The 55,986-nt window shown below is 42.2% G+C and overlaps 4 protein-coding genes across 5 annotated transcripts; 1 reads left to right on the forward strand and 3 right to left on the reverse strand.

Moving 5' to 3' along the window:
• Nucleotides 1-760: 760 nt before the first annotated feature.
• On the forward strand, nucleotides 761-3,245 carry LOC100834419 (cyanate hydratase). Its single transcript, XM_003573993.4, has 4 exons — nucleotides 761-1,224; nucleotides 1,917-1,988; nucleotides 2,565-2,673; nucleotides 2,913-3,245. The coding sequence occupies exons 1-4, from the start codon at nucleotides 947-949 to the stop codon at nucleotides 2,955-2,957; spliced, it is 504 nt and encodes a 167-aa protein (XP_003574041.1). The 5' UTR covers nucleotides 761-946; the 3' UTR covers nucleotides 2,958-3,245.
• Nucleotides 3,246-7,046: 3,801 nt separating this feature from the next.
• Nucleotides 7,047-12,676, reverse strand: LOC100834725 (DExH-box ATP-dependent RNA helicase DExH1). Its single transcript, XM_024461409.1, has 9 exons — nucleotides 12,602-12,676; nucleotides 11,629-11,904; nucleotides 10,950-11,096; nucleotides 10,246-10,449; nucleotides 9,990-10,142; nucleotides 9,338-9,430; nucleotides 8,508-8,722; nucleotides 7,438-7,597; nucleotides 7,047-7,337 (listed from the first exon to the last, which is right to left on the reverse strand). The coding sequence occupies exons 1-9, from the start codon at nucleotides 12,674-12,676 to the stop codon at nucleotides 7,047-7,049; spliced, it is 1,614 nt and encodes a 537-aa protein (XP_024317177.1).
• Nucleotides 12,677-18,390: 5,714 nt separating this feature from the next.
• On the reverse strand, nucleotides 18,391-23,451 carry LOC112268588 (protein NPGR2-like). Of its 2 annotated transcripts, none has more exons than XM_024460385.1 (6): nucleotides 23,118-23,451; nucleotides 22,210-22,499; nucleotides 21,374-21,623; nucleotides 19,989-21,202; nucleotides 19,339-19,489; nucleotides 18,391-19,085 (listed from the first exon to the last, which is right to left on the reverse strand). In XM_024460385.1, the coding sequence occupies exons 2-6, from the start codon at nucleotides 22,456-22,458 to the stop codon at nucleotides 18,769-18,771; spliced, it is 2,181 nt and encodes a 726-aa protein (XP_024316153.1). In that variant the 5' UTR covers nucleotides 22,459-22,499; nucleotides 23,118-23,451; the 3' UTR covers nucleotides 18,391-18,768. The 2 variants fall into 2 exon arrangements, with proteins under 2 accessions (XP_024316153.1, XP_024316154.1); XM_024460386.1 differs by lacking the exon at nucleotides 23,118-23,451 and adding an exon at nucleotides 22,726-22,957.
• Nucleotides 23,452-41,155: 17,704 nt separating this feature from the next.
• LOC106866397 lies at nucleotides 41,156-42,021 on the reverse strand. The gene is made up of 3 exons (XM_024461410.1): nucleotides 41,950-42,021; nucleotides 41,595-41,855; nucleotides 41,156-41,531 (listed from the first exon to the last, which is right to left on the reverse strand). The coding sequence occupies exons 1-3, from the start codon at nucleotides 42,019-42,021 to the stop codon at nucleotides 41,304-41,306; spliced, it is 561 nt and encodes a 186-aa protein (XP_024317178.1). The 3' UTR covers nucleotides 41,156-41,303.
• Between the last annotated feature and the right edge of the window lie 13,965 nt (nucleotides 42,022-55,986).

Raw genomic sequence — 55,986 nt, forward strand, 5'->3', positions numbered from 1 at the left:
GCTATGTGGTGTCATGTTTCATGTCTTACTGTAGTATTGTTCTTCCGCATTTTGTCTCACAAATAGTTGTATGTTGTGTTTACCGTGTCATGTAGTTGTCCTAACTTGGGCATGATAATTATGAGTAGCAAGGCACAACTATTGTAGCAATTAAGGCAAGAAAAATAGTGTGAAAAAAAAATCCTCTTTGTCTAAACATATCAAGATGGAATCTAGATTTAAAGCATTGAGAGAAATCCGACAATGAAATCACTCTCAATTTAAATGCGTGATTAAAAAATATTATTTGTAAATTTAGACCTTAGATCTGCAGAAAATCTAAATTAACAAAGCAAAAGAAAACACACCAACCGGAGTGGCGGAGTCCCATGCGCACGCAGGAAGCTCACGTGTGGGCTTGGAGAGCGGTGGCAACTTGTAGCTTTTTAGAACAATGGTCTGCATTTATTAATTAATGAAACAAAATATAATAGATCGATATAATGGGAACTAACACAAACAACGTAGATATTCAACAAAACTAAAACTTTATACTCCGTATTCTAAATCATCTTTTTTTAGCGAATTCTTAATCATCTTTTGAGAACCATATCTCACAAGCAGGGTCCAGCCCAACCTCAAACGGCCCAGACCACTCGCCCAGACCAAACTCTTCTGGCACTCCGGCCTGCACCAAACCCGGGAAAACTGGCCGAATGACACAAAATAGCCCAAGAGCTCCGTGCCAAAACTTGTCCGGTTGTCTTGTCCCTCCGCTCGTTTAGCCGGCGCTCAGGTCCGCAGCGGCAGGCCGCAGCCACCCGCCCACCCACCACGCGTTAGATTCCAAACCAGGAGACCCGTGCCGTACTTCACCTTCCCACCCCCACCAGGCCAGGCCACCACTGTTCGTCGAGCACCTCGCGAGCAAAGGCAGGCGGCGGCTGCAGCGGGCGGGCGGGCTGTCATGGAGGAGAGCAGCGCGAGCTCTGCAGCGGTGGTGCCGCGGCTGTTGGCGGCGAAGGCGGAGTGCGGGAAGAGCTTCTCGGACATCGCGGCCGAGACGGGGCTCACCAACGTCTACGTCGCGCAGCTGCTACGCCGCCAGGCGCAGCTTAAGCCCGAGACGGCGCCCAAGTTGCGGGCGGCCGTCCCGGCGCTCACCGACGAGCTCGTCGAGCTCATGATGCGGCCGCCCTTCCGGTCCTACCACCCGGAAATCGTCCACGAGCCCGCCATATACAGGTGTGCCTTGGGCCCACCACCACCAAGTCTTGTCCTGATGCCTTCGTAGTTTATCTCTGATTTCATTTCCAACTAGGTATGACCGTATGAGTGCTTTGCAATTACTATGATGTGATTGTGGTGAAACAAAATGATAAATTTTGTTGTTGGTGAAAATAGAGGAATGTGTCCTGGATAAGACACGAGGGATGGGTTGTTGCTAAAATGCCACAAGTTTTATCAAACTTCAACTAAATTAACTTTTCCTCACAATCTTTTTTATAGTTTCTGTACGTGAACTCTAATCTTCCATTGTTTGGTACGGCATTCCAATGGGATATTCTGCAGGTAAGTTGGCAATCAGAGTAGAAGACTAAATTATACTAAAGGTAGTTGTGGGTCTTGAAACTGATGCCAACAACTTTATTTTGGAATCTTTAACTTCTCCAGTTTGATAATCCTTATTTTCCTCAGCCTTCCATAGAGAAAGGACAATTGATAATCCTTGTCTCATGTCTTGCTAACTGCATGGACTTTGCTTCTTTTCTCAATTTATTTATCACACGATTCTAAGTTTGCACATGTTCCATTGGCTACTTTTCTGCAAAGATTTTTCATTTAAGTTTTGCAGCAAAGTTATGTTCACTGAAATTGATACGACAATATGCTAGAACAGCATTGTTACTAACTGTGTCGTATTATACTGAATACAGACTGAATGAAGCTGTTATGCATTTTGGAGAGAGCATCAAGGAAATCATCAATGAAGACTTTGGTGATGGGATGTAAGATACCCACATATATTAAATTTATACATTAGTTTCTAATTATTGGACATGAGCAAACTTTATTGATAAAGTTTATAATTTCGTTTTACTGATTTTGTGTAGTTCTTATTAGACCCATGCAAACTTTTGTTATGCTTGCTGTTATTTTGTGTATTTATTAATTAATAGTGTTCTCCTGTAACTAAGGACTTCTGTTGGAAAAAACTATTCCCTCCGATCCATAGTAAGTGACACTTATTATGGATCGGAGGGAGTAAGATTTCAAGCCTGTCTCTGAAAACAAACTACAAGAAACTACCCTATGCTGCTACTCACGAGATATCTACTACCACAAAACAACTTGTCTTTTTAATTTCAAATTTTGTGCCATGGAAGATGCAACCTATGTTAACGTTGTCAAGTTATTTCAAATCTTGTGTTACTTCCTTTACACCTTTTGACAGTTGATTGCAATCTATGAATGTAATCCCCCGATTTCACTGCAGTTGCTTTGGAACAATCCATATGCTCGATACAGTATTATGAAGATCACAAAAGTTGACCTGCCATTTTTTTGAACTCTTTCAATTGCAGCATGTCAGCTATAGACTTCTATTGTTCAGTTGACAAGGTTCGAGGAGCTGATGGAAAAGATCGTGTGGTGGTCACATTTGATGGGAAGTATCTGCCTTACACCGAGCAGGTTTGTTATTTCTTCAGATGGTCTCATCTTCTTCTCATAAGCTCATGATGCTAGTTTGCGTTCATTGGTATATCGAAGCAAGTGTCTTCTGTATGGTAAATTTTGGAACAATGCGATGTGTTGACCTGCTCAAAGTGATGCATCTTCCTACCAGAAGTGTTCCATTGGTACCACGGTATTTTACTGCCAATGAATCTTAGTGGCTAATTATTCAACGAGTTGTTTTTTCACACGTGCAGAGATCTGAACATATGATGTCAAGATTGACCCGTGACGCATCTTGAGATGGCTGCTGCTGGGGAAAGAGGATGTATGTTATTGTGCAGTGTCTCCATGGAATAATGTTGTACTCAGAAAAGAATGGATCACCCTTCTTAGACTCTACGGGATGGATAATAAACTCATGAACTGTTAGACTGTGGTGTCACGTTCTTCTTTTGCGTTCCTATAACTGAAGGACAAACATGCTATACGAAATGTTAGCTGTGCTTATATCACACCTTGACATGCCAAGAGTAAGAATTTGCCAGGTAGTGTGCCCCTTGGCATTTGCAATCTCGAAAGTGAGGCCATTACCGTTATTACCTCCCATCTAGTCTAGTTTGAAGTAGAGACTCCTCGAGGTTGTGTACTCATCTACCATCTCTTTTCTTATTGAGCTTACCATCTTGTTCTTGTTGTGAACCAACAATGCTGTCTTGCAGAATTCCTGCAGCTCAACAATAGGAGTAGTAGAGTCAGATGGTAAAAAACACTTGCAAAGCTTTGTGTTTTTATACTAAGTGACTCAAATTTGTTTAAATTCGTATGTATATAGATATCTAGAGAATGAGTCACTTATTTCCAAACGGAGGAAGTACATAGTTTGTCATCATTAAATGCCATGTGTACAATAGTAAAAAACTTGACTCTTAATCAACTCTCGACGAAGAGTTGGTTCTTCTCTCATATTTCTCGACTAAGAGTTTTTACGTGAGCGGATTGCTAACATTACTATTTACCTCTGGGAAGGTAAGAGCAGTTGAACAATCTTGTATGATTAGTTTGGTATTTGCCCTTCGCAGAAATGGGGAAGTTCATAACGTTGGTTCCATTAATTTTATGATCTTCCGGCTCCCCAAAAGAAAAGATCTTGTTTTTTGTGGGATTCTTTTTCTTTTGGGCACCTCAAGCTGGATCAGAAGTAGCATTAGTTCATTCCTGCTTTGTGCGTTGTGGCCGAAGCAAAAGAGCATCTGGCCCTCTCCGCTACAGGAAACTGCAATTTTAACTTCACTTTAACACAACCGAATTGCAGAAAATTTTGCTCAAGTAAACACGTGCTGCACGTCTGAACGGTTGGTTATCACAACGCCTTGCTGTATAGAAAGCTCCTTCAAAGCACATGATACGTATCAGATCATAAAAGCCAGGCGTGGGTAAATTAGAATAGGCAAAAAGCACGGACCTAAAAGAATAAAATTACTACAGATATTACAAGGAAAAAACTTGGCAATGATTTCATTTAGTTGGGAAATTGCCTTCCGCATCTTGTCCTAAGTTAAACTTCTTAAACTTTGGCCAAATTCATAAAAAAGTTTATAAACATCTAAAATATCAAATAAGCATACTATGAAGATATATATCACGAGGGATTCAATAAAACTAATTTGGAGTCGTAGATGTTGGTAGATTTATCTAACCTTGGTCAAAGTTTAATTTTTTTGACTTAGGACAAAAGCCAGTACTCCCTCCGTTCCATAAAGATAATGGCTTTGAACTAGCTCTGGTTCAAATCAGTGCCAATCTTTACGGAACGGAGGGAGTACTTACATTTAGGAATGGAGAATGGAGGAAGTAGAATCTAGTGGTACACATTTTGACTGTGCAACAGTTCTATGGCCGCCGCCACAACACCTTTGCCTTCTGAAAAGATGTCAAGTGCAGGTTCCTCGATCTTTCTCTGGAGGAGTTTGTCTAATTCACCTCTTAATCTCTGTCAAATGAAAAACATCCCTCATTAAAAAATGGATCTAATGCCATGACCCTAAGCAAACCAGTACGTGTTGATTTGAAAGTTTAAGCTAAAAATTAACCTATTTACTCACTGAAATGGATTTACCAGCAGTACAGCACTAAAACCAGATAACTTGATTCGATCCTAGAACAGCTAAGCTTATTGATGCTGGAGCTCCGCTCATATTAAAAAAAGGGAATATAAATCAAGCTATTGTACACCTTAAATCTCCAGTCACCTTTTTGTTGCTGAAGGAAATTTAAAATTCAATTCATGGGGCTAATGGTGTATTTCACTCAGCAACAGAGATAAAGAAAAGTTCAACTAAGCTATTGTGGTGAAGTTGGCCATACCTGAATCAACTCTATGATACGCTTTGGTGCAGAGAAATGAAGATACCCTCCAAGCATCTCGATGTCTTCTCCAGTTTTACTTGGACTCAGGGAACCACCAAATAGTAGAAGAGCATAATCTGATATGTTTGTGGAGTCACGGACATAAATGCTAGCAGTTTTCACCTTCTCGCTGTACACCAAATAAGGCAATGGGAATTGCTGCACACCAGCATTGACTGACGATGGATGAATATCAACCTTCCCAACATCTTTGGTATAGAATGCTGTCCTCTTGCCACGTTTTTTGCATTGTATGACATTTGGGTAAAGGCCAGCACATAAAACAGCAGAAACCATCTCCAGATCCTTGCCATAATGGTTGTATGCCTGAAATTACAGTATGGAAGTAAGTAGTTGTACTAAAAACTGAAGCTCTTCAATACAAAAGTAGATAAGATGGTGTATCGAAATGAAAAAACATAGACAACTGTATAGGTCCGAGAATTCACATTATAGTTTGTTTTCACAGTTCAGTTAAGCGCCAACCAATACACATGTTCAAACTGATGCAAATGAAAATGACATTTATTTATATTGATATTTTCTGTGTTCAAGTTATCAGAACATAAAACCCTCAGTTATCGCATGTGGGTGCGCTATGTATTACTCCCTCCATTCCTAAATACTTGTCGCTGTTTTAGTGCAAGTTGATGTAATTACTCCCCCGTACATTTCACACAAATTGGGGAGTATAAAGCACAACGGGGAGTATGTAGTATATAGATAATATGTACACAATCCGTCCCATAATTCTTGTCGTTGTTTTAGTACAAAATTGAACTAAAACAGCGACAAGAATTATGGAAAGGAGGTAGTATGTAGAACTTAGCATATATTTACTATTTTTTGAGTTAGTATATGCAGTATTTTTAACATACTCCACTATATCAACAAATATGAAGGTATTTCTAAAGTATATTAAAATCATGTACCAAGTTGCAATTTCTTTCATGTAGTTCGCTTTTAAGTATCTTAGAAATAGTATATGAATGTATGAAAAAATAATAAAGTAGAATATATACTACCACGTGGTAGTATATGAGACATGGGAGTAACTACACCTTGTAGTATGGTGTGTTTTCCCACATATTCAATTATATTACAATAATTGTTTTTTAAATGCAAGAAAGAGCAAGAGCTCAAACCTTCACTCCCCTTGTCTTGCTAACAAAACCGATATCAGATAGTAGATCGAAAAATTGATTTCGCATGTCATCCATCATCTTCAGGGTCATGGGGGACAGAAAGTTTTCCCAACAGAAAGAACGTTCCCTTCCACTGTGTTTTGCATCCTTCCATGCTTCAAACGCCTTAAGAAGGGCAATGTGATCACTGGTAAAAAGAGGTCATAAGAAATTACCAGTATGCCTTAAATAACTTCAGCATGGATTTCTGTTTGCAGGTGGATTCTATCATTGGCAAGTGATGCTATGTACTCCATATCTAATATATCACATATAAACTAGTACAGGTTTTAGCTTTCCACATTCTGCTGCTCCACTGGGCTCAAATGAAGGAGAACTAAAACGTACACAGGTACTATAAATGAAGGAGCACTTAATGATATCAAAGACATTGCTTCATTTTACAGGCAAGAGACCATCAGACCAAAAACATAATTCTGTAATATTGGTTTGTCAAAAAAGCATTTCTACAACCTTCCTCACTAAATCTTAATGTGTTTGTAGGGAGAAAAGAGAGTAAAATAATTACCTGCAGGAGTCACCAGCAAATGATCTTTTGACAGCATCAGCTTCTTCTTTTCTATCAATTGGGAGCACAAATGGGTTACGATATGCAAGAGCAGCAGCAATGGTTAATGCAGGATCAAGGCACTGGAAGACAGATCCAATGAGCAGCATCTTCCCGATGTTTGGATCCAGTGGAAGTGTACAGAGATGCTGTCCTGTATAAATCAAGGAGGACAGGCAAAAGTAAATAAAAACAGCTGGAACAAAATAAAGCAAGTGAGACGCAGGGTATCAGCAAAACTTCAAACCTAAATAAGTGAGCTCCTCCAAATCATCCAGTGCTCCAATGGTTTTCAGAAGCTCAATTGCATTCTTAACAGAAAGTGGATCTGGAGGTTGAAGTGACTTGGCTAAGAAAGAGGCCACTGCTCCTAGTTGTAAGCTTTTGATAGTGAGACACAGTTCTTGCAAAGGAGTCCTAAGAATCTCAGGCAACTGAAACTGTGGCATGGCATCATGAATGACTTTCGGGTACAGCCTATAGCAAACACCTGGCTGAACACGGCCTGCACGACCGCGCCTCTGTGTAACATCATTAAAATCATAAACTACACCAATTATTATTGGATTTTCAGTTTTGGCACAATTATTATTATTGTGGCATTAGTGTGCAGTGACGTACCTGATGAGCAGAGGCTTTTGATATCCATGACGGCATAAGGCATGCTAGCTTATTCAAGGCATCATAACTTGTCTCCTTTGCCTTACCACAATCAATTACATATACAACATCATCTATTGTAATACTGCTTTCTGCAATATTTGTCGCCAGAACAATTTTTCTGCAATACATATATAATAGAGATAAGCAATGAAGGTAGTTCTGATTGTTCAAATAAAATTGCAAAAGCCATTAGAATCTAGGACAAGTAGCTCAAATGAAATTAGAGCTGTTGCACAAGTAGATAACAAGACTTTTTTTTTCATAAATTGGTAATAAGTTGACAACTATTAGCAGAACAATTAGCAGAATGCAGTAATAGTGAATGTAAGAGATCATAGTTCAGGTGGCACAATAGTTCAAAATGAAACTGAGAGGAACAATGTATAAGTTAACTCTATGGTTAACTACAACAGTTTATCCAAAATCATTGTCACAAATTTGTACTTCCAGTAGTTCACTTCCGAGCGATAACTTTACCTAGGTGCTACATATTATGCCAAAACTTAACTTTACCATTAAAGACGCTGCTACTGGTGTCATGGCCTAGGCTCTGGAGAGCATAATCGTGGGGATTCCTGTGCATCGTGGGCATGGGAGAAGTTAGGGTTTGGGATAACCTGAGGCGAGCCTCCTCTTATCTTCTTTATTGATTTTCTGATATCCCAACTGTAGGCCTGGGTCTCTTTATATCTAGGGTTGGCTCTTTACAGATCCATTTTAAACTTCCCAACTAACACAATCTTAATTAACTAACTTAATATGCAAGTAAATTGAAGATAAAGCTTATCTCTAAGCTGACTTGGGCTCCTTGCCCCTGCCCCTTTAGTGGTGAGAAGTGCAAGAGACCCAACATGTTTATATTCCTATAACTCATAATGGTGGAGGCATTATCCCGAGAGAGTGAGAAGGTACGCAAGTAGAAAGAAAAAAGTATGACACATCATCGATGAAAAAGCAGACTCATATCCATAAAAGCATAAATCAAAATTTGACGTTTCTAAATGTCTAGGACCTAGGTGACTACTTACCTCATATTAGTTGGTGCTTTGTCAAAAATTTCACGCTGATTGACAGTTGGCATAGAACCATGCAATGGAAGAACTAGGAATTTATTGGAATTGCCAAGTAGATTATTCCCTTTAATCTTGTCCACAAGTTTTGAAATTTCATCCCAACCAGTAAGGAACACAAGGATTGCACCTTCTCCGTCATGACGGCAGATGTACTCAATTGTTCCTTCCACCTAAAATGTTAACATAATACATGATAATGGGATTCCCTGACATGCTGTTCACTTTTTTTAGAGATGTCAAGTGCATCGCACAAATAGGAGGGATCATAAATCTCCTTTTGTTGGTGGTACCAAATCAACATGAAAAACTCAAGGAGAAAAAAAATCTAGATGCGCTTCTCGATTCGATTTACTATAACAATATATAAATTAAGTTAACATTCAATCTATGTTGAGAGTAGAAAATGAGAAAACCTAGCTATTCACAGCAAGCTGATCCTTTTGGTTTGTTCTAAGTTCTAATACATTCTGAATGTCACATTAAAAATTATGACGGATTGAAAAAACATAGCATTTCTCAATGTTGCAGATGAGCTACACATATTTGCATCTACAATACTTATTATCACAAGTATTTCCTAATCAATTCAATACCAGAAAAGTTGATCCAAGACATCTGCTACTGGCCCAGTCATTTATCCCGACCCAGACATCTGCAGTTCCACTAATACCAAATGGACTAATTAACAACAAGCAATCCAGCTACATGTGAACTTAAATGTATGCACGTGAAAGTAACCAGTTCATCTCGCAAAAAAAAAAAAGTAACCAGTTCAGAGTACATACAAGGCTCAAATCTAGGTCAGTGGCAGACCAAGCTTCAAGGGACTGCCTTGTTGTACTGCTGTAATTTCCGTACTCCTTATTAATGTCAACATCCTGGAAAAAAATATGTGATCAAAACAAAGCTATCAACACTCCTAGTTGTAAAGGGTGGGGAAATCAAGCATCTGACTGTTGCTATGTCTTCTACAATTCAGTTTACAGCTCGTTTGGTACCCATCATTTGAGCTTAGAATTCATGAGTTAATTTCGAATTCCAGAAACAAATTTGTTTGGTTGGCACAGAATTGGCCACGGGAATTCAATCTCAAATTCCATGGACTTGTACTATAACTAATCCCAATTCCTCTCCAAAAGCCATCATTTCTCTGGAATTGTCTATCACTCCACAAATCCATGTGGTAGACAAACATGATTTCTGAACAAGGAATTCAAATTCAACCAAATGAAATCCTATCAAAAATTGGATTTCATTTCATTTCTACCAAATGAAATGAAACGATGGTTACCAAACGGGCTGTTAGTAATTAAAATTTCTCATTTAGCAAAAGTAAAGCTAAATCTTCTGATATACTGGATATATTGGGTATGCCAGAACTTGTTTAAGAAATTATAGCGGGCAGCCAGACAAGATGTAAAAGACACTAAAGTTTACCTCAAAAACATCAGATATCGGGTCATTCTTAACTGATGCAAACCTCTTTCTTCTAGAATTTCCTTGGAAATTATCACGTTCAGACTTGATCTTGTAGCGGGTCTTTTCTAAAATATCTTCCAAAAACAACTCCGCAATAGGAAAAGTAAAACCCTGCTCAAAACACCTCAGTATAAGTACAATGCACAAAAAAACTTCAGCGGATATGTATTTGCCTTTTACCCTTTGTCAGTGCTGTTTGTGAAAAGTCGCATACCGGGATATGCATAATTGGAGCTTCTCCAAAGTATTTGGAAAAAAGTTCAGCATTTATTGTTGCACTCATCAATACAAGGCGGAGGTCAGGACGCCTCGGTAGAAGGTCACGGAGAATTATGATGAGAAAGTCTTCATTCATGCCACGTTCATGAATTTCGTCAACTAGTAAATGGCTTACACCAACTAAATCAGGATCCTGAACCTGCAGATCATTAATTGTTTGCACCAAATTTAAGTTTCTCACGACAAAACTTACCATAATTTGAAACTAGATGGAATTTTCTGTATATCTAATAGGGAGTCCAGTATGATATGATTGGAGTGCTAGATAGCAACAGAATATTTTGACTAGCTTTGGACGCAGGTTGTGAAGGAACCAGGGTAAACAGGCTGACAGGCACATGCGTGGGTTGTGAAGGAGCCAGGGTAATGATATACAGGCTGACTGGCACATGCGTGATAAAATCATCTGCATGGTCAAACTTTAGCTCTTTCAGATTTCTAACAAAAATAAACAAAACTTTGTGTTCCCCTTCGCTCAGATTGGGAACTACTCGTCGCTAATGCAATGTACGATGTTAACTAAAACAGCCAATTTCCAATACTCCCTCTGTATGACTATATGTCACCACCCCACCATGCGCACAGACCAGGGGAACCTAATGAAGAATAACCATGCATGACATGGTACAACCACTTAACCTCTTCCAAAGCATTAAAGTAGGGGGAAGAAAGTGGAAACACTGCATTAAATATGCTCTTGGTTTCCTCAATAGAGACATCTTCTGAAATAGAGACTCTCAAGGCAGTGACAGTTACAACGAAACAGAAGGAGTGCTGAACATGCAACTGCACAACCAATTCAAACCATAATAATACCTACCGCTTCATAATTTTGCATATAGTAAAGTAAAGGTGTGATTGGTTTTGGCCCAAGTGCACCCTATGAAATAATTGGCTAGCCAAACTTTGTTCAAGCTTTCAAGGTTTTGCTTGCCCAAGGGTTAGCCAACATTGGCAAGAGAAATGAACTAGACTTGACAAAGAGGCAGTGGCTTGCCAAAAATTTGGCAACAATCCAAACAAAGACCAACTTTTTGGTCACGATTAAAAATTTGGTGGATTTTGGCCACCATCCAAACACACCCTAAGCAACAAGGGTAAAACTTCCTTCTTTCCTTTGATTTCCTTGAAATATCAGAATAAACTTGATGATCGTACAGCTATCGACAATTGTCAACAAAGAACAAGGCAAAACATACACTTCTGTTCTAACAAAAAAAAACAAAAGAAAAATTATCGATGCAAAGATGACGTGGTCTGGTAAGTCATGACTCATGGATATGCTTATCTATCTATCTATCTATCAACAAAGTCATACCAGTTTTCTAAGTAAAACTCCTGTCGTGCAGAATAGCAGTCGTGTTTGTGTAGATCGTTTTGATTCAAGGCGAATCTGGTATCCAACAGTCTCACCAAGTTCTTCACCTCTCTCAGATCCTACACGTGCTGCAACCGATATGGCAGATATACGGCGGGGTTGAGTACATATTATGCTGCAATCAGCACCCCGAAGGTTATCTATCTCCTCTTCTAGTATGAACTGCGGAAGCTGTGTTGTTTTACCACAACCTGTCTCACCAGAAATAACCAGAACCTGAAACAGTAAATCCAATAAGAAACTTAAATTAAATGTTTGTACTGATCAGAACAACTATAGAACCCTACAGCCCTACAGGATAGGCAATCTTAAGAATATAATGAATATCACCACATAAAATACATGAACGAAAACCACAAACAGTACAACATTAATTCTGCTAGCACTAAAAAGTACATTAATTCAAGTCATTTAACTGTACCCAACAATTCAAAAAACTACCAGTGAAATTTACTACTGCCTACGTTTGTAATTACATGTTGTCCTAGAAAGCGTGCAGTCAAACTTCACCAGCTCTGAATAATATCATTAGATTTCTTATGAAAAATATTTTCATAATATTGTAATTTTATAAATTTTGACCAATATATTCGTCTCAAAAGAGATGGCCAAAGTTACATGTTGCAGGCTAGGGATGCAAGCGGGATCCCGCATATATTCTGCCACTAGGCCAACCTTCAAATCTTAGGTCAAGACGTTTCGAACTAGCAAATCCTAGTGTCCTAGAAGCAGGACATAAGCAGGATCCTGCTTGCATCACTATTGCATACTGCCTATTTCTAAAACGACATGTAATTCTCAATGGAGGGAGTAATTTACCAAGGCTATAAACCCAAAAGTACCTCCCGGCAAAAAAAAAGTAAAATAAACAGTACCAGGATAGATCAACCATCTTATAGTTCTTACTTCTTACCTGATTGGATGCTACTGCTTTCAAAAACTCCTCTCTCATTTTGAATGCTGGTAATTTTTCCCTAAAAGACTGCATTGCTCTAGCACTTGGCATCATCTGAAACAAAACATAGGTGGTATGCCTTAAGAAATCTGGGTGAGAAGATGCTCGAAGACTGACAGGGTTTGATTCACTGGAAAATCACTGCCATTACCTTTTTTGAACTCTGCAGATCCCTAAGCTGAGAACTGAGCTTTTGTTTATCAACATCCGTTGTTGATTCAGGTACTACTGACGAGGATGAGCTAGGCAAAGATCGTCTCAAGACAGTGGATGTGCTAGCAGAACCATTGTTACTCGATTGTGCCCTGGACAAAAGGGTTTCTACTCGTCTCTCTGTCTCATTGGACATCTTAATCTGTCCATGGTACAAACTTAAGTATCAATAAACAGAACTACACCAATATTGAGGTGTGCTATCACTAAGATATTGCATAACCTCATTTTGTGTTGATCCATGCCTTTCATCAAGCTCAGCCCGGTAATCAGGCAGTGGCACTTTGCTAAAAACAAGTGTCTTCCCCTTGTTGTATGCATTGCTATCCTCCCCAGGTTAAAACACAAGAGAGAGAGAGAGACTAGAATTGTCAGATTTAAAGTGTGAGCTATAGGCATATCACAAAAAGAATCAAACGATTTATAGGCATAAACTCAGATAGTCATTCATCTTCTGAAGACAAAATCATAAGTAAACTAGCAATAAATTACCAAATTCAGGAAACAGTGATTGACTGATAACAGCATTATGTTGCATATATTGACAGAAGTTAATCATGGTGGTAATGAGAGAAATAAGCACAGAATATCCATCCTTACAAGTAAAGCCCGTGTCTCTGAGCCATATCTGCAAGTATATTCTGTCCATCGCGTCCAAAATTCTTCTTAACTACTAATTCCTGCTGGGATCCTTCTCTTAATTGTCCAATCTTATTCCACCACTCATTCTCATCAACCTTTTCCACCTGAACATTAGTCACAAGAAGATAGATCTTAAATAGTTAACTACACAAGTACAATTAAATCAAATGTATCTTTTTGAAATTGAGCGGACCAGTAAAGGTTGTGCAGGCCTACACCACCGTACCATTTGGATGGGAGGTGATGTAGCTGAAACAGTTACTAACAACACATTTGCACCGAACAAATATCACCAGAGATGCGATCAAAAGATTTTGTGAACTCTAACTGGTGATTGTTCAAACTTCCTGGAAACTAAAACATCACACAGCTAACTCCATTGCAGTATGTAGGCCCGACATAGCAGCAAATTAGAATTTAGAAATAAACTTGTTGATCAATCTATGTACCGACATTAGCTACAGACTTCCGTGCTTTCATACAAAAGTATAACACACTTTAGAGTATAAACTACAGGAGTCACAGGCTGACAGCAATTTGCACTAAAACCACGACAAGTATTTAGGAATGGAGGGAGTACATATCACGAAATCCACACGAAACAAGGAAAAGACCACCAAGCGACGGTGATGCACCGGAGCAGAGCCCTCACCTCGCTGGCTATCTGCCGCAGGCGCTCGGCGCGCCACTGCGGGTCCCACCACCTCTGCTCGCCCCGCCCACCGCCGCCACCGCCACGGCCTCCCCTGCCTCCTCCGCCGCGCCCGCGCCCGCGACCGCGCTGGGAGTTGGTGCCGCCGCCGCCGCGGCCACCGCGGTAGGACATGACGGGTGTAGCTGCGACAGTTGTTGTGAGCGCCCTTAGGGTTCTGGTGGTAGTGGTGGTCGCGAAGGGGAAGCTTCTGCGGAAGAGGAGGCTGCCCCGACAGACTGGAGAACGGAGGAGCATCTGGGCCGGGCGGTGGCATGGACGTTCAGTTCCCGGCCGCACCGCCGCCGCGTGTTGGCGTGGCGCCTCACGGAGTAAGAGCTGTTTTGTTGGGCCGATAAGTTTGCAGTCTGGGCTGGCATTCCTGTGGGCCATCGTTAACGGGACTTGTTCATTTTATTTTATTTTGAAAGGAGGGACTTGTTCATTTGAACTTCCTGCGGGTTCAAACGGATTGTACTCCTCACTCTGTCCAACAACATGGGGCATATTATGGTTCGATTGACCACAAATTAATTTATGAATATGTGACTAATGTGATCAAAATCATAACCATAAGTAAATATTCTTGAGTAGGAATATAATGGATATGAATCTATGTCATATAATAATATATTAATAGAGTAATTTGGGTCAAAGCATTGGTCAAAAGAAATCTAATACGTCCCTTTTTCTTGGACGGAGGTAGTACTCCGTACCTTATTATTTTCTATTAGTACTTATTTTTTGCACTAGAAAAAACTAGTATTCCTCCGTTCAACAAAAGATGTCTCAACTTTGACTAAATTTAAATGTATCCCACTAAATCATGTTTTTTTATACATCCAAATTTTGACAAATTTAAGACATCTTTTGTTGTACGGAGAGAGTACTTATTTTTGCCTCAGTCCAGAGAAGATGACCGTGAGGTGGCTCATCAGCTGGCTGCTTTAACGAAATCTACTCCCGGCATTGTGCCTCTCATACTGAAGGATGTAACTCTAAATCGTCAATCAATAAAAGGGTATTATGCTGTCAAAAAAAAAAAAAGATGACCGTGAGCCAAACAAGGCTAGAGGGGTTTTGATGATTTGTCTATTAGTTTCTTGGCAAGTTCAGGATTTTATCTGGACCCGGTCAATTATCTTTTACCTTTATATTGGAGATTTAGGCATGCATAGAACTTAATGGACAATGTTCTGAGAAAAAAACTTTAGTGGTTTCCGAGAACTACATGTGAACAGTGTCCTAGGCCCTCCCCGCACGAACTATCTCTATTTTTTCAATTTTTCATAAAGAAAAAGGCTATCTACATTCTGCTCTCCTTCTCATGTTCCACATGTCATCTTGTCCCCCTGACATCCCTTTTGTTGTTAACATCGCCCCCTGACATCCCCTTCTGTTGTTGACCTCGTCGCCACCTTCCTCCTTTCACTACGTGTACGCTCATGGTGTCGCAGTGTTCGCTCCCTGAGACTTCATTCTGATTTTCCACAAAAGAATTACTTGAATAGCGAAAACTACAAACAAGGTTTCAACTAAAATGGTTTAACTAGGTGAATCATATGATCCTGTTTTGTTGAATAGATTTTACATATTTTACTATTTTGTCATATATGTTTGGTATAATCGGTAGAAGACGACCTAAGAGGAAATCTATGATAAGCTAAGCTTAGTGTTTTTATCTTTATATAGATAGAGTCAAGTTAGATTGATCTAATATGGCAGACACAACACCATGGCCCTCTTCTTTTCGACTTTCAGGATGGGTTTTCACGAGAAGCTGCTCTCTCCTGCCTTTCTGAAAAAACCGCATGTGAAACTTTGCTAGACTTTCTAAACTAATTTGGAAGCCTAGCAAAAATTATAAGATGACTTCTCCAGAAAATTGGAAAAGACTAGCTTCTCAGAGAAGCACATCTTGAAAACCGAAAAGAAAGAGCCCTATAACCTTTTACGACTTATAGGTCTTTCTTCACTCAGGAGAGAGAGACAATGAAGCTTCTTTTTGCTCAAACCGAATAATATTACTCCCTCCGTTCTTTTTATAAGAGCTTTGTCTAAGTCCATGCTTATAGAAAAATATATTAATACTTACAATCGAATAAGTATACAATGAAGACATATATCATAACACATAACTAATTTACAGATGTAGATATTGGTAGATTTTTTTTATAAACTTGGATAGATTTAAAAAAATTGTTGGTCCATGGTTGGTCCAAAAGTTGGCAAGACTTGTGAAGAGGTTGGTAAGATTTGTGAAGTTATTGGTTACCAACCAAACTAAAACCCAAATAGTATAGATTGCTATAAGAACCAAACAGCCCCTAACTCACTAGATTCCGTAGCTCAACAGGGAGACGCCAATGGTCCTTGTTTAATTCGGAACATACTGAAATCATATCACTCAAGGCTGGAAAGCTACCTACATAACTTCAACTTTGGCTTGTACACAGGAATGAGCACACCAGGCTGGAAAGCTGCCTTTAGATAAGTAGGGACAGAGAGGGTGACCGACAGCACATTTTGCACATAGGTTTTGCATGGATAAATCTCGATAGTTCCTCGCATATTCACATCAGTAAAATGTTAACCAAGAAACATAGGTGAGGAATGGAACGGTGAAATTGTTTGATGGTGAGACATGGAGCTCAAGCATAGAAGTAGGGATGAGGATATGAACATTAATTCTCGCTGAAAAAATGAATGTAATGTGGTAAATCCGGAATGGTGGTTCTCGAAAAATAAATCATCAATGTTGTTTCGTTAGAATCCTTTGGAAATTTCCCATATGTGCCTTCACAGTTCACAGACAGTTCAAGATCAAGGCAAGATATTTGCCCACCAATTTGCATGGGGTGGAGCGTGGAGGTGGAGAAGGTGCTTCGGAGCTTCTGCACTGAGATTTACTACTCCCTCCGTTCAACAAAGGAAATTTAACTTTAACTAAATTTGAATGCATCTATACACTAAGTTATGTCTAGATACATCTAAATTTTGATAAACTTGAGACATCTTTTGTTGGACGGAGGGAGTATTTGGAACCCTTCTGCCTGAAGCTTTACATGTTTCATTGTTACAGTTCAATATTTCCAAGGTGGAATTTCGTAGATTGCTGCAACCAATATACGCAAAGAAGTCAAGTCAAAGAGTTTAAAATGCATTTTCAAATTGTATGCTGGAAGACATTAAACAGAAACACTAGTAAAGGGGCATAAATTGGGTCAATGAAATCTGGACTGGAATATAATTACCAAAAAAAATGATGATGTAGTTCAAACATCTAGGTGAAAATTTTGTGGTGAAATTAATTGAAAGTAAACTACTCCCTCCGTCCAACAAAAGATGTTTCAAGTTTGTCAAAAAAAAATCGGGTAAGTTTGTCAAAATTTAAATGTATCTAAACATAACTTAGTGTATAGATGCATTCAAATTTAGTCAAAGTTGAGACATCCTTTATTGGACGGAGGAATAGTAAAGTTCAAACCGGTGTTTTGTAAAAGTCATCTACATTACTTTGTTCAAGAAGATAAATGATAAGCTTCAAAGTTCAGTGCGAAAACCTGTGATGGTGAAGACATTCACATAAACTGATGTGCAAATAGGAACCTTTGCCAGCCAATCATGAGAAGGGAATCCTTCAATTCATCACTGCTGAACTGCTTAAATAGACCAAATGCCATCAAATGTCCATCAGACTCGGAGCAAAACCACCAACCAAAAGATTGTGACCGATCTTAATTGTAGCTGTTAGAATGGAGTATCTCCTCAATGCATGACAAGAGACTGACTACTAGCTAAGCATCTGCATCAACAACGGTGAAGGGTCTTCTATGGAAAAATGCATCTAAGTCTGCATAGAGTACTTGCAATAGAAGCTATCTTAATGCTCCACAGGTAAGTGTTGTCCATCCAACAACTTCGGTTGTTTGCAAACTCACATGGTGCTAGTTGTCAACAGTATCCAGCACATGCCACAAAACATTAAGTAGAGCCAATGGATTACAGCAAATTCCAGAACTTCGGTAATGCAACAGTAACTTACATACTCCCTCCATCCAACAAAAGATGTCTTAAGTTTGTTAAAATTTGGATGTATCTAGACATGACTTAGTGTATAGATGCATTCAAATTTGGTCAAAGTTGAGACATTCTTTGTTGGATAGAGGGAGTACAATAGCTGTTTCTATCTACTAGATAGTTGACAACAATAACAAAACTAAATTATTAAAACCCCTCGAAGATCTTGTATCTTGTATGATTTGTCAGATATGAACACTATAGCACAAGATATATTGACATTATACTGGTACACCGACATCTGTAGATCACAATGACTGAAGTTGCCCCACAAAGTAAATTGAGAAGAAGACCATTTTTCTTCTTGATGTATAGAAAACAAAGTGGAACTGTATTGAACTGCTAAACAAAAAAAGAACGGCAGGGGTGATGCTATAATCCCTCAATAATTTAGGTCATGTCTGGAACTCTGTAATCTACTACTGTATTTCATTGGTGTTAAGTGAAGCATTTCAAAAGCTTACAGTTTCTATAGCCCCTGTACTGTTGTACATAAATGTCATCTGAAAGGTTCTACAGGTGCTGTTTCTTCAAGAAGAGTAGCAGCTTGGAAACATTCAGCAGCCTCAGCTGCTGATCTGCCACCTTCCTCTTTGTAGAGTAGGCCAAGATTAAACCATGCCACATGATTTGTTCTATCAAGTTGCAGTGCATCAGTCAGGAAGCACCTTACAGAAGGCAATGGTCTGTCCCCAAGTTGTCGTAGATTAATAGCGGCGGATACCAAGCTTGGAACATGTTTAGAATCAAGATCTAATGCTCGAAAATAAGCCCCCAAAGCTTCTTTTGGAAGACCCCTCGCTTCATAAAGTTTTCCTGGAAATAGAAGTCAAAAAACAATATGAGGTGATGACATTTTACAATACTAAATGAGTAGGTAAAACCCAACTGACATTTTCCAACACTTAATGAATGAGTAAAACCCAAGTGGAGCTTTGATTCTTAATTGAGTTGACATGTCAATGTTTTTACTTCCATGTTCCTACTCCGAACATATTTACAGCACATAAGATTTTCACAATATTTTTATTTTTGTGGGAAATACATATGTAAATATTTCAAGACTAACCTGTAGCATGCAAAGCCAAGGCAGAATAACGATTGACGACTCTTATCTTTGATACACAAACCTCTGCATCCCTAAACTGTGACATGCCAAGGTACAACAGAGCTAGATCATACCAGGTCTCTGTTTCCAGGTTTTTATCATCTTCAGCACCCTGTAAAAAGTGATACAAGAATAAGAGAAACATAGTGGCCTCCTATTTGCTACTTGCTATTGCTATGGACATAACCACACAACGACCAATACAAAAGGATGAATAGGTGATTTTGATAGTTCTATGTAAAAATGCAACCAAATCTATTATAACAATAATAATTGGAACTGAAAGAAAAGAGTGTTGGTAACTTGGTATCAATAACCCTGTGGCTTTTGTTGGTTAATCTAACCCAGTGTACTCACAACTTTCCTGCTTTCAGAACTATGCTCATCTTGAAATCTCAAAATCAAAATGAATATAATCGAATATTCATGTCTTGTTGTCGAATCATTATAAATTGCATCCGGCTATGACTGGAAGTAAAAGCTACTAAATATTTAACGAGTTGATCTAACAGCAACATGGGAATTTCAGTTTTGTGAACATAAGTACATTTGACATATGAACAATAAGTCATGATTCCACAGTTAGAGTTGAAACCAGAATTTTAAAGCACCTTTGTCAAGGAGGTCCTGGGGCTGAAACTTTTGGTTCTAAGTTGAATTAAAGCAAGAAGTTGGGTATATGTCCCAACTGCGGCCCCAAATTGCCCCTGTGCAGCCTGAATTCTGGCTTTGGTCCGCAACAGATCTCCTTGATTCCATTTCCCAGTCTGATCAAGAGCAGCATCAACAATGGTTTCAGCGTCAGCAAACAGTTTTTGTGCACTCAGTATCCTAGCTAAAAGAAGCCAACTCCTCAACTCTGATCCAGCCTCTAGTTTGACAAGTTTTTTGGCATAAAAAACCGCTGCATCTAACTTCCTCTGCTCAGCATTTTCAAGGCTGAGATTGTACATTACCATAGAATCTTTAACATGCATATTTTTTTCAGCACTCGCAAGTACTTCAAGTGCTTCACATTGCCATGAAGCTCGCTCGGCATCAGATATGGCATATCTAGCTTGATTCGAAAGGGTAACACCAAGCAAAACACCTGCAGTGCCTGCTAATTGTTCGCATCCTCCATGTATATTTGCGATGGCCCTCCGTGCATAGGAAGCACCTTCAGCATGAGCACTCTTCTCAACGCAGACCTTTGAAGCTAGGAGAAGTTCTTTGAGATTGTCAGAATCCTGTCCAGACTTCAATATCCTTTTGAGTAGATTCAGGGCAGTAAAATCATCTTCTTCTGCTAGGTAACACAATGCAACATTGTACGACCATTCTCTTTTGTCTAGCAGACCAGGTAGCAATTCTTCAAATTGTACAGCGAGTGGTTTTAGCTGGCCTGACATGGACAGTGCAAAAGTAAGGTGATGCATCACAGTGGGATCCCGCTCAACCCGTCCTAGATTGAACTTTCTCAACAGAATCATTAAAAGAAGAGTCGCCTCTTCTAAATTATTGCGTGGTACAAATGAACCATCCAACTGAGCATGGAGATTTGGTGGGCGTGCTTCACAGCCACTATACAGAAGAAAGGCAGCAAATTCCTTTTGTATGTTAGCTATGGTCTCTCCATCAAGATTCCAGTTATTGAGAAGAGACCTCCTATATGAAGATATGGCTTCAAGTGAAAACCCCCCTAATTTCCACAGCTCGGGAAGAAACTCTACAGCCTTGCATATTATCTCATTCAATTTACAACCCTTCCCAAAGCCTGCTGGCAAACCTTCAGGTATTGCTGCTTCCACAATATCCAGTATCGTTCTGCACTCTTGTGCAGCATCTGCAAAATCAAATTGAATTGAAGTTATGCTTACCGTAACCTCACGCATGACTGCAGGAACAATAAAAAAAGAATTTAAATCCTTTTCTAACACAAAAGAAATGCCAGGAGCTGCTGCGCACATGCATGATGCACACCTGTTCATGTGTGTGACAGATATATGAAGGTTACCTTTGAACTTTCCAAGATCATGAAGTGCTCTTGCTTTCAGATATATGGCCTCCATGAGTAGGCTGACAGCATGCAAGGGCATTGGCGGAGAATCCCACTGTGAACGAGTCTTACGACGAACTGCTTTTCTAGCAATTGAGATTTTCATCTTAGGGACTAATGAAGATATGTCTATCCCATCAAACACACGAAGTGCTGCTTCTGCATGCCCTCGTTGGTACTCTAGCCTTCCTAACAATGCCCTTGCTTCCTACAAAATGTAAATGTTACTCAAGCTTGCAATCGGTAAATCCACAAATGTTAAAGATGTCGTAAAAAAAGGATATCCTAGCATCTGATCAAATCAATGAATATAGTTGTGGGAATGAAATAATCAATATATATCTGAAAGGACAGAAATAATTTACTCATTAAAAGCTTCTAAACTAAATAGCATCTGTAGCGTATGTTGTAGAAAATTAAACTAGTAAAATTCAAATAGGAAACAGCTTTTGTTTGACAAATCGCATGCCAGAAAAGGACAAGACATATGGTTTCTTAAAACAGCAAGGAGGAAGGAGCTAGTGAGCCAATTCTGGTAGGAGATCAAATAGGCATATTTCTATAAACTTACAGCTACCTTCACAAAGAAGCATTAAAGGCAAAGATTAACTTAACTAGTAAGCAAACTAGTAAGCAAACTAGCTGTCGATAAATTACTTCACAGGAAAGCAAAAGATAGATATTTACAAGAAAGCAGGTTCAAACTTCAGAGACTTCACATTTGGAAAAAAATAAATTGTTCAAAGCATACTCTATCACACAGCAAAATTAATTTCATGAAAAGAAACACCAACCTCATAGTTAAGGCAGACGCCCTCCCGGAGCGACAACTCGGCTTCCTCGATGTTTCCATTATCGAGGTACTGCTCGACCTCCCCATTCCGCGACGAATACCCACTGGCTGAGAAATCTTTGGTGATCGTAGAGTCTGATGACCGGAAGGTCTCATCTGCATTCTTTAACTGCTCCCCGGAGCACAGGCACTCCATTGCCATCCGCCGGACAAAATTCCTCAATCTTCCTCTCCCTTTCCTACCCTCCATCTTGCTCTATCATATGCGATCCCATCTTGACGCGCAACTACCTGATATTCAATAATGTTTTACGATCACTACAAATTATGTGATAGATATAGCAAAAATAACACACCGTAATGCAGCCTTTTCATTCTGCCATAACAGAGTCATGCTGCTCGGTCTAGCAATTGAGGCACATCTCAGCAATACTCCATTACGGCATGTTCACAGTGCTTTACCAAGATATGTGGATTGCATGGATGTCATGACACAAAGGGAACAAGATTAACTAACCCATGATGAACAGGAACAAGATTGCGCCACCGGCGGCAGCAGATCGGGATATCTGAGCGAACTTTTCTCTCGAGTTCCCAATAACTAAGCCTAAAGACAGACCCTACGGAGCAAAAACCCCTCCTTGAATCAAAGAACCCACGAGAGTTCTCCCCCGGGGGGTAAAAGAAGGCCGCCGACAAAGTCCTGTATGTGCCGCCTACCTAGCGAATTCCCCAACTAAATGCAAGATTCGGAGTTGGCAAACCTCCTCTCTGGTCTTTAAAACCCGGAAGAGAAAGCAAAAGGGTGGATCAAATGCATCGCAAAGAATAAAGCAAGAAAGCGTGCGAGAGCCAATCAACCAAGGCCAGACACGGACTAGTTAAGTTTAATTTAAAGAAGTCGCTCACCTTTCCTCCTACCCAAAGGCAAAGGGAAGGGAAGCAAGCTCGCCGAAGATTAGCTCGACCAGCCACTGGAACGCCCAGCCCTGCGCTCGGCGACAAGGGCGAGCCGGGGGAGGGGGATGAATAGATCACCGGAGCGCCGAGAAAGCTGTGGTTTTGCGCAGCCGGATCGACCGACGAGGACGAGCCGAGCTCCGACTTGAGAAATGGAGGAGGTTCCCCTTTCCGATTCCAATAAACGGGAGAGGGGGGCGTGAATCTACCCTTTGTTTGAACAACGAGGTATTGTTTGAGGTGGGACTTGGGACAGTTGGAGTAGTTGGAAACTTGGAAAGGCAGAATGGGTCCTAGTCGTACTGTCGTTGGACTCGTTCACTATGGCACAAGATAAAAAGAGCGAGTGCGGAATGTGTGATTTGTTCAGAGCCCTTCACAAAACTATCGAGATGTTTTTGATTCATTGGGTTTTCAAAATGCATGAACAGAAAGAATACAGAGTTGAACTGTCACACCACCATGGATACTACAGGATTTATTGGATGTTTGAATGTTTGATTCTGGACGAGAAAAACACAAATATCTTATCAGGAGGTTGGAATGCATGTAATTTTCCCATGAAATATAACATAAATGGATCCAGGTAAAAGATTCCTATAGCTTACAATCTTATGGATCAAACGAGACATATAGGGCGAATTCTTAAGAATTGGAATCCTCCAAAATTATATGAAGTGAAATTTGAGTAATTCAAACTTCATTTCTTTTGGTTCACAAAGATTTCCAAAATACATTAATGTGAAACTGAAATGGAATCAAAATGAATTTTGACTGAAACAATAACAGAATTTTCAAAAAATAGAAATTCTTGTTGCACTAAAATTTTACTCTGGTTTCACTAAAATGTCTTTCAACGTTTGACCTTTCTCAATGTAATTCATGCATTTTGTTACACTTTCCATATATACTAACTTCACAAGGCTACTTGTGGCGTTTGTGTTGAGCTTCACTCTAAGACCTTTGCCATTTTTCTTGTTCCCCGTTTCCAATGACATCATCATCATCAGCGATCCTTCTCCATTTTCCGTCGTCTACAGCAAGTCAGGGCATCAGCACTCTGTAAGACTATCAACTCTAGATTAGTTGTATGAAAAATTTCATGACATATTTTTAGATTATAGTTCTTTGATATTGTAAATCTTAATAGATTTTTTCATAAACTGAAAAGTTTGACTTAGAACAAAACTAAGACATTTTATAGAAACAAATAGAGAATTAGAGTGTTCCCGGACTGGCTGACCGGGCGCGCCTCGATGAGCACGGGCTTGGCTTACCTCTTGCTCTCTTCAGCTTCAGCTGATAGTTCCCGATTCACAATTCTAGTATTATTATTTTTAGTTTTTACATGATATTGTATTTGATTTAGAACTGAAACATTGATCCATGTTTTTTTTTGCATACCTGACTATTGCACATTTGCATGAGTTTCTACTCTAATTTCTTAACTGCATTTTCCACTAGTTTCTATTGCACGTTCTATTTGCAATATTTTTTATTACACATTGGTTTCTATTGCACGTTCTATCATGCAATTCAAATAATAGTCAGGCGCAAGAGCGGGAATAGTTTAATTCTATTGTATGGCAGTGTGCGGTTTTGTACGGTATTGTGTAAGAGCAAGAATAATAAGGGAAGATAAACTGGCTATAAGACTTTAAATATTATAGTTTTGCTTAGTTGGAGGGAAGAGAAAAGGAGAGAGAATAGAGGTGGGCTACTATCTAATAGCCAGCTGCAGCACGTGCTCCTAGGCAATATATGAGACTACAATGTGGGCCTGCTCATAATAAAATAATAAGAGCATCTCCAGCCGCGCCCCCCTAAAGGCCTCCCAAACAGGTTATGGGGGCGCCGGCGCCAAAAAACTGACCCAGTCCGCTCCCCAAAATAAAAAAGTAGCTGGCCTGCCGCATCAATTTAGCCGGCGCCCCCAATCCACTCCCTTCTCACAGGGAGGCTAGCAGGGGCGCCGGTTGAAGCTGAAAAGCAGCACGGGCCACCACTATCAGTGAAACAAACTAAATTTGAGGGACGATGTTTGGAGGTGCGGCTGGGTGCCGGTTCCACCCCAAAAAAATTCACTACTAGAAATCACAAGTTTCCTTAGGGTACATGTGTTTCCCTAAATCCGATTTTACTTACTCTAGGTAAAGTAAAGGTGCAAATAGTGTTACTCTAGCTAAAGGAAATTTGCATCCAAAAATAAATATGAAGTAAACTTTCCCTTGAGTTATTTGGCCCCTAGGTAAAGAATGCCACCTTGGCTGAGGAAAGAAGCTCATGGCTGGCGATTTGCTTCTCTTTTCGGGTCCATCCCGCGCTATTTTCCTGTCGCGCGCGCGACGCTTTGCGCGGGCCCGGTCGACAGCGAGAGGGTTGAGCGAAAATTTTCTGGTCCGTGGAGAAGGACCTGCTCTGGATCATCTTCTCCCCTCGATTGGCTTCTCTTTCCCCTCTCCCAGTCTCCTCCTCCTCTCGCCGCCCTCCTCCTCTTGTTGTACCCACGCCGCCCCACCCTCCCCCACCAGCCCTGCCCTTCCGTGCACGTCGTACCAGCGCTGCACCACTATTCTCCTATGTCTCCTCCCCTCCGTGCCATACTCGCAGTCTCTGCCCCTCCCCGCCATATCCGCGTCGCCAAGAACTACCGCCTCCGCTGTCAAGATGGGCGTGCCGCCTGTGAGGATGCGGTCGCGGCGACCGTTTCTGGAGGGATTCTCCTCTCCCTCCCCCCCCCCTCCCTGCCATACTCGCAGTCTCCGCCCCTCCCTGCCATATTCACGCTGCCGAGAACTGCCGCCTTCGCTATCAAGATGGGCGTGCCTCCTGTGAGGATGCGGTCGCGGTGACCGTTTCTGGAGGAATTCTCCGAGGAATCTGGGCAGCAGCGGGTCCGTGCCGTCCGTAGTGGCTCCCTGTGGTGGCCGCCCCTTGACCATCCCCCTTCAGGTTCGTCCTCTCTCATCTCAATCTTCTCCAGCGCTCTGTCTCTCCCTCTCTAATTTCTAATTTTATTTGCTATGTGTCATGTTCTATGTGTCTTTGTAATGATTTCAGTCGATTGATTTGGTTGTCTGAAGCAACGATTTGGCCAAAGTATATAACTAATTTGTATCTATAACTAATTTGTATCTAACTTTCATTGGGGGGCTAAATTTCAATGGCCAATGCGTGGATGCTGTCATGAGAGGGGCTAAATTTCAATGGCCAAAGTATATAACTAATTTGTATCTAAATGCACCATTTACACTTTGATATGGAAGTATATTCAGTACTTGAACACATGGAGAAACAATAGATGGACTGGCTGCTAGTGCTACTACTAACTGCCTAACCCTTATTATCTTATCGATCTGTAGTAAAGCCCAGGGCTGTGGTGTTGGTACTACTAAATTTTAGAGATTTGTTGTGATGATCACCTATACTACTTTCACCACGACTAGGACTACAGCCCAGGGTGCCTTGGGCGTAGATCCGCCCCTGCACATGCTGCTGCATTCTTAACCTTGTTTTGCATTGATAAAAAATTAAAATGATAATGTATTGATGTTCTTGTATGTATTTTGAAGGAGCAACTGTGTGAAGCCTGCTGTTCAGAAGTAAATGTTCTAAAAGCTTGGTGTTTTTGAGGCTTGCTGTTCATAGGTATGTATAATATAGATATGACCAAGTGCAGTACTAATTATACCATTATTTTGCTTTGTCTAATTAATTTGTACATCGATTCTTTTCAGAGAAATACAAGTTTTTGCTGGCCAGATTGAAGGAATAAAGAACAAACTGATCTTCTGTGCTACAAAGCAATCAAGTAAGCATTCCATGTCTTCTGAACAATTATGTGACCGGATGTACAATGGTTGGGGTGCAAGAAGAAAGCAGGAATGTTTCTACCGCCGCAGAAAAACAGGCCGCAGGTGCTTGAGGCAGCTCGAGGAGGAAGAAGAAGAGGAGGAGCGACTAGGTGCTCCAGCATAGTCATTATGTTGTCCAAATTTTGTATCTAAACAAAAGGTATTTCTATGTTTCAGCTCCAGTTTTGTATCTTTTTAGGAAAATCTGTCTCAAATAACTCAATTGGCATACAATTCCAATTTTTATTTGATTGGTGCTCTAGATTGGCTAATTGTGAGTTGGTTGATTGTCTATCACTTGTTTCTAGCTACAAATTGACAGTTGGTTGATTATCTAGCACTCTGGCAACCTCATCTTTGTCAAGTTCGTTCGGTAGGCTCAATGGTATACATGGAGGCTTATACTCCCTCTATCCCTATTGGCTGTGGTCATGGACAGGTTTGCTAATTGGACATATGTGCTTTGTTGTTTGTTCCTTTTTCTCCCCAAAAAGACTAGAATCTAGTTGTCATGTAATTTGATGCCTTCTTCCAGATCTGCACTCTTGAGTTTTGTTTGTCAATACACTGATCGACACACTGTCCTGTGCTTTGTTCTCACAATAGAAAAATACTATTAGCTTTTTTAGGATGTCATATTAACTGTGTGTACAGCTTGAGAGATTGCAGCCCCTTTAGCATAATTACTCCGATGCATGTGAACATAAGTTTAGTACGAGCATGCTTGAATATATTGATGCTACCACATAATTACTCTAATGCATCCAAACATCTGAACAAAGTACATGTAGAGTTGCTTTTAACTTAAAGGTATATACTGACTAGATTTCTAATGAGATGTTAATTACTACCATTGTATATATTGATGCTACCACATGATTGTCGTGTTATTTTCAGGAGCACAATGCTAGCTCAAATTTTTCTGCCAACGAGCCTGCGCATGCTGCAGATCAAGATGCGTTTGGAGGTTTCTTCAATGAGATTGCAACAGGCGCAATTACTTTCTCATCGCTGCTCATGAGTGTAGCCAAATGCCAGCAACTAAATAGGTCTTGCTTATGTAGTTTTTTGGAGTAGCAAAATCTAGCTACTTACTGATATATGACAATAGTTGACATAGCGTGTCATATTTTTTGGCCATAGCTAACTCTGGCCATGTATGATCTGTCACGGCTGTAATCATTTGTTGCTTGCTACTGATCAGACATGTTATTTGAATGAAGACTGAGAATGAGTGAATATAATGTGTCTTCTGAAGTTTTTGTTGGTTATTAATTTTGGCTCCATTCGAATATATTTGAATTATGGTCATTTCAAATTCAAATATGGTCAATATGAATTACATATGGTTCCCTAGAGTGTAGTTTAGATCCTGGTAGGTAATGTCCTGTAGGGAAAGATGATGATGTGGCAAATCTGATTCAAATATTGGTCCCATTCCTTTCCCTAGAGCTAAATTGACCCTAGGGATCATAACTTTCCATGTTGGCACATAACTACCATGCGATTTCTTTACCTAGAGTTTCAGCCACTAGGGAAAGAAATATTCCCCTAGAGTTGTACAAATGCCACTAGAGAAAGCCCTCTTTCCCCACCATACTATACCTAGGGTTATTTCCCTAGTGCGGTTAGTAGGTAAAGCCTTTACCTAACGTATTTATGCTTTCCCCTAGAGTATTTGGTACTAGGAAACTTGTGATTTCAAGTAGTGTTGTTGCACCGGCGCCTTCCCATATGGCCATGCGCCGGATGAAATATAATGGGGACGAGTGGAGATGCTCTAAATTTTTGTAACCAACTTATTATACATGCTAACTATATGTTAGCTAAAGATGACACGATAAAAGCTTACAGCCAGGAGCGGACTAAACTATTAATCTTGCTCTAAGAGTAAAGTGCAAGAATGCTTACTCTTAGAGGGCATTTACCAATAAAAAAAAGGTCTGATAAATATGTATTCCCCATGTCCATTTGGAATAACGAGATTGAGTTGTACAAATAATTTGTGTTTACTGATTGTTTTTTTGTGACTTAGTGGTTTTTTTGTGTGACTTAGTGGTTTTTTGGTTGCTGCCCCGAGCCGTGTGCTTGGCAAAAAGCGATGCCTGGGAAGCTCCCTCGAGATTTGATTATTGTGCCTGACAGGCATACATGCAAATGAGTTTTTTCGTCGGATACCTGGGTCAGTAGGCCCGAGAAATACAACTTCACTGTGATTAATGTGTGCTCTCGGAAGGAGCCTGGCTCAGGTAGTCATTTTTGGAGGCCTGAGGAAGCCTGGCCTGGACCAGGGAGCTCATGTGGACATCAAGCAAACAAACTCCTCGCAGGTTCAGGCATGCTCCTGGCCAAGCAACTAAGCATCAGGTCATCCTCAATAGAGTTTCACTCAAAAGAATTCCATGATGAATGGTTTTTAGACTTTTGAAAATAAACACTGATGGTGCTTTTTCTGAAAATTTCCATAATGGTGGTTGGGGATATGTTATCAGGAATGAAGACGGCGAACCGCAAGCTGCGGATGCAGGCCCTCTTAATAATGTTTCCGAAGCCATTCAAGCCGATGCGGTTGCAATTATCGAGGCTATTTATAGAGCAAACGACCTGGGATGCAACCGGGCGATCTTCGAGACGGATGCACAAGCTGTCAAGCAGGCTCTTATTAGTGATGTGCATGATAAATCGAAATTTGGAGTCTTATTTGAAGAAGCTAAAACTCTATTGCGTCTATCTTTTGATGATGTAAGAGTCCAATGGTGTAACAGAAAATGTAATTCGGTTGCTCATGCATTAGCGTCTTTTGGCGCTGGTCTGAAGTCAAGTAGTCAGATGCACTGGCTGTATGATTTTCCAGACTTTGTAACTGTCAAGGTTGTCGGCGATATGCCACATCGTTGATGTAATGGAACCTTGTGTTTCAGTAAAAAAAATCACGAACCAAACAAGCTCTTATTAGTTGTTTTTTGTTCTCCGTGATTGAGTTGCGCCCATCTCTACCGTGCCTTTCGATTCTAGCGGTAGGAGTATACGAACACAGTAGCTTCTCATGAGTGCAATTCTTTATGGGTCTGTTTGGATGTCCACCAAAACTATCCGAGCCAATATTTTGGTTATGACTAAATTTGTGTCTCTGGCTTCGATAGTAGCTAAGATATCTTTTTGGCAACATTAATAGAAATATAAACAATCAAAAAGTTAATCAAAATATTGGCAAGCCTGTTATGAAATATTAATGTGGATGTCCATAACCCCTATACCATCAAAGTTACAACCTCCTACTTTAATGGTGTAACTCTCCTAGCATCAATACTTGTAACTCCATCTCTCATATATGGCTATATATATGAGAGCTTATGTATTGGAAAGTGAATAAGAGTTTCCAATTTCATCTCTCACTCTTTCCATTTTATATATTCCCTTACATTACAACTAGTTATTTTATAACACGTTATCAGCACGAAACTGTCTCTAAAAGCTATCAAGAACTAGGTAAGAAACATTTCGTTGATCATAATGTTATTTTTGTGGTAAGACATTATTTTTTGTATTTGTTTCTATATTTTGTTCTTGCGTTATTTTTTGACTTTTGCAATCTATATATTTTGTAGTTTACTATGTTGAATCTTGCCAAGCTTGATTTCACGACTGGATATTTCGGACAAGAATTACTTGTCATGGGTGCTAGATGCTGAAACTCACCTGAATGCCAATGGGCTTGGTGATGCGATAAAAAAAATGCATCTAGCCAAGATAAAGCTAAGGCTTTGATTTTGTTCTTTGAAACAAACTAAAAGAAAGATTTGGTCATCAGAAAACAGTGATCCTTCCTTAAGCTCGTTATGAGTGGTTGCACCTAAAGTTGCAAGAGTATAAAAGTGTTTCTGAATACAATTCAGCCACATCACTGTTACTGTTGTGTGGAGAAAAAATAACAAATGAGGAGATGTTAGAGAAAACATTCTCTACATTCCATGCATCAAATGTGCTGCCTCAGCAGCAATACTGTGAGAAAGGATTCAATAGATATTCTGAATTTATTTCTTGTTTGCTTGTGGCTGAACAAAACAATGAGCTTTTGATGAAAACCATGAGTCACGCCCAAGTGGTTCTAGTCCATTCCCTGAAGCGAATGCGACAAGATATGATTACCAAAATAGAGGACGTGGACCTGGCCGAGGTCGTGGTCGTGGCTATGAATATGGACGAGGTCGTGGTAGAGGAAATTATAGTGTTCACTTCAAGAACACAACTAGACCTCATGAAAGACAAGAAAAGAGAGATAAAGAAAATCATGAAATGGATAAAACTGAATATCCATGCCATCGTTGTGGAGGAAAACCTCATTGGGCACGAAACTGCCGAACACCAAAGATTTGGATGTTTCTGATTTCTTCATTCAAGAATAATTTATATCGTAACTTTCTAGTCCACATAAGAATAAATATGTCTTAATTACAATAAGAGTTAAGTATGCTGTAACTTTCTTTGCTACAGAATAAATTCATATCTGTGTTTAATACTCATGCATGTAACTGCTTAGTATTTAATTAATTTATTCTAATAAACTAATATTTATTGGTATATGTTTCTTTTGAAGTATATATGGAAAACTCTTTGGCTGAAGATCTTCCGAAAAAAAAGATATATGTCTTATAGACAGTGCAACAACGCATACCATACTAAAGAGTAAAGTATATTTTTCGTACCTTGTGGTACATGATGCAGTTGTTAATACAATGCTCAGGAAGAGCCACAATAATGTTACCTTGTGGGACAAAAGTAGACATAAACGAAGCACTTTATTCCCCAAAGTCTCAAAGAAATTTGTTGAGCTTTAAAGATATATGCCGAAATGGCTATCATATAGAGACAATGTGTGAGGGTAATGTGGAGTACCTCAACATTACAAAGATGTCATCGGGGAAAAAATATGTGTTGGAGAAATTACCCGAATTATCTTCTGGTTTATACTATACAAGTCTCAAAAGGAATGACTCATATATGGTGGTGGAACCGAAGTTCACCAACCATAGCAATTTTATTATATGGCACGACCGGCTAGGCCATCCCGGATCAGTAATGATGCGAAAAATTATTAATAGCTCATGCGAGCATGAACCAAAGAATGAAAAGGTTCTCCAATCGAATGACTTCCCATGCATCGCATGCTCTCAAGGGAGACTGCTTGTGCGCCCATGACCGGCTAAAATTGGACATCAGTCCCTCGCTTTTCTGGAGCGCATACAAGGAGATATATGTGGACCAATTCATCCACCAAGTGGACCATTTAGATATTTTATGGTTTAATTGATGCATCAACTAGATGGTCTCACGTCTCCTTACTATCAACCCGCAATCTAGCGTTTGCGCGGCTGTTGGCTCAAATAATCAAGTTAAGAGCTCAATTTCTAGATAATCCGATCAAAACTATGCGCCTGGATAATGCCGGTGAATTTACATCAAAAGGCTTCAATGAGTACTGCATGTCGATTGGAATAAGTGTTGAACATCCAGTTGCACATGTTCATACATAGAATGGCCTTGCTGAGTCATTTATTAAACGTCTCCAATTAATAGCGAGACCGTTACTTATGAAGTCAAAACTCCCAATGTCTGCATGGGGACATGCTATTTTGCATGCAGTGGCATTAATTCGCATCAGGCCAACAAGTTACCATAGTTCTTCCCCTGTACAGTTGGTTTTTGGCAAAGAGCCTGATATTTTCCATCTAAGAATCTTTGGATGTGCGGTGTATGTCCCAATTGTTCCACCAAAGCGCACAAAGATGGGACCTCAAAGAAGGTTGGGAATATATGTTGGATATGAGTCCATTTCTATAATAAAATATCTTGAACCATCAACAGGAGATGTATTTACAGCAAGATTTGCTGATTGTCATTTTGATGAGTCAAATTTCCCAACAACAGGGGGAGAGGATAAGCAGCTAAATAAAGAAATAAGATGGAATGAATTATCACTATCTCACTTTGATCCTCGTACAAACCTATGTGAGCAAGAAGTTCAAAGGATAATTCATTTACAAAGCTTAGCGAATAATTTGCCAAACGCTTTTACAGGCTTAAAAAGAGTGACAAAGTCATATATTCCAGTTGCTAATGCTCCTGAAACAATTGATGTCCAACATGGGCAACCATCTACCGCAAATGAATCAACACCTACCATGAAACGAGGTAGACCATTGGGTTCCAAAGATAAAAATCCTCGGAAAAGAAAGGGAGCAAAGGATCAAGATGGTCAATTCGAGGAAATAATAAACTAAGAAAAATCTCCCTAGGAGATTGTAGACATGACTAATTCTATTGCTATAGAAGAGACAAAGGTACCTGATTCTTTAGAAAATGAGATCTCATTAAACTATGTCATGTCGGGAAAAATTTGGAACCGTGACAAAGTCATCATCGATGATGCATTTGCATATAATCTAGCGCTAGAAATTATGGATGAAACTGAGGATCATGAATCTCGATCGGTCGAGGAATGCAAGAAAAGATAAGATTGGCCAAGATGGAAAGATGCAATTCAAGCAGAATTAAATTCTCTTACAAAAAGTGAAGTCTTCAGACCCGTAACCTGCACACCTTTTGGTGTGAAACCTGTAAACCTGTTGGTTACAGGTGGGTTTTTGTGCGAAAGCGAAATGAGAAAGGAAAATTATGAGATACAAGGCACGATTAGTTGCCCAAGGATTCTCCCAAAGACCGGGAATTGATTATGAAGAAACATACTCTCCTGTGATGGATGCAACAACTTTTAGATATCTTATTAGTCTGGCAATAAAAGAGAATCTTGAATTGCGTCTAATGGATGTTGTTACAACATACTTGTATGGTTCATTTGATAGTGACATATATATGAAACTTCCTGAGGGATTTAAACTGCCAGAGGCAGGTTCTCGAGAACAATATTCAATCAAATCGAATAAGTCATTATATGGACTAAAACAGTCTGGACGAATGTGGTATAATCGTCTCAGTGAATATTTGACAAAAGAAGGGTACAAAATGATTCTATTTGTCCATGTATATTCATAAAAAGATCCGGAGCTGAATTTGTGATAATAGTTGTATATGTTGATGATTTAAATCTGATTTGTACTTCTCAAGGACTCTCCGGGGCAAGGATTGCTTGAAAAGGGAATTTGAGATGAAAGATCTTCGAAGGACCAAATTTTGCCTAGGATTACAAATAGAACATCTCAAAGATGTCATTCTTTTGCATTAGACAACTTATACAGACAAAATTTTGAAACAATTTTACATGGATAAAGCACATCCATTGAGTACCCCAATGGTTGTCCGGTCACTTGATATAAGGAAAGATCCTTTTAGGCCCTCAGAGGATGACGATGAAATTCTTGGCCCTAAGGTTCCTTATTTAAGTGCCATTGGAGCATTAATGTATCTTTCTACTCATACACGACCTGATATTGCATTCTCCGTTAATTTGTTAGCAAGATATAGCTCTTGTCCTACAAGGCGACATTGGAATGGTGTGAAGCATATACTATGTTATCTTCAAGGTACAAAGGACATGGGTTTATATTTTTCTAACACAATAAAAGAAGAAATAGTTGGTTTTGCAGATGCAGGATATCTATGTGATCCACATAATGGTCGATCACAAACTGGATATGTCTTTATGTGTGGAGGCACATCAATCTCGTGGCGTTCAATGAAGCAAACTATAGCTGCAACTTCATCTAACCATGCAGAGATCTTAGCAATCCATGAAGCTAGCCGAGAATGTGTGTGGTTGAGGAGTATGTCACATCATATTCGCAAAGAGTGTAACTTACTTTTGGAAAAGGAGGCGCCTACAGTCATACACGAGGATAATATGGCTTGTATAACCCAACTAAAAGACGGATATATCAAAGGAGACGGAGTGAAGCATATCTCGCCAAAGTTTTTCTTTACTCACGATCTCCAGAAAGATGGTATTATAACAGTGCAGCAAATTCGTTCATGTGAGAATCTAGCAGACTTGTTCACAAAGGCACTCCCTACTTCAGTATTCAAGAAATTGGTACATGGTATCGGATTGTGACGGCTGAAAGACATCAAGTGATGTTGCCATCAGGGGAAGTGAATATGTGTGTACTCTTTTTTCCTTGACCATGGTTTTTTCCCAATGGATTTTTCCTTAGCAAGGTTTTTAACGAGGCATGCAATTCACCTGTTAATGGACATCCAAGGGGGAGTGTTATGAAATATTAATGTGGATGTCCATAACCCCTATACCATCAAAGTTACAACCTCCTACTTTAATGGTGTAACTCTCCTAGCATTAATGCTTGTAACTCCATCTCTCATATATGGCTATATATATGAGAGCTTATGTATTGGAAAGTGAATAAGAATTTCCAATTTCATCTCTCACTCTCTCCATTCTATATATTCCCTTACATTACAACTAGTTATTATATAACAAAGCCAAATTTGTTAGTTTTTTTTAGCTCGAACCAAACACACTATGTGCTTGATACTGCCTCTCTCTTTTGGGTCTTCTTTCATGTGATGACCAAACAACTGGTGCATCCATATATGCATACAAATTCCATGAAGTAGGTGCAGTTGCACAGAAGTAGACAAGAAAGAGGGTTGCATGAATCCCAAAGCAAAACATGTGCCAGCTAGTGGACAAGATAGCCCAAAAATCCACACTCACGTCTAAACTACTCACATTTATTATCCTATCTATCTTCTATATCTACAAAGTAGCTTTCACTATATATTTCTCTCAACACGCAAGCATGACACCTCAAGAGGCCCAACACGTTGCCATGCAAATGATGCCACCGCATCAAGTCATACATGTTTTTTTTTCGAGCCATGCATGTATTCGTCTATATTTTTGCATAAATCTATCATTTCAAACCATGTCACATTATCAATTCAATCATGTCTTATCTGGAAAAAAGTTTCTATTTCTATACATCATTTTGTCACATACTTTTTAGATTTTATTGTTTTCAAACACAAAACAAGAACAATTTACATTTTTCAATTACTTTTAATAATCTTAAACATATATTTATGCATTTGTTTTAACATGATTCTGCGGCAATACGCGGGGCATCATCTAGTTTGAATCAATAGAACGTAACATTGCAGTTTTTGTTACTTTGTTTATTATTGTTGTTCCATAAGTATTTTGTAAATAAATTTTAATAAGTTTAAGTTAGGACAAAACTAGAACATTTTGTAAAAAGAAAAGAAGATTTTATTCATCATAAGAGCAGTTCTAAATTTGCTAGAATAGTTTGTTTGTGATCCTGTTATGCTAATACGGCGTAGCTAAATTCTTTTTTCCTACGAAATTTAAAAGGAGCGAATGTTTCACCTTTCGTCTCCTAGAGCAAATTCTCTGTTGTTCGTCCGATCAAGAAGAGCGTGGCTACGATCGCGCGCCGCGTATCTTGTGGCAATTTGTCTTGCGTAAGTGACAATTTTAGTTTTATGATGATGACAACTTTAGCGCGTGTCGGTGGTGACTTTATTTCTATGGTAGTGGCAACTTTACCCAGTCGTACGACAAGACAAGGCAGCGAACGTTAACTCTCGACGTGTTCCCTTTTTCCAAATGCAAGCAAAATCATTTGCAGGCCGAATATTAAGTGTCTGAAACATTTAATTAAATACCATCTTTAAACAACGGGATCTATTATGGTATACAACAGATGGTTGATTTATGTGAGCAACTTTCGTTTTAGGTATAGGTATTTCATTAGGATGGGGCAGCACGCGGGGAAGGGTCGCTACGAGACTAGTGTGTGCTAGGGCTGGCTAGCGAGCATGCTCGGTTCGTGAGAGCTCGGTTCGTTAAGATCGTTAACGCGATCTGAGACCATTGTTCGGCTCGGTTCGTTAAGAACTCGCGAACGCTCGTTAAAAACTCGTTAAGACAAATAGATGGCATGTTGGTCTAAATTTTTGGGCATTACCTATTTGCTTGGGATAAATTTTGGCAGCAAAAGAAATATATGAAAAGCTAAACAACGCTATAAAGATTAGAAATAACACAACAAAAGAGAAATAACAACACAATTCCAACAGCAAAATAAGTTCCAGTAGCCACTCACAAGTGATATACGAGACGAACTCGCTAACGAGCTTAACGAGCGCTCGCCGAGCTCGCTCCTTAAGATCGTTAAGCTTAACGATCTGAAAAGGAAGTCATGTTTGGTTCTTTAGTTAACGAACCGAGTTAGCGAGTGTTCAAGAAAATTATCGAACTTCGATCTTTTTGTCCAGGCCTAGTGCCCATGTGTCTTCTACTAATTCGAAAATAAAAAATCCTATACAAAACCATACGAGAACAATTTATGAGGATCAATCTGCATGTGACAGTTATAATAGAACTGTTGTTGAGGCGATCAAGAAAAAAAATCCTATACGTCCACACCGTGATGTCTTTATGACGATATTCTTGAAATCCAAGATAAATGTTTTCGTTTTGTTGCTGATAAAATCGGAACTGAGAAAAGCGGCTCATCAAGTCGTTGCTGCATGGTCAAAGCAAGAGATAAGTGTCATTTTCGTCCCTCAACTATTATCTCTTTGCCGATTTCGTTCCTCAACTAATTTTTGGTGCAAATTTCGTCCCTCAACTCACAATACCGGGCTAATCTCATCCTCAGGGGCGTTTAGAGTGGTCAAAACCGGGTTTGACCATGATGTGGTAGATTAGGGGCTACTTGAGGTGCCACGTACACATATTAGGTGGCAAATTATGTGGGTCTAACCAACCTATATCTTCCCCTCCGTCTCTACGCCCCCTCTCTCTCTACCCTTCCACCTCAAGCTTCTCTCATGCGAGAAACAAAAAACCATCAGAACTCAATGCCCTAGCGGTGAACTGCAGCTAGGCGAACCCGGCGGGCGACTGCTAGGCGGCTGTTGTACCATCCTCATTTCAAGGTCTGTGTTTGCCTTTAGCATAAGAAGAAGGAGAGAAGCATGCAGGATCCAAGGTTGAAGACGATGCATTCTCACATTCTCACCGGTACCAGCAGTCGTCGTCGTCGTCGCCGGGTAGCCGCAGCCGCCGTCGGGTTCGCCAAGCACCGTCCGCCGCCGCGCGAGCCTAGGACAAGCCGTAATCGGACTCGCCTAGCACCATCCGCCGGGCTCGCCTCGCACCAACCGCGGCCAGACTCACCTACCACCAGGCGGCGCACTGGGCGCAACGGCTGATTAGGTCGCGAGGGGGGTGAGGGGGTGGTCTAGGACGAGGCAAGCCTGAGGCAGAGGGGTATCGCGAGAGAGAGAGAGGAAAGAGGCCCCACCATATAATTTGCCACAAGACATGCCTATGTGGCAACTTAAACAGCCCGAAATTTGCCATGTCATGGTCAAATCCGGTTTTGACCGCTCTAAACCAGCCTGAGGATGAGATTAGCCCGGTATCATGAGCTGAGGGACAGATGTTGCATCAAAATTTAGTTTAGAGACAAAATCGGCACGATGGCAATAGTTGAGGGACGAAAAAGACACTTATCTCTCAAAGTAATGAACTATCATGGGGATTTTTTTTTGCAGGCGACGCGTTAGCGAGCCAATTCGTGGACACTGAACCAAACTGCAGCCTTTGAAGTCACGGACGCGCCAAAATTGGCTGGGCGTGGGTTGGTACCAAACCAAACAGCCCCGCAATGCTCTTCTTCCTTGAAAATCGTTTTCTTTCGAGAACTTGAAACGGGCCAGCAACGAGCTCACACCAGTTTTTTTTTTTAAACGAGGCAAAAACTTTGCCTAATCTCGTTAATCAAGAAAAAGTTTTACAAAACCGCAAAGCGGCACGATTGAAAAAAAGGCTAATCTCCGGATTTAATGGCTGCAGTATTCGTTTGGAGCGAAAGGATTCCACCATAGTACCGGGCCCACGCAAGGTCACAAGGGAAGGAGCTGGTAAGCTCTAGCCCAGCCCTGGCATGCCGCGCAATCATTCTAGTGCGAAATAGAAATCGCTGGAATCTACGGGCACACCATACATCACGGTCGTGTTGCGGAAACTCAGCTACGGACGGCGTAACTGGACTGGACGGACGAACGAAAAAGAGTAGCCTGCCCCTGATCCTGCGTTCCAACGGAACAACAAAATAAAATGATACATTTAAAAACATGCATCAAAATCATTTTTTGCTCTTCAATAACGATCACCAAATATTCATTTAAATTTTTTTTTCCGACGATTATGTCTATATACTCTAATCTCTCAAAATAGAACAATACATTTTTTTCTGAAAATTATATACATCACCCAGTCAAAGAAGTTTTGAGACGGAATCACTTAATTTATTTTTAGTTCTCTCCACTATCTCACTTCACCCGTTAAAACAAAGAGTTAGAAGGGACAACAAATTTATGCTTTGGCAGCTGGATCTTCTCTCTACTATGCTCTAGGCGCCGCCACCATTCTCTCTCGCAGTCTGTATCATTAGTTTTTTCTAACAATTCGCCATCTCCTCGTGTAATTTAGTCCTAGGAGGGACGGCCGTGGGTGAGAAACGAAAAAGGGGACCAGCCGTGGCCGCATCTGGGAGACAGAGGGGACGGCCATGGCTTCGGTTCCTTGCCTCATGGGTGCCCGATCGGGTCTCATCTTTTGACTCCCGTAGTGTTTCGGCGGAGCGATCTTTTTCTCATCAGATTCGGAGTTGTTGCCCGACTCTCGTACCGATCCCGCTGGCAATGGATTCCCTTGCGGAGTTCCAATCCAATTCGGTGCAGGTAACGGGCCAGCCAGCTCAGTAGCTCCAGTCCAATTTGGTGCGGGTAACGGACCAGCCGGATTAGTATGCCTAATATACATGCAATTTTGGGGGGCACAAATTTTTGGAAAGTTTGACAGACGACGGTGAAAGAAATGATCCGTATTTTTTAGATAGGTACAGATAAAGATGATTCCGTCACTCCTTTCGTACGTCCTCTCCCGTGGGTCACTACACAGAAATTACCCGCCATGCCACCGCCAATCGCTAATGCACTGCTGACTATTCCCGTCCCCACGTCTCTCCTCCAACCGGAAACCAAATAGACTAGCAGAAATGCCCGTGCGTTGCAACGGCCCGCTTCTCTCGGCAGAAAGAAAAAAATAAAACTAAGGATTAAGAGGCTAATACACATGTATACTTCATCCACATTGTGGTTTTAAACTGTTTACTAATCTGATTGAGACCTCACCCAAAGACAACAGCAATGGGTACACATAGACTAGCTTGCTAGCAAGTCTATCGTAATTTTCTTTCTGCACCGATCAACTCCTAAAGTTGGCATTCTCGTTAATTTGGAGCTAACAGAAGATTAAAAAAATGGAAGCTATCTTTTAAGATGAAACACATATGCACTTATGCACAATTGTTTCCACACCTAATACTGATGAGTTTCTTGAACTTCCAAAAACGTAAAATCAGAGCACCAATAATGACACAAGTCTGCAGAATTTATTCTTCTAATTGATCGTCTACTCTTAGCTCCAATGAATATGGACATGGACATTAGGATAAACTTCACCAACTAAACATTTTCATATATCTTACTTTGGCTTGTCTAACCATCAAGAAGACGTTGAAGATGGCATTGACACTTCTGGCCCAAGGAAGATAGAAAAATACTTTGTCATCCTCGCTTTGGCCCATGCTGGTAGCAGCCAATCTCCAGAGTCCAGAGTGTGCCCCGGCGGAGCAGACATCCGACCGGATGGCCTTGCCGACAGGTAGCTGCTTGGCTTGCTCGTAGTCTATTCTGAGCTTGAGAGGACAGAAGAACCAACAATGCTGGTCCGCATCTCCGGCTCGGCCGTCTTAATTCGCTTGCTCACTGAACAAACTGGTAAGAAGATGTCCAGATTTTACCACCAAATGGACAATGTTGCAAGAACCACTCAGCCCAAAAAATTAATATTTGATCTCCTATATAGCAGAATCCATTACTTCAGCAAAATCAGCAACACCAAACAAGGAAATAAACCTGTACAACTTTCAAGGAAACTCAATACTACATCATCAAAACTATCCTTAGAAGATGATTAAATTACTTCTTGTGGGGGAAACTTGAAGAATAACCATCGGATCCTAACACCAGGGTGAACAAGGTTCCAACCGGGACATCTTTAATCATGCATCATTTGTTTTGTACATCTCTTTAATCATGCATCATTATTTTCTAACTAACATAGATATGTACTATTATGCTATGTACATGGTAGATTTATAAAAAGACAGGATTAATCAACCTCAATATATCTAAAAAAGTACAATTAATCAATCTCACAACCCCTATAGCCCAACACAGCTGCTGACCTCTGAAGCTCCTTCTGACTGTAACACTGCTGCTTTGTTTTATGCTTTGCTATGTGCCAACCAAAAAATGTCAAGTGACGAACGTGTGGAGATTTGATAACATTGAAAAGATGTGTTCTATTTCCGTTCTCGTGTGGAAGTGTCTCATTTCTTCTCACAATGGTTACAGAAATTGATAGAAGGATAATTTATCTTCAGCTGATTCTGGTATACAGAACAGAGCAATCTCGCCTAACCTGCGTCCATCAGTTTATGTTAGCCGCATATACTTCACACACAGAAATCAAGTGCGTCCTATCAAACATTGTTCCTCGGGAGAGACCTGGTACTGAATTCTCACCATTAGTATCAGTATCCGGACGATGGTTTTCTGCGACCGGCAGTTCATGGAAGACTCTCACAGGGTGCAGGGCAGTAACCTGGCCTACCATAAACTGCTGGCTCATCCTAAGCAGTCTCTGCAGATCCCCAAGCCACGCCTTCTCTCCAGATAACTCCTCCTTGGCTTCCTGCAATCAGCATTCAGCAGATGCTATCGGACCAAACGCCGGCCACACCCAATCCGATCGCAACATTCGCATCGGGAGGCTCGGCCGGACTTACCTGCACTTGCCTGTGCGCGGCGGCGAGGGCCCTGGAGAGCACCCGCTCGATCTGCGCCTGCAGCTGCTCCATCCGAGCCGCTGCGGCCCCCTTTTGCCCCCCCACCCCCCACCCACCCACCCACCATCGTACCGCCACCGTACGCCGCCGCCCCTATTCCCTCTCGCTGCCGCTCCTCCCCCCACTGCCATAGGCTCCCCCGTCCACTCTGGCATCATCGGCATCAGGCTCCGCCCCCCAAACAACTCCACCGTCCTCCTCCCCACGAACGTCGTTGCCCTCCTCGGCTCCTCCCCCTCGAAGACCTCCGCCTTCCGTCGCATCCCGGGACGCCGCTGTCGCCCTCCTCCCCCGTCGCACGCGCCCTCTAAGAAAATCAGCCAATCCGTTCTCAGGAGAAACGTGGAAGACGCGTGAAAGGTGTTTGACTAAATGTCCCAATGAATACTAAGATCTTGGATTTGATTTGTCATAGATTGGTGAACGAGTTGTTGGTGGCATGATTTTCGAAAAAAAATTTGGGAGGTGGGATTCGGAGTATCATGCAGCATTATTGCTTTCTAATTAATTTATGCATGTTGATTTTCTTTGTCTTGTATGCAGCATGTCCATGAATGCCCTGCCGGGTTTCATTTTAGGAGCGCACCAGAATGCAGGAGGGGGCAGAGAAGAAGAAACTGGAGTAGTTTCAATTCAGTTCATGGAATTCTTTGTCAAGGGACGCTGCTGATATAGCTCAATGTTTGCACAGTGGAGTCCTCCAATTGATGAGGTGATTAACACAGGTGTGGTGCCACGCTTCACTAAGTTCCTCACACACGTTACTAACTCCAGGTGCAAGAACAAGCATTACGAAGTGTACAAAATTGTTGCAAGTTATTTCTGTGAATAGCTATTTTCATCTTCTCGATTAATTGGTCGTAGGAACTTTAAATATTCGTTCATGTACTCCTCTATAGGTTTACTTAACTGTACTAGCATGACTATTATAGTAATAGAATATTCCACATGAAGGCTTTTTCAAATAGATGTAGGCTTGTAGCCTGGCTGTGTTTTTAAATTTTCATAAAGAGATCCATGCCTGACATTGTCACGGTAGGCCAAATTTGGTTTTATGGATTTAGTCGGGAGTAATTTAGATCATCTCTTGTCAATGTTAGAGACAATGATGCACCTGCACGATGTACGGTACTCTGGCTAAGCCCTTTTATGGAACTATAGATGGAGAGCCTTTGATATTATTGGTATTTGTATTTTGATGTGTGTACTGTGTAGATGAATTGCTTGATGACATTAAGATTGGCTTGTGCACACCACATGTTTGATAAATTGTCCATGAGAACTTTTGTGAAATCTGTGGGTTTATACCTCTTTGTAGTTTAGCACAATATGTTCTACTATACTACCAATCGACAGAGCTTCTCAACAATAAATAATTGCCCTGAACTTCTACACTTCCTATTTGTTGTAGTGCATCTTAGTATTATATATGTGCAGCTAGCTCAATATAGTTCACTTGGGGGACAGGAGATACTAGATGGAGTATTCTTATTTCAAACTGTGATATGAACTTCCTAGATAACCATGACCGTGCTATTACATTTTAAAATGAACGAAAATGTTCGCTTTTGTTATACTTATACTTGCATGAGCATGACTTATTTCTTCTGTATATTTTTTTTCCGATAAAGGTCATGCAACTTAGGCATGAAAAGTTACAGCAACGCCATGTAAACCATGCTTATATTATAATTAGTACCCCTTTTGCTGTTTTGGTATTTTGGCACATAACAGCAACCTACATGTTCCTATGACGTGATATTGCTGAGTGAATTTTGTATCAACTACACCCTTCCTGAATAGTAAGAAGAATAAGGGAGGAGGAACTGAAAGGAAGAAATGGTAGAAGAATAAAGAAGTAAGCAGGGAGGGAGATCACAACCTCCAAGGCAACACATCAAGGTAAGCCATCAATCTGACTTTGTAGCACCACTAAATATATGAACTTGTCAGTAGCATCTTGACTGAAAGTAAGGTCTGAACAATTTGGATGATGCACACAGGGGCTAAATGACTCATCGGTATACTTAACAAGCTTGCAAGCCGAATAGAAATTCAAAGGTATTGCCAGTTTCCCACATATTCATGTATTGTTTGGCTTCGAGAGTATAAATTAACCACCACCTGATACCTTTTATTTAATGAAGATGTTAATGATATTCTAATGTCTCCTCTACCACTCGATCAATCCAAGAGACAAATATACACTTCCTTTTATTTTACAGATTTTTTTTAAAGTATCTAAGGACATGTTCAATTAAGCATCGCTTTGTACACAACAACATTAACTTGTTTGATGTCATCTTTAATTCTTGAATTATATGTGTTATCATGTAACTTACACTGAAACGGGCTTTATCTAAAGTGGTACAGTGCAGTTTGTGTGAGAACAATTTTTAATGCTCTGTGCCGTGCATCCGTCTTCGCTGCTGGCAAGGTTGGTCTGTGGATGAGCATGGGCGCTACGTCGGCTCCACGGACCTGAGGGCACCGAAGCCGATAGAGGTGGTCAAGGACTGGAACAGGGTCCCCACATCGTGCTCCGCTCGCCCAGGAGAGCGACCTCCTCTTCAAAACCGCCTCTTCTTGTTGATCTCCATTCAGTGTGATTCTGATATGGTCTCCTTAACTCGGTTTAAAAAATTGCATAACAGTAAAATATAAAATTGTCAGATAGCAATTTTTTTGTTGATGCAGTCCTGCGGAACTGGTAAAGTGAACAAAGTTCTTGCACTTAATGGATTTTAATGCATTTCGTGTTTTTCCAAAACACCAACGGTACTGAAGGATGCTGCATTTTTGTGTTGTTCGAAAGCAACATGGTCACCAAAGAACATCTGTTCATCTTCTAAGTGGTAGATTTTAGCTAATTTTTTTAAATAATACGATTTTTTTAATCATTTTTAAAAATATACGTGTTTTTTAAAAATTTCAAAAATAACACGGCCTCGGCCTCGCCCAGGCCGAATGGGCCCAGTCGACCTGGCCGAAGCCGATTAGGCCCAGTAGGCCTAGGCCAGGCCGACTGGACGCAGGCTGCGCAGAGTGGGGCCCCGCAAGAGGCAGTCGGCCTGGCCCAGACTGACTGAAGCCCAGTTGGCTTCGCCCAGGCCGACTGGACTAGTCGATTTCGGCTAGGCCGACTGGATGCAGTTGGTTTCGCCGAAGCCTATTGGTGCTAATCAGCTTCGCCAAAGTTAGTTGGTTGCATGATCAATGCATACATGTCCGAGGCCTTTGTGTCGAATCCTTGCGGTTTTTTGAACTAAAAGACTTGACAACTTGGATAAAGTAACATGCATCGATAATGTGCCGGACAATTTTTGTGTTGATTTCTTGCGGTTTCTTGAACTGAAAGACTTGACAACTTGGATAAATTAACATGCATCGATGATGTGCTTGTTACGGAACCAAGGCACGACTAAATTAACATACATCGATAATACCACAATTGGACAGAATTAAAGGTAGCAAATACAATTGAAACACAGTACAAGCACTACTGAGTTCACTTAGGCCATTTTCCGCTCGTATCGCCACGTTCTTCTGCAGCCTTTGCCACGGAGGCCCTTTCTCTTTGCCTCTTTCTTTCTGCCTCACGATCATCCTTGCGCCTTCGTTCCTCCTCTTGCATCTCAAGAGATTTCTCCATGTTTGTCCTTAGTGCTTCATCAAAGTAACGACGTTGTTCCGCCCTATGCTCTTTCAGCTCTCTCTCTTGCTCCTCTTTCTCCTGAGCTGTAGCTTTTTCTGCACGCTCCTCTGCGTGGAAACGCTGCCATGCATTTCGAGACCTTGTTTTAATCTCTTCCACCGCCCAATCCGGCATCTCCGTGCCAATCCAACGATACCACATGCATAGGGGCGGAGGAGACTACAAAATAGCCTAATGTTACAAATAAATCGAATATGACACATACAACATGTTTAAGCACACCTATATGTGCTTACTGGAGGCTTGTCGTACGGCGAAACCGGGACAGGTGGATCATGCTCATAGTTCGCATACATGAAAAACTTCATGCCCAGCTTATCTGAAAAATTTGTCACCTCCTTCACCTTGCATAGATTGCCGCACCAACACCTGAGATGTTCCACCCCCGGAGGCAACATCGCTTCTTTCATCTTCCTCGGCCTCTCGCCCTGGTCGGAGCAAGGCAAACTCATTGGGGGACATTGGAATATTGAAAAAAACAGCAGTGGGAAGGATGCTTGGATGACTACCGGAGATGAGGTATTTATAGGCTCTCAAACTCATTCTCCCGCCAGCGTTTCCCGCCTGGTTTTCCCGCCAGCGTTTCCCGCCTCCTTTTTCCGCCACCGTTTCCCGCCTGGTTCTCCCGCCACCGTTTCCCGCCTATTTTTATCTTCTGTAATGTTTTTAATTTGCAAATGTAACTTGAATAAGAATGCGAAAAATAGTAACATGTCTCTCTCATACATAGGCAGAAATATGTCTCATACATAGGTAGAAATATGTCTCATACATAAATAGAAATATCTCTCATACATAGGTAGAAATAAGTCTCATACATAGGTCCTACATGCAAATATCAGGCACGGCGTCTGGGACGGCGTTCCGGGAGTGCCTGTGGCGTGGTCCAGCCATACCTATGAGGTGGCACAACGTTGCGCGAAGGAATCACGGACCCAACCTCGCGATACTGTGTATCCTCCTGTGTGGGGTCTGGTGGCGGAGTATTGAACATCCAGCTGTGTTGGACAGAATAGTCCTCTCCTTGAGCGTGATCCTGCTCACTACCCCACGAGAGTTCGGACAACGACGACTGATGCCCGTAGGCTCCTGCATGTGGGAAAGTACTTAGCATTAGAATTGTGTAGCAGTCATGGTAATGAACACGATAGATAGAAATACACATACCCTGTGGCTGGGTCTGTGGACGAAACTCAAAGTTCATCGTGGGACTCTGTTGGTGATGCCACACCGAACCTCCAGCCTGAAAAGAGGGGGGCTGCTGCTCCCACGCCGAACCTCCAGCCTGAAAAGAGGGCTACTGCTGGTGCCAGTAGTCGAAAGAAGACTGCGGCTGGTGCCACGACGAACCTCCGGCCTGCTCAGGAGGTGGTGGATTGGGCGTCGACTGCTCTGGTAGACGTGGACGCGGGTGGTGTCGGGGGTGCGGTGCTTCGTGCTGACGTGGCCGCTGCTGGTGCGTGGAGGGACGCGGGGGCCGTATGGATGCCTGGTGGTGAATGACGTCCGAAGTGCGGGTGCACGTGATAGCCGCGTAAACAGAGAGTAGCTTCTCCTCCATTCGTCTAAGCCAGGACTGGTGCGGCTCCCGTGGTAGTAGAAGTGGACCGGTCGAAAGCGAACGTCCATACGCAGCGAACTCGGCCTGTAAATCCTGTGTCAACTGAGCCTGCAATTGGCACGAAGAGTATTACATATATATGGCAAAGTACGTAACAAACAGATGCATTATGTTAAGAGAAAATATTTACCGCGTGCTGTCTAGAGCCTGAAGTAGACTGGCTAGGGTACATATCTTGCAAACTCGGCTCGGCTATCTCCTGTGAATGAGAGTGTTGAATGATGCTCAATCGGGTAGCTGTCATGTACCTCTGCAAATAGCCGTTGAATAGATCGAGATCAAAGGCCTCCAATGGCCAAACCCGTGTCGTCGCAGTCTCCCACTCTGTGACGTACGACTGAACCCTCTGCAGCCACTGAGTCTGGGTCCTGGTACTTCCCTTCCTGGTAAACTTGAGATCGCAATAGAAAGTTGAACAATTAAATTATGGACAATTCTGGACGACAATCATAAATTGTAGAACTGCACATACCTGTAGACGATCGGTGGAAGTGGATCCTCCGTCGGTGGAGGAACGACCAACTGCCGTGCACCAAACTGCCTCATGACCCTCTGCTGGGCCATCTCCTCCACGCAGACGTCGAAGATGATTTTTGATTTTGTCATGCAGTAAGCGTAATCTCTCATGCAGACCGTGGACATCCCGCCAAGGTATCTAACATCGATGGCGTCCTGTGTGTACGGCTCCCAGACAACCGCCTCCGAGTGCAACACGTCGAACTGCTCGTTGAATGATGGGTAGCAATTCCTGACCTGATCGTGTGCAAAGCGTTTCTGTAAAAAAAAGAAGTTAGTTTCATTCATGGTTTATGTAAACTAATGTATAAATTTTACATTCGACATATCTTGTTACGTGTCCAAATTGTCGCGAAAGTAGGCAGGTCGATGTGTTCTAAGTCAAACAACTCTTGCTCAGGGTTAGGGTGATCACCCGTAACGTCTGTCGGCCGATAGAAAACCTCTCCCACGAACTCTTTCAGGTAATAGGGAGACACAAATGAGATTGCGTCCATCCCTAGCTGCCCGCAAGCAGCAAGTACATGTGAGCAAGGAAGGTGAAGCAACTTTGGTTTGTTGCAGGTGCACTCACACGTTGGCCACGCTTCATTTCCAATCTTCACCTCCTGTGTCCTCAATTCATTTCCAACACCGAACTTGTCAGTTGGTAAGCGCACCTCAAACATGTGTTCTTGATTACCGATGGCAACGACAGTATGAGACCTAGCTTTTTCCATCTTCTCATCCATGTACTTCATAATCTTTTCACAGTACGGTATATTTAGGTTGTTCATGATATGCATTTTAGCTCTTTGGCATCTATCTCTGAAAGACTTCACCGTGCCATGGAAAATACCCTCGATGATGGCTGTAAGTGGTAAATCCCTATTTCCCCTTAGGACAAAGTTGTATGTTTCTGCCAGGTTAGTAGTCATGACGCCGTACCTAGCGCCATGTGTGTCGTGCAGCAAAGACCATCGCTCCAGAGGCTCGTGCTCTATCCACTGCTAAAAGTTTTTAATCTGCCTCCCAACCCTTCTCCTAGTGCCGGGTGGGTCAAACCCTGGCAAGTCACAAAGCCCGACATGTTCTTTCTCAGATGGTCCTGTTCCAACCGCTGTCTGTGCAGCCACTGCTGCTACATGTGCTGCTACCGCTGCGTTTCGTGCCGCTGTCCTCTCCCTAACATGTTTCTTCGTGAACTCATCAAGATAACCACGTATCCTAGTGTACTTCCATTGTTGGTTCTGTTTGCAGAGTTTCTCGAATAGATTCATAAGTGACTTGTTCTTGAACTGCGAGAAGAAGTTGGTCCCCAAATGCCGCATGCACCAACGACTCTGCATGTCCTGCCATGGAGTTTGTTCATCAGGCCCAGGGTTTGTCCTTATCGCACTGAGTATGCCTGCATGTCTGTCATGAAGGATGCACACATTCGGCTTCTCATGCACAACTGCTCTCTTGAGCTGCCTGAAAAACCATAACCAACTTTCAGTGTTCTCACCCTCCACGAAAACAAATGAGCGGAACGATTTGATTGTTGCCGTCTTGACCAATGGCGGTCAAGATCTGCCCCCTGTATTTGCCAGTGAGAAAAGTGCCATCTACGCATATCACCGGTCGACAATGAGTGAAAGCTTGGACGCATACACCGAAAGTGAAGAACAGTCGTTGCAGCACCCTCACAGTTGGATACTCTGGGTGCAGGAAGTGTTGGATGTCGACATAGGTGCCTGGATTACGGGTTTGCAGTGTATGGAGGAGGCGGACAACAGAGTCGTACGAGTCGAAAAACGAACCAAATCTTTCCTCAAGAGCCCTCTGGTTAGCCCTCCAAGCCTTGCCATACGAAATGTTGTACTAAAACCTTACCCTGACCTTATGCATGATGGCCTTCACTTCCATTGCTTTGCTCTCCACTATCTTCGTGTAAAGCAATCGAGCAAGAAGCGTCGACGAGGTTACGATGGTCTTGAGGGATACTGGGAATGACGCATGTGTGCAACACCAAGTCACTCACAACCCAATCTGTGTCATACTTAGGAACATAGCCATGCACCCTCTTAGGACAATCTATTTGTTCGCACTCCATTGTCAGATATTTTTGTGAAGAGACTGTTGTTTTGAAAACCCTTTGCGTGGACATTGCCCAAACAATTATCGCATCCTGCAGATGTTTCTTGTCAGGAAATCTGGCACCCTTCGCAGTGTTGTTTTGATGATATTGCCATGCAGAGTCGTGCCCATCGTTCATAGCTGAAGAGAAGTCCTGATTCCATGATGCGGGAATCGGCACCTCCTCTTCGTCCGACTCATGAGACTCATCGTGATAAGAACTACGACCATCTGTATCTTCATCCTCCATCTGGTTCTGCAAGTGACCATCTTTTTCGTCCGCATCTGCCTCGCCAGTGTACTCATCCACTCCTACTGCCTCGGAGCTCTGGCCTGATTCATAACCACCACCCCCAGCATTCGACACAGAGTTTGCATTGGACAAGTCATAACTTGATTCACCCTCACCTTCAGCTGGATTGGTCTCATGAGCAACAACCTGGATTAAGGTGACAGGTGTAGTTCCCCTTTTCTCGCAACTTTCTAACCAGCGCACCCACTTTGATGTCCGGTCTATCGCCTCAAAACCCAGAAAATATTTGAACTTGACTTAGTCCACAATGCTTGCACACGGACGGTGTATGTTTTAGGATTGAGCGTTAAACATCCTACCAACCATTCTTTCAATTGACTGAACGTCCATGTTTGAGGGGCCGTTAGATCCAACTCCACATACTTAAACTGACTCAGATCAGCTTCGTGCTCGGTTGTTAAGACAGTATCGGAACCGTAGTAAAAAACAAACTTCACTACACCGGACATCTATGATGCCTTAAAAAATGTTTAGACGCGTCAAATACTAAGCAGTACGGCATAAAAAAAATATTAGGACACGTTAAATATTAAGCAGAACGGCATATTAAAAAAATTAATACGCGTCAAATACTAAACAGTACGGCATATTAGCGTCAAATACTAAACAGTACGGCATAAATAAAATCTAGCCTATCAAAACATATTACTACCGCCCATACTATTTAGACACATCAAATATTAAGCAGTACGGCAGATTTAAAATATTAATACGTGTCAAATACTAAATAGTACGGCATCAAAAAAAATATAGTCTATCAAAACATATTACTACCGGCCATAATATTTAGACGCATCAAATACTAAACAGTATGACATTAACCGTTGTCCAAAATAATGAGCACTACCAAACGTTAAAACATACTTCTATATATACATACACACGTATCCTCACAAACATATACATTATAGGATAAATACGTGAGAGATTAAGATTTACCCTTGAAGCGTGTGAACCCCAACCTCGAGCAGACTCACAGTCACCGGATGAGCACCACCACCACCTCCAAACTCCTCCAAACCACCACCATTGCCCCAACTTAGCAACACAAAATTAGCTCTACATGGTCTACGAAAACAGTAGATCAAGGTGTCATTGGGTGCTAAACAGCAAGGTGATGCAGTTTTGTGGGTTAAACGGGAACAAAACTCACCAATTTTTTGGCTAGAAATTGGGGGCATTTTTGAGGAAGAAGAAGAGGAGAGCAAGAACAGAAGGGAACGGGCGCAGGGAGCTGGGCGCTGGGCTGCTCGGCCTGGGGAGGAAGAAGGGAAGGCGAGAGAAGGAATAAAGAAAAAGGGAAAGAAAGAGGGCCCGCCCCCGGTCGGCTCCAGTCGGCCCTGGCTAAGCCGAAAGGCCAGTCAGCCTGGGTTGGGCCGACTGGGGCGCCAGTCGGCCGGCACCGAAAGTGCCCGCCTCCAGTCGGCCTGGCCGAAGCCGATTGTTAAAAATGATTAAAAAAATCGTATTATTAAAAAAATAGCTAGATTTTACACGTCAGTTCTTTCGCTTTTGTCATTCTTATTAAGCGATAGATTGTATCTCCGTTGCAACACACGGACACTTAGCTAGTCTTTAGTGAGTGATGAGCGAGCTTGCCGTCTGTCGTGTTGTCGCGACGTGCAGTGGCGAAGCTAGAACAGAATTTTAATTGGTTCGACTCTCTTACTTATAGTGTAATCTTCTTCTAATAAACATGTTGAAGACTAATCTAATGAAGGATTGACAAATTTCATTGGGTTCACCTGAACCCATGGCTTGTATACCAGCTCCGCACCTGGCGACGTGGCATCCAGGCTATGCTCTCTGACGTATTGGGCCGTCCTGCTATTCGGCAGATAGATGGGCCAATCATTTCTTTGGGCGTGCCGGTTTGGGGCCTTCAGGCCTTCATTTTTTGCTCTTATTCATTTCAGCGAAAGAAAGAGTGATTTTTCCACCCCATTTTCGTAAATAAAACTACGCCACTTTTTATTTCAAAAATGGTTCTAAGACAGGAGACGTAATTTTTGCTAAAGCGCATATGTAGGCTTAAACCATTTTGATAGGTTTTCTTACTTGTGGGCCCCACATGTCAAGTGCCACATCTGATAAGGGGTGGCCTGATCTTCTCAGAGAGCAACGTGGATAACTTGTATGATTCTACATATCTTCCGGTTGTTCACCCGTCGCCGCACGATGAACTTGCAACCCAATGGAAATTCACAACGCCACACACTTGCGCAGTAGTCCGCCGACCACAAGCGGTTTCGCAATCTTCCAATTCCTAGCGGAACGACAGATTACGCTCGAAATTTGAGTAGATAAAAACACCCTTGTTATCTACTGAAATGTCGAGCGAAATCTGTCGATCCGCTGGTTGTTGGAAGATTGCGAAACCGCTTGTGGTCGGCAGACTATTGCGCAAGTGTGTGGTGTTGCGAATTTCCATTGGGTTGCAAGTTCGTCATGCGGCGACGAGTGAATAGCCGGAAGATTTGTAGAATCATAAAAATTATCCACGTTGCTCTCTGAGAAGATCGGGCCACCCCTTATGAACGTCCGGGATGACCGGCTAGCAGGTCAGGTTGGTTTTGGCCGATGTGGCACCTGACATGTGGGGCACACATGTAAAGAAATCTGTTAAAATGGCTTAACCCTCTGTTTTGTCCACTTGAGACAGTCAGACTCAAAATGTGTGGTTTTTCGAGTAAAATTAGCAAAAATGTGGATCCGTGACTTCCTCAAAAACTGTGGTGAAGACACCGTAGTTGCTAAGGAAGGGCATCAATAATGTTAGCATATGAAATTACCAAAAATGTTCTTCATCAGGGATAACTATGCTAGCTTGGCACTATTTCTAGTCGATATCCCATACCCTTATTGAATTTTGAATATTATATACCAGACCTGCTTCTCGAAACAAGGAGGTGATAGCGCCAGGTTTGAATGTGTAGGTTCGATAGGAGCTGAAAGAGCTTATAGGTTTTAGGGATAGATGGGCTTTTTTTTTCTCAGTAAGTTAGAGCATCTCTAGCCGGCCTCCCTAAAGGCCCTTCAAATGCCAAATGGGGGCACCGGCGTCAAAAACCCACCCAGCCCAACCACCTAATTCAAAAAAGTCGCCCGCGCCCCCAGGCCGAACCCAACTCGCGGGCGGGGGGGGGGGGGGCTATCGGGGGCGTCGGCTCAAGCCAAAAAGCAAGGCGGGCCACACCAGTCGGTGATACAGTACAAACTTCCCTCCAAATTTTCGCGGCCCCCTCTTTTCCCTCCACTTTCCCCCGCCTAGACGGCGAGTCCCCCCATTTCCCTCATTCTCGCTGACGCCGCCGCCTCAAAGCACCTCGCCCTCACTCCACCGCCGCTGCCCCAAAATCTATGCCGCCGCAAAAGAGGTACGCAGCGCCTCGTTCCACGCTGGACGGCGACGCAACGCCGAAGAAATCGAGGGCCGAGCATCCACTTGGGATGAGCAACGTTGACTGGGTGTTGGATTGCAACCATCACGCCGTCGAGAACGCTGCCCGCCGAGGTCGGGAGAAGAAGGACAAGGAAAGGAATGCCACCCTAGCCTGGCAGATGGAGGCGCTAAGGGTCACGGCCTCGGCGCAGATGGCCGCGACCATGGCTGGCAGGACGACGCCGCTGCCTCCCTCCAGCCAGTACTGGAGCAGCGGCAGCCAAGGGAGCTCTTCGTCGTCGCTGTCACCGTCAGGCATTTCACCGGTGTTGCCCCATGAAAACCATCGGAATGCCACGCCTTCCCTCTCGTAGTTCTTGCCGGACTACCCCGACACCGATCCACTCGGCGACTTCCACCCCAACACCTTCACCGCCAATCCACTCAGCGGCTTCAACCCCAACGCCTTACCCTCACCTCCACTGCGGCGGGGGCCTCTTTCCTACGCCGGGTCTTCGTCGTCCGCCGCCTTCCAGCTGTTCCTCGCCGGCTGCAGCCAGGCCACGCCCAACCCTTTCGGTGGAATGTCACAAGGCGAATCCATTACGGCCGACATGATCAACGACGGCTCCCAGCACGCCCACTACACCTACACCCAAGAAGAAGAGGCTTACATTAGCGAGGAGGCCGAAGAGCGAGAAGAATGGGCCGACGGGACAGAGGAGCCTGCCGTCGCCGAGCCACCTCTACGCCATCGGCGCCATCACCTTCCGAAACGGCAACTCCGACCACTTCTACACCATTGGCGAGCTCGGAAGTGCCTTCAGCGCCTACGGATGACGAAGGGGCCGAGTGATTTCACTTTATTTAAGTTTGATGTTATTTTGTTCGCCGACACTTGTGATGAATTTGGGCGATATTTGGTGATTTGGGCCCGCCTGCGAAGTGGCGGCAAAACTTTGTTTGAATTGTATTTTGGGGGGCTGGAGATGCTCTTAGTCTCTCCGATCTATAATAAGTGTCTCAAGTCTAGTACAAAGTTGTACTAAGTTTGCACAAAATTTGTGACACTTATTATGGATCGGAGTGAGTATATTGCTTTGACACATTTAGTATAGAACATAATAGATGTTTTCTACAGTACCTAATACTCCATAGAGTCTAAATGGAGTATCAGGGAAGGGCATAATAGACTTTACACATTAACAGGAAAAAGAAAACGCCCCTCCTCCAGTACTCCTGACCCGTTTCTCTGCCCACGCCGGCCCTCGTCCTTCTCAGCACGCCGCCGCCGCCCTCTACCCAGCCCGCGCTCCCTCCGTGCCGGCACAGTCCTCTCCCTCCAGCGCGCCGCCCTCCACCTAGTCCGCGTATTTGGCTTTTCATCCACACCCTTAGGATTTCGTGATAAGAACATAAACCAAAGTTCGTACACAAAACAACCATTACAGATCATCCCATCAAGGAGTGCCACAACAATTCTGCAGGCAAGCAACAAATCTTGTTAAGAAATTGCTGAATACCAACCGGCATGGTATTATCAACCTTGACTCCGTGTTGATAAAACTCTTGTTCTTACTCCCGCATTCCTCCACAGCAGTTGGCGGCGGCCAGCTGCTTGCCCTTTTCGGTGAGCAACGAAGAAAAGAAGAGGGCGCTGAGCAGGCGAGCAGCTTATCACCAGACACTCTCTCTCTCTCTCTCTCTCTCTCTCTCTCTCTCTCAACATTCAGAAAGAACATATCTTGCACTGAACAACTGCATCTTCTCAAAGTTCAGACCAATTCACCTTGAACGCCAGGGCCGGGTCGATAGAGGACGGTGGCTGTGGTTAGCAGGAACACAGCCTCCAGGCGCTACCTTTTCATCAGCGGACCAGTTGAGCACATCGATGAGGACCGGGAGTGCAGCTCACCGCGCGGCGGCCCTTGGGGCAGGCGGCAACGACGTTGTAGAGCGCAGCGAGCACCCACGATGGAACCGGGGCAGCGGAGGTGGTGTGCGACGCCGGCGGAGAAGAGCGGCTCAGCGAAGTGAATCGACGTGAAGAGAAGGGCGGGAGGCGGTCTGCTTCAGTGGAGGCGCTCGGGAGGTGGTCTGACGCGGTGGCGGCGGAGGGAGTGGAGGCCTTGCGGCGCTGGCAGAGAAAAGCGGCTGGGCGAAGTGAATCGACGGAGAGAGAAGGGGAAAAGGAGAAAGCACGGCGGAAATTGACGATTTTGTTTACTCTTTTAACCCTGTCCGAGAATACTCAGACTCGTTTTCACGTGATATTCCATAGACCCAAATCAGAGTAGTAAGGAGTACCAACTCATCTCAGAGATCAAATAGAA

This window comes from Brachypodium distachyon, chromosome 3 (genome assembly GCF_000005505.3).
Source record: "Brachypodium distachyon strain Bd21 chromosome 3, Brachypodium_distachyon_v3.0, whole genome shotgun sequence".
NCBI classification, from domain to species: Eukaryota; Viridiplantae; Streptophyta; class Magnoliopsida; order Poales; family Poaceae; genus Brachypodium; species Brachypodium distachyon.

Bases quoted from the DNA above. Each gene is read 5' to 3' on its own strand.
- LOC100834419 (XM_003573993.4), top strand. From the start codon at position 947: ATGGAGGAGAGCAGCGCGAGCTCTGCAGCGGTGGTGCCGCGGCTGTTG. The intron at 1,225-1,916 runs GTGTGCCTTGGG...TACTGAATACAG, and splicing joins CACGAGCCCGCCATATACAG to ACTGAATGAAGCTGTTATGC. The intron at 2,674-2,912 runs GTTTGTTATTTC...TCACACGTGCAG, and splicing joins ATCTGCCTTACACCGAGCAG to AGATCTGAACATATGATGTC.
- LOC100834725 (XM_024461409.1), bottom strand. From the start codon at position 12,676: ATGCAGTCTTTTAGGGAAAAATTACCAGCATTCAAAATGAGAGAGGAG. The intron at 11,905-12,601 runs GTAAGAAGTAAG...TTACTGTTTCAG, and splicing joins AAGCAGTAGCATCCAATCAG to GTTCTGGTTATTTCTGGTGA. The intron at 9,431-9,989 runs GTAAACTTTAGT...ATTTTTTTCCAG, and splicing joins CGATATCTGATGTTTTTGAG to GATGTTGACATTAATAAGGA.
- LOC112268588 (XM_024460385.1), bottom strand. From the start codon at position 22,458: ATGGAGGGTAGGAAAGGGAGAGGAAGATTGAGGAATTTTGTCCGGCGG. The intron at 21,624-22,209 runs GTTGGTGTTTCT...TACATTTTGTAG, and splicing joins GCGTCTGCCTTAACTATGAG to GAAGCAAGGGCATTGTTAGG. The intron at 19,086-19,338 runs GTTAGTCTTGAA...TTCTATTTCCAG, and splicing joins CTTGGCTTTGCATGCTACAG to GAAAACTTTATGAAGCGAGG.
- LOC106866397 (XM_024461410.1), bottom strand. From the start codon at position 42,021: ATGGAGCAGCTGCAGGCGCAGATCGAGCGGGTGCTCTCCAGGGCCCTC. The intron at 41,856-41,949 runs GTAAGTCCGGCC...TGCTGATTGCAG, and splicing joins CCGCGCACAGGCAAGTGCAG to GAAGCCAAGGAGGAGTTATC. The intron at 41,532-41,594 runs TGATGGACGCAG...TGAAGATAAATT, and splicing joins TATATGCGGCTAACATAAAC to ATCCTTCTATCAATTTCTGT.